Source organism: Geotrypetes seraphini, chromosome 13 (assembly GCF_902459505.1).
Source record: "Geotrypetes seraphini chromosome 13, aGeoSer1.1, whole genome shotgun sequence".
Lineage (NCBI taxonomy): Eukaryota > Metazoa > Chordata > Amphibia > Gymnophiona > Dermophiidae > Geotrypetes > Geotrypetes seraphini.
Window position 1 is genome coordinate 62,925,638 of NC_047096.1, and position 60,948 is coordinate 62,986,585.

Below are 60,948 nucleotides of genomic sequence, written 5' to 3' on the forward strand. Positions count from 1 at the left end.
GCAGGCGCCAGGTGTAAGCAGGATAAGGACTGCGGAGCCTCAATGTGCTGTGCTCGACATCATGGTGAAATGATCTGCAAGAAGCGTCTCAAACTGGGTGACAGATGCTACATCCCAGAAGGGGGTCTCACCTTTAGCATCAACCAGATCTGTCCCTGTCACGAAGGTCTGATTTGCAGGATTGGGGAGCTTCCAAAAGAGTAAATACTAATTCTTTGTTTGCCCAGTATTGTTTCTCTTTCAAAGAGCTCTTAATGTACCAGTGAAATAAACTGTTCAATTGACTGCCATGTCTATAGCCGGAGCCCTATCATTTCTGACCATATTCAGACATAAGATTTGCCATACAGGCATAGATAGAAGGTCCATCAAGCCCAATATCCTGTTTTGAACAGAGGCCAATCCAGGTCTCAAGTACCTGGCAAGATTCCAAAGAGTAAAACATGTTGCTTATCTTAGGAATAAGCAATGGATTTCCCCCAAGTCCATCTTAATAATGGCTTATGGACCTTTGTTTTAGAAAATTATACAAACCTTTTTTAAACCCTGCTAAGCTGACTGCTTTTTTAAATCTACTACTTAGTAACTTCATTGCATGCCCCTAATCCTGGTATTGTTGGAAAGAGTAAACAAGGGATGCATTCCATTCAGTATTTTATAGACCTCTATTATATTTCTGCCGAGCCATCTCTTCTCCAGGTTGAAGAGCCCTAGCCGCTTTAGCCTTTCCTGATACAGAAGTCATCCTATCCCTTTTACCGTTTTTGCTTCCCTTCTCTGTACCTTTTCTAATTCTGCTAATTTCTTAGAGTTGTGTTCCTCAGGACACACCTATCCAGTCAGATTTTCAGGATATCTACAATGAATATACAAGAGATAGATGTGCATGCAAATCTATCTCATGCATATTCATTGTGGATATCCTGAAAACCTGACTGGCTGGATGTGCCTTGAAGACTGACCTAGTGAACCAGACATAGCCTGATGCCACTACCTGATGCCAGGACACATACATGGACTGCTTCTGGGCAACTTTTATGAAGGCAGATGAGTGAACAGTAGACTCTCTGTTAAACGGAACTCAAGCAACCAGAACTTTCAAGCAACCAGCAAAAAAAAAAAAAAATCTAAGAAATACTGTAATACTTTAAATAAAAATGAAAATAAAATCAATTTCTGGCAGAAATTTAAATATAAACTTGGCACGCCACACCTGAGTACACCCACACTTTCCCTAGTAGTTTGTCTGTATAGTATTAGTTAGGCCTATATTTAATAGTAACTCTCAAGCAATAAGAAACTACATTTATCTGACATCTATCAATCCCCTGGGTGCTAGTTAACTGAGAATCTACTGCAGTGAACTGTAAACTGTGTGCTGCAGTGAGATTCTGGGTGTGCCACCTCTCCTCCTCTTCACTCCCAACTCAAACCTCATCTCATTTTCCTTGAGCTCGAGGCCGTATCTGGAAGGCCTCCGAGCATGCGTGGATGTCGATGTGATGATGTTGTGCGCATACACGTTACATCATCATGCCGCCATCTATGCATGCTCGGAGGCCCTCCAGAGTCCAGACACAGCCCTGAGGTCAGAGAAAGCAAGTCAAGGTTCGTATGGGGTGAGGCTGGGGATGGGGTTGAGGGTGTACCACAGAAAAACATTTGCTCCATTAGTGTGCTAGAGCAAAAAAAAAATTTGTGGAACACTGGTGTATTGTATTCCAGACAATAGAAAAGCAATGTACTGTAACTTAGTTTACTACCATTGGTGGCCACCAGGTGGCTGCTTTTCAATGCTGTGACTCACTGTGCTCTTTCTTCTACGCCCTCCCCCATCCCCCACTGCAGGAAGGATTTTGAATACTGGCAGGAGGCAGAGGACTGGAGATGCCTGAGGCTTTTTTCACCTTGACACCAAACCTGAAGGCACGGTTTTATATTTATTCTTTGTACATACCATGTAAATACAAGACACAGCTAATGAATTTTCTAAATAAAAGGAGCTACAGAAAAGGTTTGTTCTCTGATTTGTTGAGATTTTAAAGCGTGCTTAAGCAAAGGTTGCTATATTGCAAAAGTATTTATTATTACAACTCCTGGCACATCCTGCCCTCCTAGTATAACCCAGCTCAAGTAAAGTACTGTATATACAAAAGAAGCAGAGTGTGCTACCTGCTGCTAACTGTGTCATATTTTGAAAGCTCACATAGCCAGCTATTAATCTTCTTACCATTTCACAGTTCTGCAGAGCTTCCAAGCTGTTCAGGTCCAGCAGAGAGATTTTAGGGCAACCCTGGAGTTCTGACAATGCCATCCTGGTGCATTATGGGACTTGCAGCACTGATTTCAATAGGTAGAATCAAGGACTATAAATCCTACACTGCTTTGAGATGTTAACTCAAAAACTAGGACTGGCCACAAAGTCTCTGACCTCGGACTAGGTATCTCAGATGTGCCTAAAGTAAACTTAAAGTAAGGCTGCCTCGGATGTGCTTTCCCATGGTTTTGGCAGCATTGTGGCCGTTTCTTGGAGTATGATTCATCGGGAGCAGGAATATGAGTTCTTGCATAGAGCTTTCATTTCACCAGTCCGAGCCTTTCGAGCGGGTTTCGCTGACAGGGATACTTGCCCTAAGTTTGCCTCTCCTGGAGCCACGTTGGGGCATATGTTTTGGACATGCTCTTGTATACAGCGGTTTTGGTCTCGGGTTTGGTCTTATCTTCGTTCGTTCCTGCCGAATTTGCCAGCTTGTTCTCCTTTGGTTGCTCTTTTTTATGTACTGGATGGGATGGGATCTCTGCCCGGAGGGCACCGTTTGTTTGTCCAGAAAGCTTTCTTACTGGCCAAACGGGCGATTTTAGTGTGCTGGCGGGAGCAGGCTATCCCAACGGTGGTACAATGGCAACGTTCACTCTTTGAATTGGCCTTGCTGGAGCGCCGGGCTGTGTCCGGTAGGGTTCCCCGTAGTTGGGATCGTTTTCAGGAGATTTGGGAGGCTTATTGGACGGCTTTACCGCATCGTTCTAGGAGTTTACTGCTTCACTCATAGGATATGGGGAACTGCACCTCTTTCTTTTCTGCTCTCTGGCGCTTGCTGCTTGTTTCCTCACTCACTCATACATATACATACCTGTGTTTTCCATACCTGTGTTTCTCTGACATCTTTCTTCTTGTTGTGCCATCCACGGGGGGGGGGGGGGGGCTGGGGGGGGAGGTTGGGTATTTTTGGGGTGATATTTGTAAAATCATTTCTGAGCACTTGATTCTTTATGGCACTGTGTGACTGTTGTATTTTTTGTTGATGCCTTGTACTTAGGGTTTGCCGTGGTGTATTATTGCTCTTTTGGCATGGCTGCCTTTTGTTGTGTTCTGTGTTTTTTCTTGATTTGCTCAATAAAATATTGTAGGACAGGATTAATTAGGGTTGCCAGACGTCCGGATTTATCCAGGTCATGTTAAAAATGCTGGGGCTGTTCTCCCTGGAGAAGAGGAGACTTAGAGGGGACATGATAGAAACCTTCAAAATCCTAAAGGGCATAGAGAAAGTGAATAGGGACAGATTCTTCAAACTGAGGGGAGCCACAAACACTAGGGGTCACTCGGAGAAATTGAAGGGGGACAGGTTTAGAACAAATGCTAGGAAGTTCTTTTTTACCCAGAGGGTGGTGGACACATGGAACGCGCTTCCGGAGGAAGTGATAGGCCAGAAATCTGTACAGAGGTTCAAGGAGGGTTTGGATAGGTTCCTGGAGGAAAAGGGGATAGAGGGGTACAGATAGAACTTGAGGTAGGTTATAGAAGTGGTCAGAAACCACTTCACAGGTCGCGGACCTGATGGGCCGCCGCGGGAGCGGACCGCTGGGCGAGATGGACCTCGGTCTGACCCAGTGGAGGCAACTTCTTATGTTCTTATGTAAGAAAGGCAACGGGAACTGTAATTGTGCAAGTGGTGCTGCTTGCCTAAAGTTTCCCTCTGACGCAGCTTCCTGTTTCCACCTGGGCGCATGGTGGGGTGGGGCGGGGCAGGGGGCCCAGTGTACTTGTGTACGAATTAATCCTGCCCTGGGCAGGGTGATGGGTCCAGATTTTGTAGTCTTGTTTTTTCTTCGGGACTGCAATGGAGAAATCAGAACTACAAGTTCTGGATCAAGCCTGCCCTGCAAATCTGAATCCAGCTGGCAGCCTTGGCCTGAAGCAGACATTCTCAAACTAGTCTTTAGGACACACATAGCCAGTCAGGTTTTCAGGATACCCACAATGAATATTCATGAGATAGATTTGTATACAATGGAGGCAGTACATGCAAATTTATTTCCTGCAGCAGAGGAGAGTGTGGTGTAGTAATTATAGCTATAGCACCCTGAGGTTGTGGGTTCAAACCCCACGCTACTCCTTGTGATCCTAGGCAAGTCACTTAACCCTATACTGCCTCATGTATTGTACATTAGATAGACTGTGAGCCTGCTGGGACAGATTGAGTACCTGAATGTAAACTACCTATACACTGTGTCCAAGCAGTATATCAAATCCCAGTCCCTTTCAATTTCCCCTTCATTGTAGGTATCCTGAAGACCTGACTGGCTAGGTGTAGGGTTGCCAGATTTTCCAATCGGAAAATCTGGGCCCCTAGACCCCCCCCCATGCCTATCCCCGCCCTGTAATGCCCTAATCCCGCCCCCCAGTCCTGCCCTAGCCCTGCCCCCTGCTGCCTGCTCTTGTCAGTCAGGGAGGAAGTCCACAGATACCATGCGATGATGTCACACGCACGTCATCACGTGGCATCCATACATGCGAGGACTGCCTCCCTGCTCAACACGATTTGAGGAGGCTTTTCAAAACCCAGACAAAGTGCCGAGAATATCTGGTAACCCTTGCTAGGTGTGGCTTGAGGACTGGGTTGAGAATTCCTAGCCTAAAGCAGTGTGGGCCTGTGTTTCAAAATATTTGTAGCTGGCTTTGGAGATTTCACTGGGCTGTTTAATCACTGTAATTGCCCAGCAGCCTCACCTCTACTTCCCCCCACCCCCTCTCAATTTTTAGCTCATTCAGTCTTGATCTGAGGAAGGGTATGTTAGCACCCAAAAGCTTGCCAAGAAATGAAGTTACTTCAATAAGAAGGGATCACTTTTTAAGTTTTTTTGTTAACTTTAACATGTCTGCCATGTTACCAGTTTCAGGAGAAAGACTCTTTCACTAGTCGTAAGAACATAAGAATAGTCTTAATGTTTAAGACCAATAGTCCATCTAGCCCAGTATCCCATCAAATTCAGGTCACAAGTACCTGGCAAAAAGTCATATAGTAGCAACATTCCATGCTACTCATCCAGGACAAGCAGTGTCTTCCTCCATGTCTGTCTCAATAGCAGACTATGGACTTTTCCTCCAAGAACTTGTCCAAACCTTTCTTAAAACCAGCTATGTTATCTGCTCTTACCACAACCTCTGATGATACGTTCCAGAGCGTAACTATTCTCTGAGTGAAAAAAAGATTCCCTCCTATTGGTTTTAAAAGTACTTCCCTGTAACTTCATCGAGTGTAAAAAAAATCAATCCACTTGCACCCATTCTACACTACTCAGGATTTTGTAGACTTACATCCCAAAGCAGTGTGGTAGTAGTAGTCCTTGATTCTGCCTACTGAAATCAGTGCTGCAGATCACAATGATGAGGTTGGCAGAAATCCAGGACTGGCTTAAAATTTCCCAACCGGAACTGAGTAACTTTGGAATCTCTGCTTTGAAGAGTTGTACTCCTTCCTTTGTTCGCCAGTGTTATTACACACACTTCATTCCAGGTAGTTCCCCTTTCCCTTATAACCACGCTGTCTCAAAATATTCTCCCATTAATAAACTGGAAGCTCCTTGCAATTCTAACTGACCTAGATTGACCCTTTCAAATAAACTAAAAAAAGAAAAATGAAGAAAAACTAGTGGTATGTGGATTTTTTTTTTTTCCCTAAACTTGTCAAATATTTGCTGAGAAGTGAACATCAAAAACAGGTTTGATAAAAGCAACCAACTGGTCTTGAAAACAGGCCCACACACCAGAAATTCTGTGATGTACAGAATGCGTCATGGCACCACAAGCAATGAGGGGTGAATGATAAAACCACACAGTTACAGTTAATGGCACTGGAGTGCGTAACTCTAACTGGTTTCACAACCCCACCAAACTCTGCAGAAGTGTGTTAAGTGCACCGACGGCAGCTTTCCTTCATGATGAGGAAGTGGCTTCTGCTGACACCTGTGCTAATGGGCCTGTCAGCTCGTGAGCATGTTTTGTTCACTAATGCATATGTAACCGCCACTTGGCACACAACTGGGTCTTCTAGCCATAGACTCATCCCAGTTCCCAAGTTCTGATACTTAAGCTGATGGCACTAAAGGCACAAAGTCACAGTTTGAACTATTTTTACTGACATTAAATTATTTTTACTGGTGCCTTTTTTTATTGTTATGAATATTGGTTGTAAATTTTACTGAATGAAATGCTCATCACTTGAGCACTAAACTCAAACTATTCATTAAATAAATGACAAATAAAAGATAAAAACTTGTTATAACCTCTGTGAAGTGCCGTCGTTATAAGGGGCTAGTTGCCCGGTGCGGCTTGCATTGAGAGAATAGTGTGCCCATGGTTGTGAGTGGTTAATTTGAGCAGGTTCATAAGAACATAAGAAGTTGCCTCCGCTGAGGCAGACCAGAGGTCCATCTCGCCCAGCGGTCCGCTCTCGCGGCGGCCCATCAGGCCCACTGCCTGAACAGTGGTCTCTGACTAATTTTACAAATTACCTCTAATCCTATCCCTCTAACCTTACCTCTACTCTTATCTGTACCCCTCAATCCCTTTGCCCTCCAGGTACCTGTCCAGACCCTCTTTGAAGCCCTGTAGCGTGCTTCTGCTTATCACATCCTCCGGTAGCGCGTTCCATGTATCCACCACCCTTCCTGGCATTTGTTCTAAACCTTTTCCCTCTCAATTTCTCCGAGTGCCCCCTTGTACTTGTGGTTCCCCATAATTTGAAAAATCTGTCCTTGTCCACTTTTTCTATGCCCTTCATGATCTTGAAGGTTTCTATCATGTCTCCTCTGAGTCGTCGCTTTTCCAGCGAGAAAAGCCCCAGCTTTTTCAATCTGTCAGTGTATGAAAGGTCCCCCCATACCCTTTATTAGCTTAGTTGCTCTTCTCTGGACTCTCTCAAGTACCGCCATGTCCTTCTTGAGGTTCCTTCCATGACAGTGTGAAAGTGAGCCCCATATAAAGGTAGTTATAGGCAAATAGTGAGAGATAGATAGCGAGGGGGCCCGTGCTTGTGTCCCATGATGCCCCAGGCAGCCTAGGCAGGATATTTAGAATAATTAATAAAAATGACAATTTAAGGAACTTTATATTAATGATACTGTGTGAAAGCAAATTTTATATTGGATAATGCAGTAATGTGACATGGATTTATTGTAGTATCCATTCCTCTTGATGAAGCCTATCTTGGAGAAATTCAGGTCTGAGTAGGGGAGAGTTTAATGCACATTTCACAGATGGTGGAGGAACGCCTGCGGAGCCATGCATGACTAAGCAAGGACATCCGAACAAGATAAATGCCAATTTGAGGACTGATTGAAACAGCGGGATTTTGTAGCTAATAATTTTACATTTACATTATGGGAATGGCACATGGAGGGACAAATGAGGTACAGTGATGGTCCCTAATTAAGGGGTCCTTTTACTAAGGCGCGCTAGCTGTTTTAGCGTGCAATATTAGTACACGCTAATGCGCCCATTATATCCTATGGACGTGTTAGCGTTTAGCACACGCTAATAGGCATGTGGGATCTCTTCATGGAGTGAATTAAGGGGATGGGTCATTAGAGTGGGCAGACTTGATGGGCCGTGGCCCTTTTCTGCCGTCATTTTCTATGTTTCTAATATTTAGCGTGCACTAAAACAGCTCGCATGCCTTAGTGAAAGGACCCCAAAAATCTTCATGTGGCTCCAGTGCAGGAGATCTAGGCATTGAGCACTTCATAGAGTCTATAACAAATTTTTATCTTTTATTTTTCATTTATTTAATTAGTAGTTTGACTTTAGTGCTTAAGTGATGAGCATATACTATATGCACTAAGGAATCTATAGGTTTGTACGCCTTTTTGTAGTTAACGGAATCAAATGCTACATACATGGGTGATGTGACCCTCATCGTTAGGGTGTCCAGAGAGAACTATGCTGTGCTCTTTTCCCTAAAACTTATCAGAAATTGTATAATATTGAAATGTAGATAATATGAAATTTACCTTGTGCTTATAACCTTAAAAATAACTATAACTAAATAAAAAGACGTTTGTTTTTCATACTCATCCAAACTTTTTGGAAGGAGATATTTGACTGGCTCTGGTTTGCCAAACTGACATCCTCAGAGCATTGCGTCAGTTTTAATCTGTTTCATTTGGTTGAAATTAGCACTATAGTAACATAGTAAATGATGGCAGATAAAGACCTGAACGGTCCATCCAGTCTGCTCATTACCTTATTTTCACGCATATAACGCGTGCGTTATACACGATTTTACAAACCGTGCATAACCTTGCGCGTTATACGCGTGAGCGCGTTTTACAACTTTTTTTTTCCAATCCGATCGGCATCCCCCCTGCGAACCGGCATCCTCCCCCCCCCCCCGCTCGCATCAACCCCCCTCCCCCGCGATCCTACATCCCCCCAGCACCAAACATCTCTTACCCGATTGGGCACCGGCACCAGCACCAATGCACAGGACGTGCCAGTGCCCGAAGATATTCCCTCGTTGGTTTGGGCTGGGCTGGGCTGGGCGGTGCGATGCAGGAGAGATAATCCTTCTTCCTGCGCCGGGCTGGACTAGGCTTTGAGCATTTGCGCATGCTCAAAGCCTTCTGGTCTCGCTCTCTCCGAGAATCTGGAGAGAATCTCGGAGAGAGCGAAACCAGAAGGCTTTGAGCATGCGCAAATGCTCAAAGCCTAGTCCAGCCCGGCGCAGGAAGAAGGATTATCTCTCCTGCATCGCACCGCCCAGCCCAGCCCAAACCAACGAGGGAGGATCTTCGGGCACTGGCACGTCCTGTGCATTGGTGCTGGTGCCGGTGCCCAATCGGGTAAGAGATGTTTGGTGCTGGGGGGATGTAGGATCGCGGGGGAGGGGGGGTGACGCGAGCGAGGGGGGAGGATGCCGGTTCGCAGGGGGGATGCCGGATCGGATTGAAAAAAAAAGTTGTAAAACGCGGGTAAGCGAGCGGGGGGGGGGGGGGGGAGGATGCCGGTTCGGAGTAAGCGGGAGGAGGTTTTAGCATGCGCGGTATACGCGTGTGCGCGCTATATTAAATTTTTTAAACATAAATTCATGTTCCCCGCGCGCTATACCCGTGTGCGCGTTTTACACGGGTGCGCGTTATATGCGTGAAAATACGGTAGTTATACCCATTAAAAATACATGTTTAAATTAACTTGTCTCTTTGATATTTCTGGGTCATAGACTGTGACATCCACCTAATATTGTCCTAGGTTTCTAATGCCAAAGTTGCCATCCAAGCTCACTCCAGCCTATCCAACCATCCTGTTTGAAAGATATCTACCATAAAGTCTGTCCAGTAACATCCTCATGCTTCAACATAGTGGAGTTCCCATTGATGCCCTCCCCAGCCCATCCTACACCAAATCACCACATATGTGACACAGAGATCTTCTATGTTTATCCCACGCTGTTCTGAATTCCATCACCGTTTTCCTCGTCACTACTTCCCTCAGGAGGGTATTCCAGGCTCTACCACTCTCTCCGTGAAAAGGAATTTCCTAACATTGCTCCCGAGTCTTCCTCCCTGCAACCTCAAATTATGCCCTCTAATTGTAAACTATTTTTATTGACAAAAAAGACCGGCAGAACCAGAAAACAACAGGTTACATAAGACAACTAACATAGGTGGGAGATCCGCTTAACAAAGCACTTCAGTACAAAGACATGCGTCATTTACAGCCACCAAATTATGCCCTCTAATTTTACCATTTTCTCTGGAAAAGTTTTGGTTTTATATTAAATTCCTTTCAAGTATTTAAACATCTATATCATATCTTCCCTGTCCCTCCTCTCCTCATAGATTTCAGATAATCGGGGGAGGTCGGTTTACTGTCTCCCTTCAGAAAAGCTCTGGTGACACTCCTCTGGTTTGCTCCATTAGTGCACTGCGATACTCAAGTAAACAGAAGGGAGGTGGGGCTGGAACCAATGAAGCTAATTCAAGAGAACAAGTGCACCCAAAGCACAAATAAAAAAGCCAAAAACAGAAAACTATTACTGTTGGGGGATTCCATCATCAGAGGCATTAACCTTGGAACACAAGGCGAGGAGACCAAAATAGTGAAATGTCTTCCAGGATCCTCAGCTACCAGGAGTTCCAGGCAAATACTGACTATAATTAAGGAAGAAATTAAGGATTTTAACACTGATGTTGTTATCCATCTGGGAACAAATGACCTGGCCAACAATTCCACACTTGCAGCACAGAAAGCTTTTCGGGAGCTTGGTGAGGGCTTAAAACCTTTTGTAAAGACTTTAGCTTTTTCTGAAATACTGCCTGCATATGGAAAGGGAGAGCAAAGAGTGAAAAACACAGAGGACTTTAATAGATGGCTCAAAGCCTGGTGTCATCAAGAAGGCTTCAGGTACATAGAAGGATGGGGAAATACATGGAAGGACAAGAAGCTATATTGCACTGATGGGCTACATATTACTACAGCAGGAAAAAGAAACCTTGCAGAGAAATTTAGACAATATGTTTCAAGGCATAAAAACTAGAAGATGGGGGTGGTATATGAATGAAGGACAATTATATAGACCACCCCGGCAAAAGAAAAGATGTGATAGTAGTAAAGATTGCAACATAAACAATATCAGCAACTCATTTCTTAGCATTGCAATGGAAAGTGAAACGAAACAAAAATCTATACGAAAAAGGAGATTAGCGCTGAAAAATAGCTGGAAAGCGATGACCACAAATGCTCGCAGTCTAAGCAACAAAGTTCATGATCTGCAAACCCTGATATTAGAGGCAGATCTAGATATTGTCGCTATCACAGAGACATGGTTCAGTGAATCACATGGATGGGATGCAAACATACCGGGATATAATTTTTTTAGGAAGGACAGAGATGGTCAAAAAGGTGGAGGAGTAGCTCTCTATGTAAAGATCAATATCCAAGCGACCGAAATGCAAGGGACCTGGGGAGAGGAAGAAGCGATATGGATCGCTCTGAAAAGAGAAGATGGAACTTCTATCTACGTGGGTGTAGTCTACAGACCTCCAACTCAATCACAGCAAATTGATAAGGATCTGATTGTGGATATCCAAAAGTTGGAAGGAAAGAGGAGGTGCTGCTGTTGGGAGATTTCAACCTGCCGGATGCGGACTGGAATGTTCCGTCTGCGGAATTGGAAAGAAGTAGGGAGATTGGTTGCACATTGGTTGCCCATCTTACATCGTATAACCTACAAAATCATATTGCTCACTTTCAAAATAAAACTCTCACATCAGCCTCTATATCTTGATAAGGTCATCATCCCCCAATGTTCCTCACGTACCTTGAGGTCAACAGACCAAAAACTTCTACGAATTCCTTCCGTAAAAGAGTTTTACTATACCCGAAAAATAAATTATACAGTTGTCGCACCAACATTATGGAATGCCCTACCACAACAACTTAGAGAAGAACAACATTTAGATAAATTCAAAAACAACCTGAAGATGTTCTTATTTCGTGACGCCTTTGCCTGTCCTTAAAGCCACCTTCCTTTTCTTCTCTTTTTCTTCTCTATTTCCCTTCTCTTTTTTTTTTTTTATATATTTTCTTTTTCTCTTCTTTTTCTTCTCTCCTTCACTTCGCTGATTCCAATTTATTTAACCAACTGCTTTAAAAAAAGCGACCCTTTCCAATATGTTTTTTCCCATTCCCACTTTTTCCCTTTCTTCTCCAAAACATGTAACTTTCCCCCCTCCTTTCCCTCTTATCCTCACTTTCATGTTAGTCAAGTTATGTTTTTGATGTTCACCCATCGGCTTTTTATATTTATAACTCTTTTCTCTTTTTATAATTTTATTGTAAACCGGCCAGATATCTGCTGATGTATATTAAAAACTTAATAAACTTGAAACTTAATAAACTTGAGATTCAAGTTTCAAGTTTATTAAAAAAATTTTATACCGCTTTTTCAAATTTTCTAGGCGATGTACAGCAATAATAAAAGAGATATCTTAAAAAAAAAAAAAAAATTAAGGTTAAAATAATTATACAAAACAGTATTAAATTAGTAGACATTTACGGTAGAACACATATACTAACGTCACACAGCTGGGAAAGAGGGACTGAACTACAATATTTGAATAAAGCACACTTAGGGATAAAACAATAGGTAGGGAAAGGGATTGTAGTTGATTTAGTCCTAAGAAGGACAGTTATATCCAAAAGCATCCTCAAATAAAAATGTTTTGAGTTTTGCTCTAAATTGCTTTGTCGAAGATTCCATTCATGAATGATTAGGCAATGAATTCCAAAGGTTACGGCGAAATTATTGGATCGCAATGTATTAATTAGTTTTAAAGTATTAATTAGTTATAAATGACCTGGAAACGGGGACGAAGTGTGAAGTTATCAAATTTGCAGATGACACCAAACTCTGCAGAAGGGTTAGAACTATGAAAGAATGTGAAGACCTGCAAAGGGACCTAAAGAAACTGGAAGAGTGGGCAAAAAAGTGGCAAATGTGCTTCAATATAGAGAAATGCATGGTCATGCATTTAGGGAAATGCATGGTCATGCATTTAGGGAAAAAGAACCCGATGTTCAGCTACACAATGGGGGGATCATTGCTAGGGGAAAGCAACCTTGAGAAAGACTTGGGTGTGCTGGTGGATACAATGAAATCATCGGCACAGTGTGCGGCAGCCTCAAAGAAAGCAAACAGAATGTTGGGTATCATTAAGAAGGGTATCACGACCAGGACGAAGGAAGTCATCATGCCACTGTATCGTGCAATGGTGCGCCCGCATCTGGAGTACTGTGTCCAGTATTGGTCGCTGAACCTCAAGAAGGACATGGCAATGCTTGAAAGGGTCCAGAGAAGAGCGACGAAAATGGTAAGAGGTATGGAAAACTTTTCATAGGCTGACAGGTTAGAAAAGCTGGGGCTTTTCTCCCTAGAAAAGCGGAGACTTAGAGGAGACATGATAGAAACTTTCAAAATTATGAAAGGCATAGAGAAGGTAGACAGGGACAGATTCTTCAGACTGTGGGGAACCACAAGTACAAGGGGGCACTCGGAGAAACTGAAAGGGGACAAGTTTAGAACCAATGGCCAGGAAGTTTTTCTTCACTCAGAGGGTGGTGGACACATGGAACACGCTCCCGGAGGTTGTGATAGGACAGCGTATGCTACGGCGATTCAAAGAAGGATTGGATAAATTCTTAAAGGATAGGGGGATTGAGGAGTACAGATACAAGTAGAAATAGGTTAGGAAGAGTATGTAGATAGAAGAAAAAGGGGATTATAGGGCTAAGTCAAGGAACACCTGACAGGTCATAGACCTGATGGACCGCCGCGGGTCCGGGCTGCTGGGCGCGATGGACCTCTGGTCTGACCCAGTGGAGGCAACTTCTTATGTTCTTATGGTACAACTAGGAGATTTTGAGATACAGAGCGAAGAGACTTAGGGAGTAGGGAGTAAGAAGCCTATAGATAAACTCTGGTTGACTGTGTGAACAAGTTGTAAAGGTCAATAATAGAATTTTATAACTAATTCTATGTTCGACAGGCAGCCAGTGAGCATTGATTAAAAGGGGAGAGACATGGTCGTATTTCTTTGCGCCATAAATGATCTTAATAGCAGTATTTTGTACTATCTGTAGGCGTCTTATTTCCTTTTTAGTAATGCCCTTATAGAGGGCATTACAGTAATCTATACAAGAAATTAACAAAGAATGGATTAATGTATTCAGTTTGGATATAGAACGTATCATTCTAAGACAGTGGAAACATTTCTGAACCACTGTACTAATGTGATTGTGATAAGAGAACTTGCAGTCAAAAGTAACTCCCAATAACTTTAGGGTAGGTACAACTTTAATTGGGATTGTGAAGGCCTTTCAAGAGGCTCTGCTCAGACAAATGGTGACAGAACCCATGAGGGAAAAAGCGATATTGTATCTGTCCTCACAAATGGAGAGAGTAGCTCTAATGTTCGAGTGGGTGCTCACCTGGGAAGTAGCAATCAAACGATTTGGTTTGATATAACGGCTAAAGTGGAGAGCAGCTACACGATACTTAAAGTCCTAGATTTCAAATGTATGGACTTTAATGCAATGGGAGAGTATCTGAAGAAAGAGCTGTTAGGATGGAAGGACATAAGAGAAGTGGAAAGACAGTGGTCTAAGCTGAAAGGAGCAATAAGAATGGCTACGGACCTTTATGTGAAGAAATTAAATAAAACCAAGAGAAAAAGGAAGCCGATATGGTTCTCCAAACTAGTGGGGGAGAAAATAAAGGTGAAAGAGTTGGCGTTCATGGAAAAAAACCCAAGAAGAGGAGTGCAGAAAGGTCTACAGGGTGCAACTGTAAGAAGCCAAGAGAGAGATACGTCTGGCAAAAGCACAAGCGGAAGAACAAATAGCAAAAAATGTGAAAAAGGGAGACAAAATTTTTTTCAGATATATTAGTGAAAGGAGGAAGATGAAAAATGGATTTGCTAAACTAAAAGATGCTGGGAACCGATATGTGGAGAGCGATGAGGAAAAAGCAAATGTGCTAAACAAATACTTCTGTTCTGTGTTCACAGAAGAAAATCCTGGAGAAGGACCGAGATTGTCTGGCAAAGTTACACGAGAAAATGGAGTAAATTCTGCGCCCGTTCACGCAGGACAGTGTTTATGAGCAACTTGAAAAAGTGAAGGTGGACAAAGCGATGGGACCAGACGAGATCCATCCCAGGATACTAAAGGAGCTCAGAGAGGTTCTGGTGAGTCCTATTAAAGACTTGTTCAACAAATCTCTGGAGACGGGAGTGATTCCTGGGGATTGGAGGAGAGCGGATGTGGTCCCTATTCATAAAAGTGGTCACAGGGATGAAGCAGGAAACTACAGGCCGGTGAGCCTCACTTCAGTTGTTGGAAAAATAATGGAAGTGTTGCTGAAAGAAAGGATAGTGTATTTCCTTGAATCTAATGGGTTACAGGATCCGAGGCAACATGGCTTTACAAAAGGTAAATCGTGCCAAACGAACCTGATTGAATTTTTTGATTGGGTGACCAGAGAGCTGGATCGAGGATATATGCTAGATGTAATTTACTTAGATTTCAGCAAAGCCTTTGATATGGTTCCTCATAGGAGACTGTTGAACAAACTTGAAGGGCTGAAGTTAAGACCCAAAGTGATGAACTGGGTTAGAAACTGGCTGTCGGACAGACACCAGAGGGTAGTGGTTAATGGAAGTCGCTCGGAGGAAGGAAAGGTGAGTAGTGGAGTCCCTCAGGGTTCGGTGCTGGGGCCGATCCTGTTTGATATGTTTGTGAGTAACATTGCTGAAGGGTTAGAAGGAAAAGTGTGCCTTTTTGCAGATGATACCAAGATTTGTAACAGAGTAGACACCGAAGAGGGAGTGGAAAGTATGAAAAAGGATCTGCAAAAGTTAGAGGAATGGTCTAATGCCTGGCAACTAAAATTCAAAGCAAAGAAATGCAGAGTAATGCATTTGGGGATTAATAATCGGAAGGAACCGGGAGGTTCCTTCCGATTATTAATGGGAGGTGAGAAGCTGATATGCACGGATGGGGAGAGGGATCTTGGGGTGATAGTGTCCGAAGATCTAAAGGTGAAAAAACAGTGTGACAAGGCAGTGGTTGCTGCTAGAAGGATGATGGACTGTATAAAGAGAGGCGTAGTCAGTAGAAGGAAGAAGGTGTTGATGTCCCTATACAGGTCATTGGTAAGGCCCCACTTAGCGTATTGTGTTCAGTTTTGGAGACCATATCTGACAAAGGACTTAAGAAGACTTGAAGCGGTCCAGAGGAGGGCGATGAAAATGATAGGAGGCTTGCGCCAGAAGACGTATGAGGAGAGACTGGAAGCCCTGAATATGTATACTCTAGAGGAAAGGAGGGACAGGGGAGATATGATTCAGACATTCAAATACTTGAAGGGTATTAACATAGAACAAAATCTTTTCCAGAGAAAGGAAAATGGTAAAACCAGAGGACATAATTTGAGGTTGAGGGGTGGTAGATTCAAGAGCAATGTTAGGAAATTCTACTTTACGGAAAGGGTAGTGGATGCCTGGAATGCGCTCCTGAGAGAGGTGGTGAAGAGGAAAACGGTGACTGAGTTCAAAGAAACGTGGGATGAACACAGAGGATCTAGAATCAGAAAATAATATTAAATATTGAACTAAGGCCAGTACTGGGCAGACTTGCACGGTCTATGTCTGTATATGGCCATTTGGGGGAGGATGGGCTGAAGAGGGCTTCAATGGCTGGGAGGGTTTAGATGGGCTGGAGTAGGTTTTGACAGAGATTTCGGCAGTTGGAACCCAAGCACAGTACTGGGTAGAGCTTTGGATTCTTGCCCAGAAATAGCTAAGAAGAAAAAATTAAAAAAATTTAAATTGAATCAGGTTGGGCAGACTGGATGGACCATTTGGGTCTTTACCTGCCGTCATCTACTATGTTTCTATGACACTGGGAAAAATAACAAATGAAAGGACCAGGAGACAAAAATGCATCTCCATTAATCAGAGGCAGGGGCAGCGCTTGGTTAAAGGAAAAGTAAATGCATTTTAAGTAAAAGTACAATGAAGAACTCATGAAATTAAAAAGTTATTGCCTAAGTAATAAAGTAAAAAGTAAAAATATTGTATCTACAATGAATGGAACTTGTTAACACTTTTATCCCAACTTTTACATTTCAATCTACTTTGCTTTTAGTAAAACTATCACTCGTGTGAGCCATTATTAAACCAGTATAGCTAACAAAGTGTTCAACAACTGTACTGACAGAAAGTGGATTGTTCAGTCCGATTAAAAATTTCCTTCAAATCAGGCCAGGCTGCAAAATTACTGATACCTTTTGACTGGGTTTGCAGATATTGATCAAGGGAACTGTTCCATCTTGAGGCCAGACAAGGCGACTTCCTCTCTAAAGACTATCAATGTAGTAGACAGTCACCCCAATGTAAAATTTTCTATCAGATGACAAGAAGTCTGTTGTGGTAGAGACATACTGTATCTGTTCACCAAGAATTGCTACCAACTTCAGCTTTATCCCCATTTCAAAGTGACGATTTATGGTTTAAATGTATTTTATATACCACCCTTCCTTAGACAATAGCAGAGCAGTTAACAAAATAATAATTGTTAAAAACAACATAGAAAGAAATCACAGAGGTAAAGAAGGGGGAGGGGAGGGATGGGGTGCAGGACACTACAACAAAAAGTGCAATTGTCCTGCACCACAGCCCTGTTGAAGCACCTTTTTAATACCAATTATGTTCTGCAGTGGATCCCAAAGAAATGCTGACTACGGTGCTAACTCTGACCCTCAGAAACCCAGATTCCAATCTTTCCGTAAGTCACGTATTCCCACCCTCTGGAGCAGGGGCATTTGCAACCCTCTGATCTATCATCTGAAAAGTCCAGGGTAATAACAAGCTAACAGCTGCATCCAAAGAACAAGGCAGCAGCTGATACTGTGAAGTTTATAGCCAGCGTGGAAGTATAGCTCTTGTGTTATACTAATTAACAAATGATGATATGGTTGTGTAACAGAAACATGTTGGGAACAGCTCCTTCCGCTTCCCCAGGCCTAAGATTGTCATGGGATTTCCAAGAAGACAGAATTAACGGCTGTGTTTGCATGAGTCAGCTCCTGACGTGGCAGGTGAGACCTGGCGGCAGCCACAAGAGCCCTTGTTACTCACAGCCCAGACAGAGCAGGGCGGGCCATGCAGCACGCATGGTTGCAGGTGCTCCGAGAGGCAGCACCTGAGTGGTGAAACGGATACAGGCTGTAAACATACATCCCTCTGATCTTGAGCTGAGATCAAACTTTAAGAAAATAAAAAAACAAGAGGGCATTCGGAAAAGTTGAAAGGAGGCAAATTCAAAACTAATGCTAGGAAGTTCTTCTTTACACAACGTGTGGTGGACACCTGGAATACAATTCCAGAGGAAGTTATAGGGCAGAGTACAGTACTGGGGTTTAAGAAAGGTTTGGACAAATTCCTGCTGGGAAAGGGGATAGAGGGGTATAGATAGAAATTTACTGCACAGGTCCTGGACCTGTTGGGCCGCCGCGTGAGCGGACTGCTGGGCGCGATGGACCTCGGGTCTGACCCAGCGGAGGCATTTCTTATGTTCTTATGTTCTTAACATCTGCACACCTTGGCCTGCACTAGGGTTACCCTATGGCTCCAGAAAAAGGACAGATTGAGACATCCAGGTTTTAGTTCCACTGAAAGCAATGGAAGTAAATTAAAGTAATGGAACTTAATCTCTTCCTCCCCAAAACACCAACCAAGTATTCAGATCCCTGAAATGTAACTTAATCTTATTTGTACTCCAACTGTAATCTATTTGTTATATCACGCAGTAACGTACAGTCAATTTAATATCCAATTTGCAAGTTCTTCCGGAATTAATCCAGGTACCTCTCCTCCCTCGTAACCAAACCACCCCCCCCCCCCCCCCAAAACCGTTGTAACTTCACTGGAAATATCCAGTTAGCTCTTTTGTAATCCGCCTTGAACTGCAAGGTATAGGCGGAATAGAAGTCCCTAATGTAAGTAAAGAGATGGAGACTACGGGTAGAGAATGACACAGGGACAAGTTTTTTCCCACCCCCGCAGGAACTCAATTTCTCCATCCTGTCCCTGCAAGTTTTGTTGCTGTCCCTGCCCCATTCCTATAAACTCTGCCTGAAGCACACAAGCCTCAGTCCCTTATGATTTTAAAGTTTTTGAGGCTTGTGCAGATGAGGACAGAGCTTAGGCATTGGTGGAATGAGGCATTATGACATCACAATCTGAGCTCTAGAATGTTGCTCCTTATGATTTTTAAGTGTTTGAGGCTTGTGCAGATGAGGACAGAGCTTGCAGGAATGGGGCAGACACAGGAAAAGAATTCGCCAGGGCCAGGAAAAAATTTGTTCCCGTGTCATTCTCTAGAAGAGACATCTAGATTTTACTTCCCTTCAAAGCAATGGGATAAAATCCGGATGTCTCAATCCATCCTCTTTTTTTCTGGAGCCATATGGTAACCTTAGCCGCTGCATTTTCCTTCTGTTCTTAAAAACTTATTTTAGGGTCAGCCAGGGTAGGGGATAGCAAAGAACTCTGGGTTTGATTTCTCAGCTGGGTGATGCACAGGCGGGGCTCACAGCCCCTGCCCTGGAGGGGTCTCAGGACTAAGTGCATGGCAACACATCATAGTCAAACTTGGGGGGGTCTATGTGTGTCCAGCCATACCTGGAGATAGAAACATAGAAGAAACATAGAAAAATGACGGCAGAAAAGGGCCAAAGCCCATCAAGTCTGCCCACTCCATTGACCCTTTTGTTTGATTTTGCTCACCACCCCCTGCCCTCACCTCATTAGAGATCCCACATGAATGTCCCATTTATTTTTGAAATCTGCCACGCTGTTGGCCTCAATTACCTGCCGTGGGAGTTCATTCCAATGATCGACCACCCTCTCAGTGAAGAAATACTTTCTGGAGTCTCCATGAAATTTCCCTCCCCTGATTTTCAGCGGATGCCCTCTGGTGGAAGAAGGTCCTATAAGACGGAAGATATCCTCTTCCACCTCGATACGACCCGTGATATATTTAAATGTCTCGATCATGTCCCCTCTCTCTCTTCGTTCTTCAAGTGAGTACAGCTGCAATTTATTCAGCCTTACTTCATACAGAAGATCTTTGAGCCCCGAGACCATCCTGGTGGCCATCCGCTGAACTGACTCCATTCTCAGCACATCTTTCCGGTAATGTGGTCTCCAGAATTGAACACAATATTCCAAATGAGGTCTCACCATGGATCTGTACAGTGGCATTATGACCTCTGGCATCCTGCTGATAAAACCTCTACGGATACAACCCATCATTTGCCTTGCCTTAGAACCTGGTCACCAGCTGAGAACCACTGCTGCAGTAACTGGAGCAAGTACACAGTTTAGCAATTGACAGCAGAACAGATCACTCTTTCTAAAGCTGTCAATATTTATTTATTTATTCAATTTTCTATACCGTTCTCCCAGGAGAGCTCAGAACGGTTTACATAAGAACATAAGAAGTTGCCTCCGCTGAGGCAGACCATAGGTCCATCCTGCCCAGCGGTCCGCTCCCGCGGCGGCCCATCAGGCCCATTGCCTGAGCAATGGTCTATACCTATCTATACCCCCCAATCCCTTTTTCTTCTAGGAATCTATCCAAACCTTCTTTGAAACCATTTAATGTTTTCTTGTCTACAACAGCCTCTGGAAGCGCGTTCCATGTATCCACCACCCTCTGAGTGAAAAAGAACTTCCTAGCGTTTGTTCTGAACCTGTCCCCCTTCAATTTCTCCCAATGCCCCCTTGTGCTTGTGGTGCCCCTTAATTTGAAAAATTTATTCAGGTACTCAAGCATTTTTCCCCTGTCTGTCCCGGTGGGCTCACAATCTATCTAATGTACCTGGGGCAATGGGAGGGGATTAAGTGACTTGCCCAGGGTCACAAGGAGCAGCGTGGGTTTGAACCCACAACCCCAGGGTGCCGAGGCTGTAGCTTCACTCTCCCCTGGAGAGCATAAAACGTTTCAAGAGTATTAGATGACGTTGAAGAGATTCTATTTTGTTAGCAGCTGCTGTAGAAAGGCCAGACTAGAAACTGCAATTCCAGCTGCTTCACAGAGTTGCCAAGTTATCCAGTCCTGGCTTTGAACTGACATTCCAAAGCAATGTGGGCGTTGACAAGGGGCAGAATCAGGAACTACAGCTATGTTGCAGGTCCCATAATGCATACCGTACCATACAGTTTCTTAGATCCTGCAATTTTCAATTGTGGCTTACATTGAGATTGGGATCAGTTATTACATTAGCAATTAGACAATCAGGAGGGGATGTGTCAGAAATCCAGGAGGTCCAACATCTATCTCCTGCAATCATAGGAGGCAGCTCTATGGTTGCCAGAGGTGCTGAGCACCCCCACTATTGAGCAAGCTCCTCCACTGTGTTCAGTAAGGGGTCATTTCTATTGTGCTTAGCACCCCTAATCATTTTGATATGTTGGCACCCATGCCTGGAATCAGAGCTGGCTCAAGGGACTAGGGCACCCTGAACCAATTTTTGCATTGGTACCCCCAACTCCTCACTCTGGCATCTTTCTCATTAACCCCTTACCCTGTGATCCAGTATCTCTTCCACTCAGGTCTCACCTCCTGCTGGACCAGGTGAGGCACTGGCTCAGGGCACTGATAAAAGGTGCCAAAATTCCAATCTAGCATCTATCCCTTTTCTAGAGCAGTGGTTCCCAACTCTGTCCTGGAGGATCACCAGTCACTCATGTTTTTGGGAGAGCCCTACTGAATATGCATGAGAGAGATTTGTATCTAATGGAGGTTTCAGGCATGCAATCTGCTCCATGCATATTCATTAGGACTATACTGAAAACCTGACTGGCTGGTGGTTGTTTAAAGGTAGATGGACTAGGATTTTGGTGCCCTTTAGTACCGGTACCCTGGGCTAGGGCTTCACCTGGTCCATAAACTAAGCCAGGCCTGCCTGGAATTGGGTAACTTAGCAGCTCTGGCTCCAAGGAAAAAGTCAAATATATCCCTGTGATACGGATGCAGCTGTGTACATCCCTGAAAGGGGGTAATTTTATAACAGGGCAGGAAGATGCCTGCATCTTTCTAAAATCCTGCAGTAACTGCACCTAGATTGAAGGCATGAACATTCCACCTGGTGCAAGGCACAAGGTGATCAGGAGGTGTCGATAGCCACACAGAGTGCAAAAATGATTTTATAAAATGCAAGGGCCTCTGGGTAAAAGTGACTAAAGTCTCAGATCCAAAATGTTGAGAATGTAGAGTTTTTCATGGCATGGGTCCATAAGCAGTCTGCAAAAGTTACGTTTGAACTTCTGTAATATTTTTTTCCACATAAAAAGGATGGGTTTTGGTCTGTTGTATTGCATATTGTTTGCTCTAACAGAATTAAAACCTCACTTTTCCCCCCAGAGGTGATCACAAATTACCCCCTTAAAGGGTAGGAAGACCTGGAAATAGGTAGACATAGGACCAGGGCCCTGTAGATCCATAACTTAGAAAAGACCACTATAGGAACATCACTTGGAATGCACTCTGATCTGATACATCATATCCCATGTGCTAGGCCAGAGAACTGTTTTTATACTGGGATAAGACTGCACAAAATAGCATTTTCTCACTTCTTTATACCTCATATTTTTGGGGGTTGGATATAAACGTGATGGGAAACAGCACTCATAACACAGGAAACGGCTCTTCCCTCTTCCCAATAAACCTGATTAAAAAGTCACCTTTTCCTCTCCATAGTACTGGAGAATAGGTGTTACGTCTATAAAGTTTAACTAGCACAAAACACCCCCCAAATCCAGGCTCCTTTCCTTCTAAAATCCCACTTCAAACCTGTAGAGTCCTTCTTCCATCACTTCAGACATTATTTTACCAATTCTTTTTTATTATTTTATACTGTACATATTAAAAAAGCAGCCATAACTCAGTTTCACACCTTCTCTCATTCATGTTAAATAAGACACATTGGCCCTGGGGCCAGCCGTTGATACCGATTTGTAAAAGTACTAGTGCCATCATTCCTGGGGTCCTCGCCCTGCAAACACAGAAGGAAAACTGGGGGAGGGAAAGGACCAGGCGGAACCTTTCACCTGCCCCAGTGAATACTGTAGTCACCCTCAGAGGGCAACCTCCTTGGAGAACAGAACAGAGGACCCCACACTTTCACTCTAAGCTTACTCGAAATATTAAAAGACTAGCAGAACTATTCTACTCTGATAAAGATCTGGGGGCAGTGGGGTGAGGGGGAGCACCATTATGTCAGCATGGGTTCGTGTTCCATGTGTAACAGTTTCCATTCCAGTCTACAGAATCCATTGGGGATAAAGTTCACTTAATAAAATCTCTAGGCCATTTCAGGGAATCTTCCCCACACAAGCACTTATGTCCGCACCTTCCTTCCAAGACAGGCACTAGGACCCTGTGCAAGAGCTGCTGAGGTAGGAAGACAGGAGAAAGAACAGTCCCTCTCCAGTTCAGCTAGGTAAATAGGCAGAAGGACATGAAGCATGGCCAGGATCAGTGAGAGGCAAAAGCAGGATTAGAGCTTGGCTCTGCTACAGACACAACTCCCTACTTATCTCCCCAGCATGGGAAGCTGTGGATGTTTCCACCAACATGGCACAGAGCAACTGGCTAATTTTAATCTTTCTTCTCATGCCACCATTTGCTGGATTTGACCGATGAGGGGGGACGTTTCAGAACTCATTGCGCTGTGCATAGAACGTAATGTCAATCAGTATCCAACGATTTGCGCTCGATGAGCAGACCAGTGCTCTCTGCACAGTGAGTAAGACAGACATCAATGAACAAAGTTGCCCTGCACTGCAGTGACTTCTTTAAAGGCAGCAGCGGGAAAGTTGTTGAATGGTTTAAGGTCTCCTGTGCACTGCAAAAGCAGTGCTCCAAAGAGGTGGAGTGTGCCACAGAAATGCTTTGTAAGAGCTCCATCTCGCTGCCTCTGCTGCTGGAGGCTTCAGCACTCCCATCGACACCATTCTCCAAGTCTTTATGTCTTTTAAGAGCCTCCATGATGTCCTGAAGGAGCAACGGAGCAGAACAGACAGGTCGAGTTCCATCGCAGCTCTAGCTTATTGGCAAATGTTTCCTGAAGGTATGGGGGTGGGGAGGAGGGACAAGGGATCAGCAACCAGCAGACATATGGCCTCCCAGTAGGTCCTTTTGGCAGGTCTCCGCTTCCATGGCTCCTACACATATGAAGCTCACAAATAAACCTCAAGTAGGAAATACCGAAGGATTATTCTTCCAGCCCTCAGCCTGTCATCTGAGCCCAGCCTCACTACTTAAATATAATTATCCATAGAACGCTGGCCTCCAAGTCTTAAAATGATATAGAATACAAAAACAAGATCAAAGTCTTTTGTGTATAAAAAAATAAATAAGATGTGAGATTTCGGAACAGTTCTGGGGAGCAGAGGGCACGTCAGTTTGCTGTAACTCGTGATTTCATCCATTCAAGGCCAGCCGGTAACCTATAATAGGAGAAATAAAAAATGCATAAAAATATAACAAATGCAACTATTTAAGGATTTATTTACCACCTTTTTGAAGGAATTCACTCAAGGCGGAGTGCAGCAAGAATGTGTCAAAAATTACACAACAGACAATTACAGCAGTAACATAAGCTAAGAGGACTGATTGAAAAGTAATGAGGGAATGTGTAGTGCAGTGGTTAGAGCTACAGTCTCAGCATCCTGAGGTTGTGGATTCAAATCCCATGCTGCTCCTTATGACCCTGGGCAAGTCTCTTAATCCTCCATTGTCCCAGATACATTAAATTGAGTTTGAGCCTACCAGGACAGATAGGGAAACATGCTTGAGTGCCTGAATGTAAACCACTTATAACCTAAATGGTATATTCACTTCCCCCTCCATATTCGCGGGGGTTAAAGGCAGAGCCGGCCCATGAATATTAAAAAACCGTGAATAATATTCGAGCTGGTTCTGCCCCTAACCCCCGCTTCCCCTAGTAATTTTAAGCCATGAAAGCCCCCCACACCTTAAGCCTTATCTGGTGGTCTAGCGGGTTTTCGGGACAGGAGCGATCGTCCCACGGTTCTGCCCCATGCAGATCGCTCACAGGAAATGGCTCGAGAAACTATGGGAGCTCAAGGCAGCCATTTCCTGTGAGCGATCTGCACGGGGCAGGAGCGAGGGAAGATCGCTCCTGCCCCGAAAACCCGCTAGACCACCAGATAAGGCTTAAGGGGGGGCTTACACGGCTTAAAATAGCCTGAAAAATGAAAATGCATTTTTTATTTTAAATTGCGAATAAGCGAATCCGTAGATACGAAAGTGTAAATGCTAAAATAATGAGACTGGTTCTACTTTTCTTTCCAAGAAGTAGATGTTGCAACTCTGTACTGCGTCTTGTGAAACTCATACACTGACGTTTCTGAACCTGCAGTTGGACTGTTGTAGTCTTCATTGTTGGGACACAGCAAGAGTACGCCATAGGTGTGTGATTGAATTTTGTGTTAAATTTGAAAAGAGCAGCCATGAACCTCTTGAAATGTTATGGAAGGCAAAATACAAAATTCAATCATATTTATTTATTTATTTATTTAGATTTTTATCCCGTCCTCCCAATAGCTCAGAACGGTTTACAAATGAACATACACAGTGCGGAGTAACTAGACATATACGTAGTACAACAGGTTTAGTGGTTGGATTTATAGTTTTTGGAGAGAATTAAATACAGGGAGATTAAGCAGAGAGAGAGAAGGGGGAAATACAGTAGTTTAATTTAAGGAGAGTTATAAGCGTTTAGGTGCAATTTTTTAATGGATAGAGTAAGAGAGGGTCATACTGGAATTTCGGGAAGGTGATAGGAGAGTGGAGGGTGGGGCTTAAGGGGGGGAGAGATAGAGGAGATCTTTAATTGAAGAGGAGGGTTTTTACCGATTTATGGAATGTTAATAATGAGTTCTGTTGTCTAAGTTGGGGGGGGGGAGTTGGTTCCAGAGGTGTGGAATGAAGTGGCTGTACTCTCACAGATACATCTTCCTCATCTGCTGTGATAAACCATACATTTTTTTTCTCTATCCCTGCAATTTAATTGCATAATGAGCCGCAGCTATCCGGAAAACCTGACTGGCTGGTGGTCCTTCAGGAGAGGGTTGGAAACCACTGCTCTAATTATCAATGCTAACTGGAAATTTGAATTCAAAATGTACAACTTTCAGCTACTACGTTATAAAGATGCGTGTGTAAATTTTTACATGTGGATAAAAAGGAGTGTGACCATGGGCAGGCCAGAGGCATTCCTAGAATTTGCACGCAGTGTTACAGAATTAGGCAGATCTGTGTGTAATTTAGGTGTGGATTCCAATGCCTATAAATACACCCAACTCATAAGAGCATAAGAATTGCCATACTGGGACAGACTGAAGGTCCATCAAGCCCAGTACAGTGGAACCTTGGTTTACGAGCATAATTCGTTCCAGAAGCATGCTTGTAAACCAAATTACTCGTATCAAAGCGAGTTTCCCTATAGGAAGTAAGGGAAACTCGCTTGATTCGTTCCCCCCCCCCCCCCTGAGGCCAGCAGCGCTGCTCCACCCCCCCTGAGAACCGGCATTGCTCCGCCCCCACTCGCAAACACCCCCCCCCGCGCAAACCGGCATCCCCAGCCAGCCCGAACAGAAGCCTTACCCCATCTGGCACCGGCATGCAGCCCCAGGACGTGCCGGTGCCAGTGAACGAAGATCCTTCCTGTTACCTGGGCCTTGAGCATCTGCGCATGCTCAAGGCCTTCTGGCTATCGCCTGTTTATAAATGGAATCCCCTGCGGCGGTGGTGGTGAATGCATTAGGTGCAAGGGTGGAGAACTGTTCGACCTGCAATAGGGAGGGAGGGTGGCTGCTGGACTCGCGAGGGGGGGGCTGCTGCACCCACGATCGCGAGGGGGGTGCTGACCCGGAGGGGTGGGAAGGGAAGCAACTCACAGCAGATCCTTTACTGCGGGGACAAGGCCATTCACTGCTCCATGGAGTGGAGGCCTTGTCCCCGTACCCGCAGCTACCAATTGATTTTTTTTCCCCCCCATTCCGGCGGGTTACAGTTATTCTCTAGTCCAGAGCTAAGGCAGAGCCAGAAGTTAGCCGATCTGAAACGCTGTGCCTGGATAGCTGTCCAGGTTCTGGCACTGAATGCCAGTGGTACTGGGATAACTTCCAGCAGTCGCTGAATATTTGAATACTTAGCGCTAGTATTGGGGTATGGCCTAGGGTTGAATATCCAAATGCAAAAAAAAAAAATCTGTGGTGACCAGTGTTTAAAATACCGACACCCATGGGCTAAACAAATATTTCCCAAACTCCTAGAAGCTAGATTAAGGAACAGAGCTCATCCTGTAGCTAGGTCTTTCCGTCCCTTTAACACTAGCAGAGATTCACTAGGAGGGGAATCTGCTCCCTGCCCCATGGAGCTGCTATGGGTGTGACCTAATCTCAGGGCCGCTGCCTGTGGACTTTTGGTATTTCCCCAACTACCTGCTCTGTACTCACAGCCATTCGTACTAGTGTCAGTGACTAACAAAAGCCTTGCTTCTAAATTGACATTCCTTAATACATGTCAGGTGCTATTGGCTCGTGCTCGAGTCCTAGCAATTTGATGGGCTACAAATCTGAAAAGAGATCTGTTTTGTGCTAGTCCAATAAGATCCTCCAGCATCATGCCCAAGATTATACATACCTTTAAACCTAGAAAAGTAGCAGTGTGAGCATGGATCTGCTCCCTCCTGTGTGCATGTGCCACATTTGTGCCCGACTCCTCCTTCTGTGTGCCTGCATACCTGTCCCACCCCCTGGTATGCCTGCACCACATTCACCTGCAGTGCACCTGCCCCTACCCATCCCCCTTTGCACACACAGCTTGCGTACTTACCCCTCCCCTGTGAGTGCACAGCACCCTTGGATGTGCCACGGATGGTCTTTGATGGAGCTGAGGGTGAGGAACTTGGAAATCTCAGAGGTAGACATGGAATTCTTCACATCTTGCTTGTTTGCAAAGATCAGAACTGCTGCGTTCTGCAGATCCTGGAGGAACACACATATATTGTGATCCTTCTGCGACATTCTACCCCCCACCCCCACCCCCGAAATGAGGAATCTCATAGTCCTTCACTCCTTCTCCAGAGTTCACCTGTCTCCCCACTAACCTACCCTGCATGGCGAAAGGAAGTCAACACATTCTGGCCGATGTAGGAAAAAGAAAACTGTATTGCTTGGTTTCTCTTTAATGAACTTACTGCGTTTTTTTGCCTCTGAAAATTAGGGAGCCTGAGCTATGCAGAAGTCCAATATGCATTCTGATGGGATATGAATAAATTTCATGTACCCCGTTCTGAGCTCCCTTGGGCGAACGGTATAGAAAATTGAATAAATAAATAAATAAAATATTTCCTAAATTACAATTAAGCACTTAACTTATTTTGAGTATAAATGGACTTCCTTCCTTCTGCCATTGCAGGATAGTAATACTCTAAAGCACAGATGGGAAAGAGGATAATGAGGAGGACTGGGGGGGGCATCTCACCTCATGTGCCAGCATCTTGTACAGTTCTTCTTTTGTTACTGTCAGTCTCTCTCTGTCTGTGCTGTCGATCACAAGGATAACAAACTAGAAGAAAGAGAATAAAATCGGGTCACCTTTCACATCAACTTTACTGAAGATCCACATTGAAGACATCTGGTCCCTTTTAACTGAAGGATCACTGATTCATGAATGTATTACCCCAAGACCAGAAACATGATGGCAGATAAAGGCCAAATAGTCCATCTAGCCTGCCCATCTGCAGTAATCATTATCTCTTCCTCTCTCTAAGAGATCCCACGCCTTCTTGAATTCAGACACAGTCCGTCTCCACCATTTCTTCTGGGAGACTGTTCCACCCATCTACCACCCTTTAGATTACTCCTGAGCCTATCACCTCTTAACTTCATCCTTTGCCCTCTCATTTCAGAGCTTCCTTTCAAATGGAAGACTCGACTCATGCACATTTATGCCACTTAGGTATTTAAATGTCTCTATCATTTCTCCCCTCTACTGCCTTTCCTCCAAAGTATACAGATTGAGATCTTTAAGTCTGTCCCCATATGCTTTAGGATGAAGATCACGCACCATTTTAGTAGCCTACCTCTGGACTGACTCCATCCTTTTTAGATCTTTTGGAAGGTGTGGCCTCCAGAATTGCACACAATATTCTAACTGAGGTCTCACCAGAGTCTTATACAGGGGCATCAATACCTCCTTTTTCCTACTGGCCATACCTCTTCCTATGCACCCTAGTATCCTTCGAGCTTTTGCCGTCACCTTTTCAATCTGTTTGGCCACCTTAATATCATCACATGCAGTTTCACCCAAATCCTGCTCTTCTGTCATGCATATTAGTTCTCTACCCCCTAAATTGTAGGGTTTCTTTGGGTTTTTGCAGCCCAAATGCATGACCTAGAAGCAGGTCTGGCTACTGTGCTCTCAAAGGTCTGTCTTTCCTGTTGATGAATGTTTTCCCTGGAAGGCAGGGTGGAAACTTGCCACCTGCTGCTTTCCAGAGAACTAGCAAACCTGCCCATTTCAGCTGTGGACCAAAGTCCCAACAGCCGAACCCACCACCAATCACTGTATGAAATATTTTATAAGTAATTTGTATCAACTGAAAATTTTTCAATATATAAATAAATTTCAATATATTTCAATAAATTTCAATAAATTTCAATAAATTTCAATATATAAATAAATTTCAATATATATATTCAATATATGTAAAAAATTTCCAAAAAGTGTTTGACTTAACTTGTGCAGTCTCACGGGTCCCGACATGGACCACGTTTTGTGGAACTTTTTCAAGGAACCCACAAAAGAGTTGAAGTTCTACTTAACTGTCACCGTGCCATTCTATCATATCAGCAAAATTCAGCGTGGAAAATCTCAAAACTGCTTGCTGCTTTTCATTACATACTGAGTGTATGAGAATTTAAAGCTAACCTAACATCCAGGCTAATGGACATCTAACTGGAGACTATTTGTTGGTTAAGTTACAGGATTTTTGATCTCCACATTCCTACATGTTACTTCTTTACAAATAATTTCCCTACTCTTTTTATTTTGACTACAGAATAATCAGACAGAAAAGGTGAAAGACTGCATAACCAGAGCTGTGAGCAGTTTACTGCTCCAAGCCAGCTGAGGCATACATTCTCTGCTTCTAAAGTCCCTTCCAACTACAAATGAGGAAAGGCACATTGTCAGGATCTCAGCAGGGTAGAACTTCTGCCCTACCCTTCTACCCCTCCCTCCCCAGCTCAGCCCTAAATGCATGTACCTTATGCATGACACCAGGCATGGGGAAGAGGAGATCTTTCTGCCACACCCGCCTGTGAACAGAAAGGGTTCTTCTGGACATGATCTCAGTTCCTGGGTTTTTTTTAAACTTGTTCGGATTAGCTCTTTCAAATAGAACATATTGTTGGAGCTAACATTTAAAAAGGAGGCAGCTTAGCTTGAGATTTGACATATGGCCTACATCAGACAAAACAGTTTACAGAAAAATTTTTTAAAAAAGGAAGAATGAAGGAAGAGGGGCTTAACGAGATTGGAAGACTGGGCAAGAAAATGGCAAATGAGTTTTAACACTGAGAAATGCAAAGTCATGCATGTAGGGAAAAAGAACCCGATGTTCAACTATAAAATGGGGGGATCGTTGCTGGGGGTGAGCAAACTTGAAAGAGACCTGGGGGTGATGGTGGACACAACATTGAAAGCATCAGTACAGTGTGCGACAGCCTCAAAGAAAGCGAACAGAATGTTGGGTATCATCAAAAAGGGTATCACGACCAGGACGAAGGAAGTCATTTTGCCGCTGTATCGGGCAATGATGGTGCGCCCACATCTGGAGTACTGTATCCAGTACTGGTCGCCGTACCTCAAAAAGGACATGGCGGTGCTTGAGGGAGTTCAGAGAAGAGCGACAAAGTTGATAAAGGGTATGGAAAACTTCTCATATGCTGAAAGATTGGAAATGCTGGGGCTATTCTCCCTGGAAAAGCGGAGACTTAGGGGAGACATGATAGAAACCTTCAAAATCATGAAGGGCATAGAGAAGGTAGACAGGGACAAATTCTTCAGGCTGTGGGGAGCCACAAGCACAAGGGGGCACTTGGAGAAATTGAAAAAGGACAGGTTTAGAACAAATGCTAGGAGGTTCTATTTCACTCAGAGGGTGGTGGACACATGGAACGTGCTCCCGGAGGCTGTGATAGGCCAGAGCACGCTACAGGAGTTCAAGGAGGGTCTAGATAGGTTCCTAAAAGAAAAGGGGATTGAGGGGTACAGATAGAAGTAGAGGTAGGTTATAGGATTAGACAGAAACCACTTCACAGGTCATGGACCTGATGGGCCGCCGCAGGAGCGGACCGCGATGGACCTCTGGTCTGACCCAGTGGAGGCAACTTCTTATGTTCTTAAGAGAACAGATCATTGGATAAAGCAGAGACTCATGTGATTCAGCATGAGGAATCTTCTAAAAGATAGATACTGTTAAAACTGGGAAGTTAAAATATCCTGTAGAACGGAGGAGGTAAAAGCAAGGTGACTCAGGTTAATTTAAGTAAAGAACAAACCTAACAGTTTCTAAATTACCTCAGTTAACTGCCGGTAAGTGTTGTGAATAATCCCACCCCAGCCCCCTTTTACAAAAAAACGCAAGAGGTTTTCAGCGCTGGCCAGCGCTGCTCCGATAGTCATAGAATTCCTAGGCGCGTCGGAGCAGCGCACAGCATTCAGCGCACTGGCCGGTGCTAAAAATCCCTTGCGTGGCTTTGTAAAAGGAGGGAAAATGAGGCAAAGAAAAAGAACAGTTATGATAAAATCTACACGAGGCAAAGAGATCATTTAAAAAACATCTCGAACCCAGCCCCCAAAAAACATATTTCAAGTTGAGAGAGGTTGACAGAAGACCAGCATTCAGCTGTGAAAGATGCTATCAATGCTCAAAAAAGTCCTTAAATAGGAAAGTAAGAACTAAAAGAAAATAAGAGCAAAAGATCTGGAAAATAAGATGTGAAACATGAATAACGTGACCATTTATTTTTTTCCTAAAAACAGGACATCTGCTAATTTTCAGTCCCGCCCCAGCCCGCCCCCAATTTCTTCCATTCATTTTTCATGTACTACTATTAAATATTTATAAAGCACTACCAGACGTACGCAGCCCTACACACAATATCTTATTAATTCATAATGGCAACCATAAAATTTAAAAAAACCAAAAAAAACCACAAAACACTTCTTTCCAGGGCTCCCTCTGCTTCCCGATCTACTACTAAGTTTTTTTCAAATCTGCAGTGGGCCACAGCTACTCAGGGAGCACTTGGGTGTAAACAAGAGGCGGTGAAAGGGGCGAAGCCTGCACTTTTCTGTGAGAGTGGGGGGCAGTGCCCCAGAGCCAACCCAGGATCGAAATAAGCATTCAAATGCGTTTTTGTTTGGCACGCAAATGACGGGTCACCCTCAACAACAGCAGCTCTTGACCGTGCTCATAGGAGATTCCCAAGGCGGAGCTGCTGATTTCGTAAGGGCGGAAAAAATTTCATGACACTGGCAGGAAGAAACGAAGAGGAACGGAAGAGGGGACATAGAAAAATTATATAGAGAAAGATCAGGGCAACAAGCCCCGAGCCACAGCACATTTGGTGTGTGATGGGGCAGAGCAAGAGCCACGCTCGCCTATATATCTCCGTGTCCCCATGCTTCTCCCCCTCCCTTTCCAGCCGGCAGAAAGGCCTCATCAGTTCGACGAAGCTGAGGTAGTTCTTGCAGGCAAGCTTCTCCGCCTCGTCGCTACACAACACAGCCACCAAGGGCACAAAGGCGTGCTGCAGAAACTCTTGCACCGACTGCAGGCACCGCACCTTGCCGCCGGGTCTTCCCATGCACGTGTCTCAGTCCTCCTTCCTGACACCTTCCGTAAAACGCCCCGCCCCCCGCCGAGTGAATCTGCTGCTCAGCGACCTTGCAACAGTGCTTGAGCAACACCCAGCCGCCTCAGTCAGACTATCCCGTCCTGCACCGCTCCCTGTCAAGTGTTGATCGGCACCCCTACACTAAAAAACGGGACATTTTGATGTCCCGAAACTGTGCTTTGGGACAATGGGACAGACTGCCTAAGAACGGGATGGTCCCGTTCAAAACGGGATGTATGGTCACATTAAACATGAAGGCAGTCCAAGAGAATTTGAGGAGAAATATGCTGAAGGAAACAAAAAAAAAAAAACAAAAAACAACAAACAAACCTAACCTTTTCATGTGCAGCCAAAATAACCCTACAAGGAAATCAGTTGGGCATTTGCATGACTAGGGAATAATAGGAGTGCTCAGGGGAAATATGAAAGTAACAGAATTTCTTTTCTGCTATTTTTACTGCAAAGGATGATGGGAAGATACCTATGTCTAAACCAGGGGTGTCAAAGTTGGTCCTCGAGGGCCGTAATCCAGTCGGGTTTTCAGGATTTCCCCAATGAATATGCATTGAAAGCAGTGCATGCACATAGATCTCATGCATATTCATTGGGGAAATCCTGAAAACCCGACTGGATTCCGGCCCTCGAGGACCAACTTTGACACCTGTGGTCTAAACCATACTCTGTAGGCCAGGGGTGTCAAATGTCGGTCCTTGAGGGCCGCAATCCAGTAAGGTTTTCAGGATTTCCCTAATGAATATGCATGAAATCTATTTGCATGCACTGTTTTCATTGTATGCTAATAGATCTCATGCATATTCATTGGGGAAATCCTGAAAACCCGACTGGATTGCGGCCCTCGAGGACTGACATTTGACACCCCTGCTGTAGGCAATAATTCAGAGAACTGAAACAAATCACTATGATTCTAGAAGAGGTGCTAGAGCAAATGAACAAAATTAAATAATAGGAAATCACGAATACCTGATGGTATTCACCACAGAGTTCCAAAGAAACAAATATGAAACTGCAGACCTGATGTAATGTATTATTCAAATCTGCAATAGTCAAAGTAGGTAATGACTACCAACTTTAAAGGGCTCCAAGGATGATCCCCCCCCCCCACCAAAATAAACCCCACAACCCTATAAATTTGAGCTTGATGTAAGTGCTAGATAAAACTCTGGAAGATATTAAGAACAAATCACTACTCAAAAATAAACAAGGGAACAGCCAGCCAGGATTTATGATTAAAATACGTGAACAGAGGTGAGCCAATGTGTTACATCTGGATCAATGTGTTACATCTGGATTTCGAGAAAACCTTTGATGACTAATGAAAGGCTTCTCAGTAAATTAAAAAAGTCATGGGTTAAGAGACAATATCAGAGTGCAACATTGCAACCAGTTAAAGGATAAGAAACAACAAAGAAAGGGGGTGGGATTTAATATACTGCCTTTCTGAGGTTACAATTAAAGTGGCTTACATATCATATGCAGGTTCTTATTTTGTACCTGGGGCAAAAAAGGGTTGGCTGACTTGCCCAGAGTCACAAGGAGCTGCAGTGGGAATCGATCCCAGTTCCTCAGGTTCTCAAGCCACTATACTAACCATTAGGCTATTCTTCCACCCCAGACTGAGAATCAGAGAGCCAATGTTCAAATTTCACTGATGCTTCTTGTGATTTGGGTATTTTCAAGTTTATTTAAGTTTGATATACCGCTCATTATAATACTGAGCGGTGTACAGTAAAAATGGGGGGAAAAGAGGGATACATTACATAGACAGACATTAAATACAATAGGGTAAGATAGTTGTAGGGAAGAGACAGGAACTACAATATTTAGATAGGACATTAGGAACGAGGGGGGAGTGGATGATAAAATATTTCTTAAATAAAGTTAAAATTGTTTTGTCATAAGCATCATTGAATAAAAAGGTTTTAAGACTGGTTTTAAATTTAGTCAGTGAGGTTTCATGACAAAGATGTGATGGAAGGGCATTCCAGAGAGTGGGACCTGTTACTGAAAAAACTTTTTTGCGCGGTGTCATACATTAAATGCTTCAGTGAGGGAATGGTTAAAAGATTTTGTTGGCTGGAGAGGAGTGTCCTTGTTGGGTTGTATGGAGTGATTAGTCAGTCTACAAATCCAGGAGAATTATTTTAACTTTAAATGTAAGAAATAGGATTTTGAATGTCACTCTATGTTTAACTGGAAGCCAATGTGCCTTGTATAATAAAGGCGTGACGTGATCATATTTTCTTGCCTTGAAAAGGAGTTTGACTGCAGTATTTTTGTAAAATTTGTAGTCTTCACAGCTCCTTTTGAGTTGTTCCCTGATTTAGTGAATTACAGTAGTCTAAAAATGAGAAGTGATAAAAGAATGAATCAGAATGTTTAGGGAAGAAGATTCTAACTATGGATATATTGATCTAATCATTTTTTCACAACAGAACCTATTTGTTGGTGAAAGGTCAGTTTGTCATTGATTATAACACCAAGTACCTTAATACATCACTTAAGCGTCGATTGCCTTGGGTACCAATGAACTAGTACTGAAAAAGCATATGCTAAATCCTAATCGAATGGAAAAATGTATATATGTACTGGAGTTTCCCAGCGATCTATGCTGGGACTGACCAGTTATCTAACCTATTTACTAATGATCTGGAAAAGAGAACAATGAATAAATTGACCAAATTTGCAGATATAACATAGGCAATTGGTGACTCAGATGTTTGGGGTGGCTGAAGTGGGGCAAGACAGTGTGGGATAGGACGTGGCATGGCCAGTTTCAATCCTTGCAGTGGCAACACCTGTGACAGCACTTCTGAATATAGCAGGGAAAGACCTCTTCGCTATGTCCCTCTGCTGTCACCTCTGTCCTCCCCCCCCCCACCATACTTTTGTTAACTGTACCATCAAGCTAAATACACTCAAAAGAGTTATCTGCCAAAAAATATTGCCCCATCTCTCTCCTTCCCCTGACATCCAACATCACACCTCACCCTTGTCTCTCTCCCCTCCTACCATCATCCAGTCTCTTTCTTCCAATCATCTACTATTCAATATTGCCTCATTTCTTTTCCTTTCACTCCACCATCCAGCATCACCTCATCTCTTTCCTTGTGCCCCCACCCTCAACAACAACCAGTATCAGCTCCATTACCCATCTTTGCCAGTCCCCCCCTCCCCCAACATCAACCACCAGCACCATTGCCCATCTTCTCTCTTTCTCTCCTCCTCCCATTATTCACTCTCTCATCAGCACCTCATTCAAGTTGCCACTCAACAAAGAAATAGAATGCACAACCTTCCTCTCCATAGGTTCCACTCGCTCTCTGCCTACCAGGCCGCCAACTTCCTGACTTGGTAGCTGCGAACAATAAGAAACCATGGAACCATAGCTCTGTGTGCCACTAGCAGCTTTGTAGGTCGCAAACCCTATGATGTAACTTCCTGTTTTGGAGGGTGCACAGAGAGCTACGATGACTGACCACATAGGGAAAATAATCTTTACTACAGATACAAAATGATGGTTGTGTATTAGCAATCACCATCCAGGAACAAATCTTGAAACTGAGTAATACATTGAAATCCTCAGCTCGGTGTGCAGATATGGTAAAATAAACAAACAGAATAAGAATTATTCAGAAAAGAATAGAGAATAAAACTGATATCATAATGCTTCTACTGGTCCAAAGGGTAATCACACTGGTCATCCAGTCTATAAAACAAGAGAAAGGCAGCCAAAGTGGTAAAGCTGATTAAAAGCCTCCATTATCAAGAAAGGCTAAAGTTGAGGCTCTTCAACTTTGAGAAAAGACAACAGAGGGGATATAATAGACTTTATATAATCATAAGCAGGCTGGAGCAGGTGGAGAAGAAATTAGTACTAGGGCAAATGGAACTAATTCAGAACAAATTTAAAACAAATAGGATAAAGTATTTTTTTAGTCAAAAATTAAGCTGTAGAATTTGTTGCCAGCATTTGTAGCTAGGGTTAAAAAGAGCTGGGCAAGGTCCTAAATCAGGGGTGTCAAAGTCCCTCCTCGAGGGCCGCAATCCAGTCAGGTTTTCAGGATTTCCACAATGAATATGCATGAGATCTATTTGCATGCACTTCTTTCATTGTATGCTAATAAATCTCATGCATATTCATTGGGGAAATTCTGAAAACCCGACTGGATTGCGGCCCTCGAGGAGGGACTTTGACACACCTGTCCTAAATGAAATGTCCACAAACACGTATTGGCCTAGTAGATTATCTGGGTGCCTCCGCCTCTTGGTTCTGGGAGTGAGCTTCCAGTTAGAATCTACTGGGCTCCTCCAAGTGAATGGACAGTATAGAAGACAAGCCTTGCTGGCTCAGACCAATGGCTTGTCACCTCTTATGTTATTACACCCCATCAGTGCCCTGGAATTATTCCTTGGGGAAGAGTCAAAGTACCATTGAGAACCTTACTAGCACCCACCTCAAGATTATACTGGGCACAATGACTCTGATTCTATAAAGTTCGCCTAAAGTTAGGCGCTTATATTGGCACCCATTATAGAATCATGATTAGCGTCGCCTAAGCGTGCTTAGGCAGCATTCTGTCACTGTCCTCGCGGATGACTGTGGGAAATCATCCAATTGCCATTCTTTAGTGTCTAGCTCAACTTTAGTCCTACAGCAGCATTCTTCAATGCAAGACTTAAGGGTCAGTGGCTGTCCCATTCATACTCTGATTCTTATGTGTGACATCACCGATGAAGTTGATTCTTAGGCATTGGTGGCATTCTTAGGCATGAGGCGTTATGACATCACAATATCTGCTCTGGATACCAGAGACTGTCATTCTTTAGTGTCTCTCTCAACCTCACTCTTTCTACATCAGAATTCTTCAATGCAAGGCTTGAGGGTCAGTGGCTGTCCCATTCATACCCTGATTCTTATGTGAGCCAAATATAGAATAATGAAGCCATTGTGACATCACCGGTGAGGTTGGCTCTTAGACATTGGTGGAATGAGGCATTATGACATTACAATATCTGCTCTGGATACCAGAGACTGTCATTCTTTAGTGTCTCTCTCAACCTCAGTCTTCTACATCAGTATTCTTCAATGCAAGGCTTGAGGGTCAGTGGCTGTCCCATTCATACTCTGATTCTTCCCTCTCTCCTTAAAGAATGTCACAGGGATGGTTTCCCACAATTAATCACAGGGATGGGGACAAATTCTGTACTTGTGTATTTGTGAAGGGCATAGAGAGAGAAGAGAGGGACAGATTCTTCACACTTTCAAAAAAATAAAAGAACAAGAGGGCATTCAGAAAAGTTGAAAGGGGACAGATTCAGAACGAATGCTAGGAAGTTCTTCTTTACCCAGCGGGTGGTGGACACCTGGAATGCGCTTCCAGAGGGCGTGATAGGGCAGAGTACGGTACTGGGGTTCAAGAGGGAATTGGACAACTTTCTGCTGGAAAAGGGAATAGAGGGGTATAGATAGAGGATTACTGCACAGGTCCTGGACCTGTTGGGCCACCGCGTGAGCGGACTGCTGGGCACGATGGACCTCAGGTCTGACCCAGTAGAGGCATTTCTTATGTTCTTATTCCCTAACATTTAAGCACACCATATTTATACCAGGGTTTTCTTCACCTAAAGTTAGGGCTCAATATCTGAACCTAATGGCACCTAATTCACAAAGAGGTGTCTAGCTCAAAAACACCTCCATAATCTGTCCCCCCTAACTACGACCACTTAGTGCAGACGCTTTGGACTAGGCACCTACTTTTTATAGAACTGAGTTTTTCAAGTTAGGCATCTAACTTTCAATTGAGGCCAATTAAAGCAATTGTGAGGTGCTCAGTGCCAACATCGGCATTAAGTCTATTGATTGATTAGGCACCTTATGGACTTTATAGAATCAGGAATATGCCTAAGGCTGCTTCTAGCATGCAGGACAGCTCATAAAGGTAATGTGTGCCTACTCAAGGGCTGAGTGTTTCCTTGTTTAACCTTTTTGTGTTTAACAGAGGCTCTTGATTGTTATCGGCTTCAGTCTCAATATTTCTGTATCAAAGTTTTTTCTTGTTATGTTATTTTGAAAATACAATAAAAATAAAAAAGGTAACGTGTGCCTCTATCCAGGGAATGGTATTGCAAAGTGCCATAAATGCCACGGGATTTCAAGTTGGACTTACTCCCCCTTCCTGGGCTGAACTGGATCAGAATGAGAGTCTGCAAACGAGCAGGTGGTAGTAGAGAATGACACGGGGACAAATTTTTCCCCGTCCCCGCGGGAACTCATTTTTCCCGTCCCTATCCGGTGAGTTCTTTTTCTGTCTCTGTCCCTGCCCCTGTCCTCATCTGCACAAGCCTCAAACACTTTAAAATCATAAGTGTTTGAGGCTTGTATGTTAAGGCAGAGATTGCAGGAATGGGACAAGGAATTTGAGTTCCTCCGGGGAAAGGGAAAAATTTGTCCCCCGTGTCATTCTCTAGGTGGTAGTGACTTGAAGTAGCCTTCAGAATATCTTCTGCTCTAGTTCTAGAGCTTCTTACCTCCGTGTTGGAATAGTATGTGTTCCACGTGGATCTCAGGGTCTCCTGTCCCCCGATGTCCCACATCAGGAAGTGTGTTTTCTTTATGATAATTTCTTCCACGTTACTGCCAATGGTAGGGGAGGTATGGACTACCTCGTTCATGAGACTGCAAAAGAGGGAGGGACAGTGTTAGCTCTGCAGGGCTGGCAAATGCAGTGTCTACCTAGTCCACAGTTGCCAGGGGAAGGGCAACAAGCATTGGGGATTTTCCACAGTTTGAACACCTTACTGTGCTGTATAATGAATTAGGGAGTCCAGTCCAAGCTCTACCACTTACTATTACTTTTTTAAAAAAATATTTTTAATTGAAATTTCCACAAACAGTAAACAGTACAAACAATTGCAAAAAGGCAAAAGATACAAAAGCAAACATCAAAAACTGTCACCATAAGAACAAGAATCAAAAGTAAAAAATTTGCCATACAACTCCCCCCACACCAAAAAAAAAAAAAAAAATGAAAGCGAGAGTCATCCAATAAACCATCACAAACTACGGATGAGACTCTTTCTAGGCGATATAGGGATCCCAGATCTCATAAAAGGGAGTCAGGTGGTTTGATCGCAGAGCAGTTAATTTAGTCATCAAAAAAATATAATCCAATTTATGACAGAAAGCCCCCAAAGTTGGGACGGATGGTGTCCTTCACTCCCAGGCAAGGACCAGCCGGGCTGTAACAAAAACAAGAGACCGATTTTTTTAGTTCTAGGCTGAATCCCTTTGGGGCATAAATTAAGCAAACAGTATTCAGCTCGCTCTGGATACTTTACCCAAGTGATTTGAAAAGCTAATGCAAAAACTGAATTCCAATAAGTGCCGAAGCTGGGACAGATCCACCAGATATGATACATATCCCCCCGACCATTATAACCATGCCAACATTCCCCTCCTCCCAGGTCATACCGCCATACTCCTCTTGCAAGTACTGAAAAGAGACCACCCTCCCCGCCTCCCATAACTGGCGGATAGTATAAAGACCCTTTCTACCCCATCCCAAAAACATCCGGTTAGTATGGGACAGCAAAAATCCGGCAAAACCTCAAAGAAGTTTGCAAAAAATATTTTCTATCCATAAAGAATCGGGCCCGGACTGCTATCCAAATCTGGAGGAGACCCTGCAATGTCCGGGGAACTCGGGAACTAAGCGATCAAAGGGAGGATAGAGGCAGCCAAGGCACCGCCCACAAGGGTGTCGAAGGAATCCAACTCTGCTCCAGTTTCACCCACAATTTAGGAGAACTTGACAGCCAATCAGTGAGAATATGCAAATGTGCCGCCTTATAAGAGGCAAAAAAAAAAAAAAAAATCAGGAACTGTCATGCCTCCTGCCTTACGAGAATGCTGCATAGCAGCAGCTCTCAACCTTGGGGGCCGCTTATTCCAAATATAGCTATAAACCTTTCTCTTCAATCGTTGAAAAAACAGCTTGGGATAAGGCAACGGTAAGGCCATAAAAAGAAACAACAACTTTGGCAGCAGAAGCATTTTAACAGCAGAAATTCTACCGGACCTACCACTTACTATTACTGACCATTAGCTGCATTAATAACACCAAGCTTTACATGAAATGGAATGCTAAAATGATGTACTAGGTGGTATATAAAGCCAATAAATCAAATCAATGCCGGGCAACCCCCGTTTACCTCTCTTTGCAATGTCTATGATCCTGCTATAGCCCTTTCCACAAACTATTGGGCTCTGTGCCAGGCAGGAATGTTGGGTTGATACAGGATATGCAGCCACCATCACCACACACTGCAGGTTATGGGCTAGGTCAAGTTCTACTATTATGGCTTCTGGTAAAACTGAAGACAAACAAAAGAAGGCCCAAGTGTTCCATAGTAGAGAGCGAGATATCAAAATAGAACAGAAACTGTGAACATAAGAATTGCCACTGCTGGGTCAGGCCAGTGGTCCATCGTGCCCAGCAGTCCGCTGGGTCAAAGACCAGTGCCCTAATTGAGACTAGCCCTACCTGCACACGTTCTGGTTCAGCAGGAACTTGTCTAACTTTGTCTTGAATCCCTAGAGGGTGTTTTCCCCCTATAATAACCTCCGGAAGAGCGTTCCAGTTTTCCACCACTCTCTGGGTGAAGAAGAACTTCCTTACGTTTGTACGGAATCTATCCCCTTTTAACTTTAGAGAGTGCCCTCTCATTCTCCCTACCTTGGAGAAGGTGAACAATCTCTCTTTCTCTACTAAGTCTATTCCCTTCATTATCTTAGATGTTTCAATCATGTCCCCTCTCAGTCTCCTCTTTTCAAGGGAGAAGAGGCCCAGTTTCTCTAGCCTCACATTGTACGGCAATTCCTCCAGTGCCTTAACCATTTCTGTCGCTCTTCTCTGGAGCCTTTCGAATAGCACTATAGCACGCAGTATTCCAGGTGGAAGCTCACCTTGGCTCCATACAGTGGCATGATAGCCTTCTCCGATCTGTTTGTGATCCCCTTCTTAATCATTCCTAGCATTCTGTTTGCCCCATTCACCGCTGCTGCGCATTGCGTGGACGGCTTCATTGACTTGTCTACAAGTACTCCCAAGTCTCTTTCCTGGGGGCTCTCTCCGAGTACAGCACCGGACATCCTGTATTCATGCATATGATTTTTTGTTACCGACATGCATCACTTTGCACTTATCCACGTTGAACCTCATTTGCCATTTCGCGGCCCATTCCTCGAGTGTGTTTATTACTCGTTGTAGGTCTTCGCAATCATTCTGTGTCCTCACTACTCTGAACAACTTTGTATCGTCCGCAAATTTAATCACCTCACTCATCATACCAATTTCCAGGTCGTTTATAAATATGCTGAAGATCACGGGCCCGAGCACCGATGTTCTTGAATTATCCTTTACTACAAGATAAATTCAAATGAATTCACAATGTTGAACAGCTGACCCAGCTGATGTGTGTGGACCTGACACGGTCTGTATTTCGGATCAAATGAGCCTTCCTCGGGGATCCAATCAGTAAAGAACCGATCAATAGGAAAGGTGGATGTGTATACAAATCAAAAAAGCCTCCTTAAGCAAAAGGCGATGCCTGTAGATAAGATAAGGAGAAGCTGTTTCTAGTAATACAGGCCACTAAGGTAACTGGGCAGAAGCAAATTTTAACGGGCAGGCTTTGATTTGGATAAGCAGTGGTATTTGAACTCTGGCTTCTCTGACTCTTAGCTCACTGTTCTAACCACTGAACTATGAGAAATAATAAACGTATCCAGCCAATCTACCCAGCTGAGATGTCTAAAGGAAAGGAAGAGATTGGGGTAGAGGGGAGATGGGGGGCAGATTACCCCGGACACTGCTTTGGTGGGGGTGCTGACCCCGATCACGCCACACCCGTGTCCTCCCTTCCTCCTATCTCTTCAAATCTTCATCAGTGCAAGCAACTTTTTCAGCCAGCTGCTTGTGCCGGCCTAGCTCCCCTCTGAAATCACTTCCAGGTCAAGGAGCCAGAAGTAACGTCAGAGGGAAAGCCAACGCCGACCCAAGCAGCAGGCTGGAAAAGTTGCTCGCACTGGCAAAGATTTAAAAAGGTACGTGGTGGGGGGAAGGAGGGTGTGGGTGTGGGGGGTGCCTCCTACCCTTGCTACACCACTGCTTGCATACCGCCTTTTTGTAGTTATACAACTACACTTAAAGCGGTTTACATACAGATACTTCAAGCATTTTCATGTTCCCAAAAAAGACATCTCCCATAAGCAGCCCAACAATTTCCCATCTCCTTTTGTATTTGACCTCTCAATCCTTTACTGACCCCTGCCCTGGGAAATGGTACTAAGGAGTGTAAATTGTATTTTGTTTAGTAATTCACATGTTAGTTAAACTGATTTCCCCGTTTACTGAAGTCTTATGTAAAAGCCACTACTTCAGAAAATGATACAGGGCCAGATTCACCAACCTACCCGATCGGGTCTGACGAATTCAGCAAATTAAAATATGCAGATGGGGGTGATCAGAGAAATGCCTCCATATGCTGGCACAGATCGCTTTTCTGCGATCCCCCCGCATGCACAGACCATCTGTAGATGGTTTGTGCATGTCCGTCGGAGCCGTGATCTTTTCTTTTTTTTTTTTAACTTTAACTTTTATTATTAGTTTTTAGCTCTGCAAGCCCGTGGTTTTAACCCGTGGGTTAAAACCACAGGCTCGCAGGGCGGGGAAGGGCAGGAGAGATTCGGGGAAGAAGGGCAGAAGAAAACTGGGGTGGCGATGCGGTGATTCAGGGTGAGCAGGCAGGAGAGGGTGGCGAGCAAGACAGCCAGAGTTGGAAAGACATTTGACTGGTCCCCAGCAGTCGCTTCTTCAGTTGATCGGCCAGCCCAGTCAGATGTGAAATTTTGTGTTGTGAATCGCATCCCTGCCTACTTTGCATGCATTTCACCTCATCTGCATGCATGGATTCGAAGCGGATCACAGGAGAGGTTAGTGAATGGAACCCGAGGGAAATCTGGTCGCAAACCGATCAGTACACGATCGGATTGCTTTGTGAATCTAGCCCACAATATATAAATCTAAGGCTCAGATTAGATTAGATCTGTACCAAGCAAACCCAAATCCTCTACAAGTGCTGTCTACCATCACTCCTCTGTTGGTATATTACTAAAGGCCTCCTCTTTACCTTTCATTTGTTAAAAATACTTTTCCAATGATACAGTCACAAACATGTCACTGCAGATGAAACAATCACTAAAGCAAAAAGTGTGGCAGAAACTAATATAGGAAACAGCAACATAGGACATGCTCCCAGAGTCCGCTTAATATGAAGAAATTGGGAAAATGCAAGAAAAACACTGGAACATAGGAAAGGTAGAAAAACAAAAGAAAATAAAAGACGATTCCACGCCCTTCAGAACTTCCTTTGCTATGGTAGCTGAGCTCTAAAGAAATTCTGTATGCAATCAAGGTCAGGCAAAATAAAAAATAAAAAAAATATTCTATATTTAACATATTTACAAGGAAGTCTTAAATGGAAAACTGCTCTAGAAGAATGCTTGAGGTAAGGACAGAAGTTGCTCTTGAGATACCAAAGAATTAACCTCCTTATTACACGAAAAATGTTTCAAACCCAGTTCTGGTCTAGCTCAGAGACAACCACATTAAGCAATGGATCTTTCTTAAGTACCCCTGTTTTTCCATTCGGAAGAATTTCAAGAGTGCAGTTCCACCTGAAATTTCTCCCTATGGGTAGGGTTACCAGATGTTCGGATTGCCTCCGGACATGTCCTCCTTTTGAGGACATGTCCGGGTGTCCGGACGGCTTTTCAAAACCCGGCACTTTGTCTGGGTTTTGAAAAGCCTCCTCAAATCACAACCGGCAGGGAGGAAGTCCACGGATGTCACATGCACGTGTGACATCATCACGTGACATCTGCACATGCGCGGACTTCCTCCCTGCCCGACACAATTTGCGGACAAGAGCAGGCAGCGGGGAGCAGCGGACAAGAGCAGGCAGCGGGGGTCGGGGCAAGGGCGGGACTGGGGGTGGGATTAGGGCAGGGATGGGCAGGCCTGGGGGGCGGGGTCCAGATTTTCCGATTGGAAAATCTGGAAACCTTAGGTATGGGGGATATCAAGTTTCAAGTTTATTAGGATCTTATATACCGCCTATCAAGGTTATCTAAGCGGTTTTACAATCAAGTACTCAAGCATTTCCCTCTCTGTCCCGGCGGGCTCACAATCTATCTAACATACCTGGGGCTATGGAGGACTGAGTGACTTGCCCAGGGTCACAAGGAGCAGCGCGGGGTTTGAACCCACAACCCCAGGGTGCTAAGGCTGTAGCTTCAGCTACTGCGCCACACACTCACTCTTCTCTTCCCAACCTTAGCCAAGAGTGGGATAGCTTCTGACAATATTTTTAAGAATATATATTTTTTTTAAAAAACATCTTCAATAATCTCACAGGAAAATCAAAAACCTCGCATTCAAATGCCTGGCCTGATTCTCTGGATTTGCTATTCTGTATTGATTAACATACATCTTTTGAATTGATCCTTGTGCTACCAACTCAATAGAAAGGGCATTTTGGGCCTCCATCGAGACTTTAGTATGTGCCTGTTCGATGTTCTCATGTTACTATATTTGCTCTGAACAGAATCTAATCTAATCTTCAATTTCTGGGTGGCTCTATACAAGGCGTCTTACGAATTAAGAAGTTTACATTACATCTGGGAGTTAAACTATGAAATATAAAGTAAGCAGAAAATACTGGAAGAAAAAGAAGTCAGATAACGCCTCACCAACCATTCTTCCCAACAGCTAAAATATTCCACAAGGAATCAAGGGTTATAACTAGCTTAAAGCTGGACACAAGGGGGGGGGGAACTAAGCACTAAAAATACGTAACTAAATGGTTATTGTTTATCTTGGATAGCAATTGAATCATAATAGGCTGGATTTAAATTTTGTTGTATCAAATATGTTTCATCTAAGTTTTCCATTTTAGCTGAAATGTAATGGCTGTTTTATATTTTGAAACCTACCGGTAATTAAAAAGTATAATGACAAAAAAAAAAAATTCAAAACCCCTCCATACTTGATCGGGAGTCTGGTTTTGATCAGCTAAGACATCCAACAGCGGGCTTCAGTGGTTACATGAAGTCACAGCAGTTGATACTGGGGCCCTGCCAATGCCACACACGCAATAGCAGAGTTCAAATCCTGAATAAATTCAGCAGCAGTGGACCAAGAACCAGGGGATTCCCTGCTGACGGGGTTGAAGGATAACGCCAAAGGAGGCTTTTGCACGTCCCCATAATTAAAAAAAACTCGATCAACCAGGAGCGCCACAAGAACCACACTCCCAAGTTTCCAAGTTTATTCAGTGTTTGATATACCCTCCCTCCCTTGAAATTTGCGGAGGTTCCGTTCCAGGAGCACCTGCAAATTTTGAAAAACCACAAATATTGGATGCGGTTTAGGATCGGAGGCAGGAGAGGGCTGCAGGGACGGCGGCGGGTGCTAAAATAAAGGCTGATGTCCTGTGGGATCGTTCTTAGTGCCTCAATTGTGCTTCTCTCCTGCTAGGCAGACAGCCAGTCTGGAGAGCCCGTAGGGTTTGCTCTTTTCTATCCTATATAATAAAACCCTAGCCGCGCATGCGCACTCCTATCTGCGTGCTTCCATGATCTGTGGCCTCAGGAGTGCGCATGCACGAGTCCCCAGCCTTACACCTACCTACACTCGCCGGCAGGACTCGCCACCAGCACTAGATTCCCTGCTCTACAAAGACGGGGGTCGTAGGAGGCCCGAAATCGCCCGAACTCACAGCCACATACCGGCACAAACCTCCCTCCAACGTTGGCAGCCGCAGCACGCTAAACAGGCTGCTTCATGGCTTTCTCCTGCTGGTGAGTCTCCTGCTGGTGACGCGACAGAGGGACTCAACTGCAGGAGAAAGCTGTGAAGCAGCCTGTTTAGCGTGCTGCGGCTGCCAACGCTGGAGGGAGGTTTGTTAAGGTCATGTCACATGGGAGGGAGACATAAGAGAGTCCGCTTTAATTGAGGTTCCCTATCTGCTGTGCATTCCTCGCATTCCACAGCCCGGGCCCTGTTAACGAGCCCACGTGCCCCCCCCCCTCCCGAGTAGGCGGCTACTGTGATTCTCGCAAGAGTCGGCTACTGCAGCTGAGCCGCCATGTGCAGCTGGCCCAGGGACGCAGTTCCGCTGTCCTTGCTGCAAGGCTCTGGCTTTTCGGAGCTCGCTTCCCCGATCGCTCAAGTGGGGCTGTCGGCCACCTTCTTATTGTAGGTGCAGATCTGCCTGTAACCGTGGGGGGAGGAGGGCATTTCTCTACTCTGATTATGGCAATTGCAGCCTCTGGCCTAGGGTTGAAAGGCGTCTTTAAGATGTGATCCAAAGATACACCAATTACCTGTTTTATTTAAAAAGAAACATTAGAAATACCTCATAGAAATGACGAAATAGAGGTGACTTTAGCTTATATTTTTTAAAACCAATTTTAACAATTTGTGGAGAGAGACAGACAGAAAGAAAGACATACAGACAAAGGGGGCTAGGGAGAGAGACAGACAGACAGCGGCCAAGGAGAGAGAGAGGCAGAAAGACAGAAAGACAGCGGCCAAGGAGAGAGACAGACAGAAAGATAGACAGAGCAGCCAAGGAAAGAGAGACAGACAGAAAGACAGACAGAGCGGCCAAGGAGAGAGAGAGAGACAGAAAGAAAGAAAGAAAGACATATAGCGGCCAAAGAGAGAGAAATAAGAAAGAAAGAAAGACAGACATCTATTCTAGCACCCGTTAATGTAAATAAAAGCCCAAGGAGGAAAGTTATTTCCCAGGCAGCGTTGGGATTCCTTAGGTGGTTCCCCCCCCCCTTTTGTCAGTCATTCGTAGTATTTTCTGACCGCCTCCTTCGGGAACTAAAATCAGGCTACACCAATCAGAAGCTGCTTTGACACACTATCTGGCACGTCAAAGCAGTTTGTGATTGGTGTAGCCTGACTTTAGTTCCTGGAAGAGGCAGTCAGAAAATACCACGAATGACTGAGTCTGCGAACCGCAAATTCGCGGGGGTATACTGTACCGCATTGACAAATGCATCTATGAAGTTCACATGTAACATGAAGGTTAAAATAGAGTGAATATGAAATTCCAATAAAAGAAAATCTGACATTACATTTTAAACAGATAAAGACAAATAAAATACAATAAAATTTAAATATGTGCTTCTAATTCTATACTGGTGCTCAGTGGCATAGCGAGGGTGAGAGGTGCCTGGGGCGGTGGTGCCCCTCCCCCACCCTTTTCTACGCCCGCCCCCTTACCTCCACACGCTCCTTCCCCGCCTCTCCTGCCACCCACATGCTACATACCCTTCTCCCGTACTTCTGTAACGTTCCTAGCATGAGCAGCAACCCCCAAGCGTTGGCTCTTCATCTGATGTCACTTCCTAGGCGTGGGTCCAGGAAGTGACATCAGAGGAAGAGCCAACGCTGGTGCGACAGAAGGTTGGGGGTTGCTGCTTGCCCAACAAAGTTACGGGGGAAGGGAAGTGGCACACACACACGCAGCAGTTGGGGGCGGGGAAGGAGCAGCATGGTGGAGAGGAAGACGGGTGCCTGAACCTTCACCAAGAAAGTGCCCAGGGCGGACTGCCCCCCCACGCCGCCACCCCCTCACACACACTCCCCATTATGCCACTGCTGGTGCTCACCAAGTCCTGCCTGAAATATGAATAGAAGCTGATTGAATAGAAGCTGTTAGTTAAATGCATCTGAAAATAAAAAAAAAAGATTTTAAAAGTGATTTGAAACTTTCTAAATTGGTTTCAGACCTAATGTCAGCTTGATCTCCTTAGAGTTGACTATTAGAAGATCAATTTATTTATTTCACTTATAAAAATCATCTATAATTCCCAAAATCTTTTGTCGAAAACATACACAAGCAATGCTTAATCCACCAGTCGGGCTCCCTTTGGGTCTTATTACTAAGCTTTGTTATAATCCCCAAAGCCACTCAAATTTTAAATGGCTGTTATCCATGCTCATTGCTTTTTGTTGTTTTAACCATGAGCCATTCCACAAGATTATTCAAATGGCTTTTTAGAAGCCCGGTGTGGTCATGCCACTACTGTTTTCAAAGGCCCATTGTTATCCAATTCCTCTCTTACTCGGTAGCTTCCTGCAGCACGGGTAGCATGCAGTAACAGATGTGAAACACACAGGGGCTAGTGTGTCAGATCTGAGCACATCCAGCCCCAATTCTCTAGGAATCTGCATGAAGTGTGATCAGGAGCCCCCTCCCCTGTAGCTTCCAAAGCCCAAGATATACTTCATTTCCCATCTCACCCCCTGCCCAGGCCATCTGCTGGTGGTTTAAATATGAATGAGGAAGCAAGAGGAATACTTACAACTGGTAAAGGATGGTAGTCTTGCCAGCATTATCCAGACCCACAATAATCACCTTGTGCTCTGCAGAACAAAGGAAAAGAGCAGAGAAGGGTCAGCAGCCAGGTCTCCAATGGGACCCCAGCCCCCACAACAGATGCTCGCAAGTCTGGGAAAGGGCACGCTGTGGAATGTAGCCACCACTAAAAAGTTAACAGATGCATTCAGAGCAGAAAACAGGTCCAATTCTGTGGGCAGTGGATGCAAGAGTGGGACAGAAAGATTTCTGAGGGGTTCGGTCAATGTTGAGATAGGGAAGAAGGACTGACACTTCCCTTCTGAGTCCAGCTTACTCTAATAATTACTATAGCTATGGGACAGAAAACGAGTTGTTTGCTCACCTGGGGATTAAGGGATTGGTCTTTAGTATTTCTAATAGGAAGCTTTCAGATTCACTTTTTTTTTGGCTTGGGAAGGTGTTTGAGGGAGAGAAAAGACTCTGATCCAAATTTCTCAGTCTCAAAACTGAGCGTTGAGACTCTTGAAAACGGGTTTACAGACACAGAAGTGCAAGGAAGAGAGACAGCTGATGTTTCAGTAGAAATGAATCAAGAGACAAGTAGCTGAAAAAAAAAAATGTTCAGAAGTAAAATAGTTGTTTTTTCTAAAGAGGATTCTTAGCAAGAGAGAGTCAAGAAAGTAACAGGAGTGTGATCAGACACATTCTGAAGAGACCTGGAACTGAAATTCAAAGTAGGGGTGGGGAATGGAAAGCCAGGAATGTGAAGCATGTCTGAAAGTGTCTCACTTCAGCAGAAAAAGCCAACATCTGCGCCATGTTCGCCCATTTCTGCCCAGCCAGGGAGCAGCCAAGAACCTGGGCCAGACAAAGCAGTCCCAAAACATCTGTAACATCCCCTCCAGGACTCCCAGGGGTGCTGAATGCCTTTCAGAAGGAAGACTAGCTCAGCTCTATCCCAGACACCCAGGGGAGTCTGAAAAAGAAGAGCAGAGCCCCCCCGGCCCAGTGTCAGTCTGGCACCCTCCCAAAGCATAAAGCCCAGGAACAACAAAAGCAGCTGAAGGCTTACTGCTGACACAGCAGATGACAAAAACTAGAGCCAGAACGAACGCACCACACAATCCATAAATACTTTATATGTGCCCCCCCCCCCCCCCCCACTGCAGGACAGAGGATCGAGCTGTTCAGATGAACAAGATAAAAGCCGGGCCAGGTTCCCTTTACCAGCTCGGGTCTCACAAATAGACTCAGAACCTGTTCAAGTAGAACGTAGACCGTCTCCGGCAGCCCAGCTGGGGGGGGGGAGGCAATTCAGACACTTCACCATTCGGGAAAAAAAGTTTCTAGACGGCTGCGGTAAGGACAAGATGAGCTCCCTAAAGAGATCAGAAAAATATCTGGAGGGAAGACAAGGGAATATTAGGAAGGAAGGAGACAAGAACCCTTGTAGAGATCAGAAAAACTTTCATGTAGGAAGGAGGGAGGGGGGGGAGGCAGGAGGCCACCAAACTGGGAGTCTTCTAAAAACTAGAAAGGGGATAAGGGTGGAAAAGGAAAGGAACCCTAAAGAGATCAGAAAAATATCTGGAGGGAAGACAACAAGGGAATATTAGGAAGGAAGGAGACAAGAACCCTTGTAGAGATCAGAAAAACTTTCATGTAGGAAGGAGGGAGGGGGGGGAGGCAGGAGGCCACCAAACTGGGAGTCTTCTAAAAACTAGAAAGGGGATAAGGGTGGAAAAGGAAAGGAACCCTAAAGAGATCAGAAAAATATCTGGAGGGAAGACGACAAGGGAATATTAGGAAGGAAGGAGACAAGAACCCTTGTAGAGATCAGAAAAACTTTCATGTAGGAAGGAGGGAGGGGGGGGGAGGCAGGAGGCCACCAAACTGGGAGTCTTCTAAAAACTAGAAAGGGGATAAGGGTGGAAAAGGAAAGGAACCCTAAAGAGATCAGAAAAATATCTGGAGGGAAGACGACAAGGGAATATTAGGAAGGAAGGAAACAAGAACCCTTGTAGAGATCAGAAAAACTTTCATGTAGGAAGGAGGGAGGGGGGGGAGGCAGGAGGCCACCAAACTGGGAGTCTTCTAAAAACTAGAAAGGGGATAAGGGTGGAAAAGGAAAGGAAGCCTATGGAGTGTGCATATGTGATGGGAGAAGGTCACGAAGCACCCCCTCCGGAGATCCATATAAAAATTAGAAGGGGGGAGGGAGGAGAAATGATCTCCGGCAGGGATCAGGATGTGAGGGAAGCTCAGGGGCAGGCCATAAGGGGACAAGGGGTCCTGATGGCCCTTCACTACCCTCAGAGGCCAAGGGTGGTAGACGGGAAAACGGGTCCTTTCTCAGAGAAATTTCCAAGACACCCCCCCCCCCGTCCTTACCCTGAGTGCCGAAGATCGCCATCAGCTTTGCGAAGAGCTGCCCCATGCTGCAGGGCCCGGAGCCCCGCGGGTCGAACGCAGCGGTCTGCAAAGGGACGGGCTGCAGTAGCAATTAAAGAGCCAGTACCGCGCCGGCTCTACTTCTAGCCTGCGCTCCGACGTCACGAGAAGCCCTGCCCCTCCCCCGGGAGATCCTGACGTCTTGGTTTCAGGTCCCGCCCCCGGGAGTTCTTGCCGTCTGCGTTGGCCAACCCTGGCCCACCAAGGAACGCCCCGTCGTGGGCGGTGACGTCACACAGAGGAGGAGCGCTCTGGAGTTTAGCGTGGAGCAGAAAAGTGGAAGGGAAGGAGCACGGCGGGAAAAAGTCCCCGGAACCCAAAACTAACGGTTAGCTGGGCTGTTCAGACTTGTCACTTAAAGCTAGAGCCTCAGCACCCTGGAGTTATGGGTTCAAACCCACGCTGATCCTTGTGACCCTGGGCAAGTCACTTAACCCTTTCAGGACCATAAGGATCGTAGGCCAATTTTTGTGGTTTGGACGACATTTTTATGGTAAAAAGGGCTTGCAGATGCCAAAAAATTGATTTTTTTTGTGAAATATCATTATTTTTTTTTAAAAAAATCACACTTCTGGCTTATGGACAGTGTGGCAAGTGAATCTTCTCGTCAATCTGGCAACGACGCTAATGAATGAATGTCGGAACCAGTTTGTTTACATAAAGGCAGTATCATATGGAATCCGTACATATCAAATTTAGAACTGTAGACTATCCCAATCAAAATGTATAGGATTTTAAAGTTATGGGACAAATATGTCCCTTGGTCCTGAAAGGGCTAGAGCCTCAGCACCCTGGAGTTATGGGTTCAAACCCACGCTGATCCTTGTGACCCTGGGCAAGTCACTTAACCCTTTCAGGACCATAAGGATCGTAGGCCAATTTTTGTGGTTTGGACGACATTTTTATGGTAAAAAGGGCTTGCAGATGCCAAAAAATTGATTTTTTTTGTGAAATATCATTATTTTTTTTAAAAAAAATCAAACTTCTGGCTTATGGACAGTGTGGCAAGTGAATCTTCTCGGCAATCTGGCAACGACGCTAATGAATGAATGTCGGAACCAGTTGGTTTACATAAAGGCAGTATCATATGGAATCTGTACATATCAAATTTAGAACTGTAGACTATCCCAATCAAAATTTATAGGATTTTAAAGTTATGGGACAAATATGTCCCTTGGTCCTGAAAGGGTTAACCAAGTTCACTTCTGTGCTAATACCGTAGAAACAAAATAAAATACAAATCACACATGTGTTCTTAAAGTGCATGAAATCACTGTAGTATCAATTCATTGTGGCTTTGCACATAGGAGTAGTTTTTATAAGAGGATGGCTTATGTGAAATGCTTTTATAATAAAACAGGTACAGAAATATCAAAGAAGAGACAAGTTAATTTCAATTAGGATTTTTAATGGATTTAACTTAATGGGCAGACTGGATGGGCCGTTCGGGTCTTTTATCTGCCATCATTTACTGCGTTACTTTATACTAGGACAGCACCTGAACTGAAAACCAGGACTGGATAAAATGTGGACCCCCATGCCCTTAAAAATCTGCTCATCTTGGAGTGCGTGGGATCTGTGAGGTCCACGGGAGTTAAAATGAGGATCTCTGTGGACATCACGGCTGCTTTCTTTTTAAGGCTGTTTGCTTTAGCTCTGCGGGATTCATGGGGCCTCCAGATAGAAGGCATTTGGGACATTGGGGTGCAGAAAAGCTGGGTGCAATAAAAGGGAGAACTAGGGTGAGACTCCAGTATTCAGTAACAGCAATCCCAACCAACAACAGAAAAAAAGCCAGCAAATGTAGAAGTTAGAGCAGTGTTCTTCAACCTTTTTACACCTATGGACTGGCGGAAATATAAGAATTATTTTGTGGACCGACACCGGTCCACGATCCAGCGGTTGAAGAACACTGGGCTAAGTCTTGGGCCAGACCCCACCCCCATAATAGTACTAATTGTAAACTATTTTTTCCATTCATTTTTCATATATACACACACAATATAAATTTATTAACACATAATGGTTAACCACAAAATTAAACTACACAAAGCACACTGTATGCTTCTCAACATTCATTCCTAGCAGAACACAGATAATCCCTATTCAAATACGGGACCAAAAATCAAAAGTACTAATATATACAAACAAACCCTAAGATACAAAACTCTGCATGCAGTACAACCCCAGAGAAAAAGAAACAAATGCATTTCTTCCTGAACTGTGCAAAATACAGACAGCAGATGTAAATCAATCACTAAATTAAAAAATAAAATAATTCCCCCTACCGTTGTTGTCTTCCTCCCTCCATGCTGTGCCTTACCATCTGGCTTGCTCCCACCTGGCCATTTTATGCTGCCCCACGGTGTTATCTTCGGGCTGGCTCCCTCTTCCTCACTGACGCAGTGCACAAAGCCACGAGCAGCAGCTCCTCGTGCATTCCGCGCCTCATCTGGAAGCCTTCCTTTTGACGTTGTGACATCAGAGAGAAGGCTTCTAGTTCAGGCACCAGAAGAACGTAGGAGCCGCTGCCCACGGCTTTGTGCATTGTGGCAGTGAGGAAGAGGGAACCGGCCCGAAGATAACACTGCATCGATCGCACCGCGAACCAGCGGTTTAAGAACACTGTCTCAGGTCCAATGCACATGCCTGCCCTGTGGACCGGCAGGAAATTTCTGCGGACCGGCAGTTGAACACTGAGTTAGAGGATCTCGCAGACCCCCACAGAACTAAAAGCGCATGGCCTTAAAAAAAAATGGATGTGGTGTGGGATCCACAGGGATCCTTGTTTATTGTTAACTCCTGCAGACCTCATGGATCCTGTTCACACCATGAACCCTTATTTTAACTCCTGTGGACCTCACGGATCCTGCTGGAGGGGAGTATGATGAGGATACGGGGTGAGCAGGATCCGTGAGGTCTGCAGGAGTTAAAACAAGGGTCTGTGGAGTAAACAGGATCCTTGAGGTTCACAAGAGTTAAAAAATGAGGATCCTTGCGGACCCCACATCATGACCGTATTTTTTTAGGTGTCATCGACTCGTGTTCGAGTCCTACCAACTTGATAGAAACATAGAAACATAATGGCAGATAAAAGCCAAATGGCCCATCCAGTCTGCCCATCTGCAGTAACCATTATCTCTTCCTCTCTCTAAGAGTTCTCACGTGACTATCCCAGGCTTTCTTGAAATCAGACACAGTCTCTGTCTCCACCACCTCTACCGGGAGACTGTTCCACGCATCTACCACCCTTTCTGTAAAAAGGTATTTCCTGAGCCTATCACCTCTTAACTTCATCCTATGCCTTCTCATTCCAGAGCTTCCTTTCAAATGAAAGGAAACTTGATGAACATCATGTTTTTGTGGCAGAATACAGAAGTAGATTGTCGAGCCTTTCTTCTGCGCAGTATAAATTTGATGTTGTTGCGTCAAATGTGATCCTCTGCCTCCAACACTGCATGTCTGTCGGTGCGCGCATTTGACGGAGCGCAATTGTCCTGCGTCCATTTGTCGGTGTACCCAGCTTCCCAGATGGAATCTAAAGTTACGTGGGTAGGATTAATTAAGGGGGGTAAGGAAAGCTGGCCTGCCTGTTGTTTCAAACGTTCCACAGTCTGAAGATCTTCCAGCTGCTGAGTCTCTTGTTCTCCAAGAACCTCCCTTTGGTTCCAAGTAAACTCCTAGCCAAGACTTCAGCTTCTGTGGGATTCAAAACCGCAACGGCATCCATCCCTCCAACAGCCGCCTGTTCATTCCAGACACTCCCTTCAATTGATGCTATAGTAGCCACTAGATCTCCTACTTCTAGTTGCTGCATCGATAGTTCCTGCAGCGGCACTGTGCCCGGATTTGGAGGTGAAGAATTGCATCAAACTCCGGTAAAGCCGCCTCTTTGCCAGTCCTGGCTGTGGAAGGTAAAATTGACTGGGTAACAGACTTCTTGATGGGAAGTGGTGTAGAAACTGAAGGGTAGGTTCTAATCTTCCCTTTTCTCTTCACCCTAATATCAGTTAGAAAATTTTTCCCAATGAGGAAATAAGTAGCAGAAGCAGGAGCCCTAATCAGCATGACCGCCTAGGTTGCCATCTTGGATCTCCTTTCTGTGATTTTTTTCCATCTATGTGCAATTTTATTAAGGGTATTTTCCAAACGTACTCTGCACATAGAAAAGACTTTATAGAATTACCCGCCCCCCTTCTTTATGCTTATTATTCCAAAAGAGTCGTAGGTTTGCTGGGCCCTAACCCAGGACACAAGAGAGGCAGGGGCGCTAAAACTGGGCATAGGCCGCAGCACAGAGTGTCACTTTTTGTTCCTTCCCCCTAGCACACAGTGTGGGATCTCTGCCCTTTCCTTCCCCCTCCCTCTCTTTGAGACTTCCATTTGTGGGTGAGGGACCATGTTCTGCGGGTGCGGCGGTGCTCCGTGGAGCCTCCTGCTCGGGCGCGTTCCAGGCATTGATGAGTCCCACTCCCTTTGATGCGCACTTCTTTCTGTCGCTGGACGTGCTTGAGTGGGAGGCTCCGCGGAGCACCGCCGCACCCGCAGAACATGGTCCCTCACCCACAAATGGAAGTCTCAAAGAGAGGGAGGGGGAAGGAAAGGGCAGAGATCCCACACTGTGTGCTAGGGGGAAGGAACAAAAAGTGACACTCTGTGCTGCGGCCTATGCCCAGTTTTAGCGCCCCTGCCTCTCTTGTGTCCTGGGTTAGGGCCCAGCAAACCTACGACTCTTTTGGAATAATAAGCATAAAGAAGGGGGGCGGGTAATTCTATAAAGTCTTTTCTATGTGCAGAGTACGTTTGGAAAATACCCTTAATAAAATTGCACATAGATGGAAAAAAATCACAGAAAGGAGATTCAAGATGGCAACCTAGGCGGTCATGCTGATTAGGGCTCCTGCTTCTGCTACTTATTTCCTCATTGGGAAAAATTTTCTAACTGAGTCTTTTGCCTGCAGGTGAGAGGTTTGGAGAGGGGAGGGGGGGGAGATGGATGGAGATGCTGCATTGTGTGTAGGGTTAAGGCAGGAGGGAAGTAGGGAGTCACTCTGCGCAGGGGTGTGTGATTGCACAGGGCACAATACTGGCTTGCTAGGCCCTGTCCTGACCTCCATTCCTAAGCGGTACTGAAACTTCTATTGCTTGCACATTTTCTGGTTAAGTTTGGTTCCTTTCTGTTTTAGCTATAGAATATAAATCAGAGGCAAGACTGGCTTGTTTTGTAGGTCCTATGGCAAGACTGAAACTTGAACTTAAGCCAGGGGATGTTGGAGAGGATATGGGTGGATGCTAGGGCTCGCCAGATAAGGATATTAAATATTCCCAAACTGTGTTTCTTTCCTTTTTTTTAAAATTTGAAATAAGAACCTTTTTTCTACATACATACTGCTAATGTTTATGTAAGGCTCCAGTCAGGTCACCAGATAAAATAGAACTTAAGTGACGTTATCAAAAAGAAAATAGACAGTTGGAATAGTAAAAAGGGTAGGTTCAGTTTCCATTCACTTCAAAGTTAATCAGCCTCCTGCTTTGTATTTATTAAACACTTCTTATATCGGTGTTTCTCAACTTCAAATTAAGTACCCCCTAAGTTAAACAAATTTCAACCAAGGTACCCCCTCCCTCCTTCTGAGTTCCAGTGAGCAGAGATTTCGAAATGGACATTCCAAACCCGACAATCTGGTCATTCTATTTTTCTAAAATTCAAGCTCCTGTTTCTGCTTCCTCTTATGTCATTTTTCTCTCTCCTCTTATTCCTTTCTTCATTTTATTTTTCTGCCTCTCTTTCCTAGTTTAATTCATTCTTACTATCTGGTTTTCAGTTTCTATCTTTTTTTTTTTTTACAGCTTTCTATCTCTATTCCTCACCCTGGCTTTCCTGTTCCATTTCTCTTATTCCAGTCTTTCACTTACTAGCCTCTCCCCCCCCCCCTTTCATCCAGCATTTTTCCCTCTTTTGTCTCCCCTCCAGTGTCTCCCCTCGCATCTTTGTTCCCCCAGCTGCTGCTTCATCAGACTGCAGGACCAGGGACAAAACAACAAGAAGCAGTCTTGGGGTTGCAGTCTACAAGTTATCAAAGTATTTGGGGGGGGGGGGGGTTGTATTTATTTATTTATTCCACGCCTTTTCCAAGGTGGGTCACAATAGAGTACATACACAAACAGAATCACATAAAGCACAACAAATCGAATATGAATAAAACATAACAGTGATAATTTAAAACCTTCTAAAATTACAGAGAGGCTACCAGCGCCTCGACCCAAAAACTTTGGCCCCTTTTATGAAGCTGCGGTAGCGGTTTAATGCACGCTAAACCGCCGGACACGCTAGCCGTTACTGCCTCCTCTTGAGCAGGCGGTGGTTTTTCGGTTAGCGCAGGGGTTAGTGCGTGATTAAAAGCCGCACGCGCTAAAGCCGCTAACACGGCTTCGTAAAAGGAGCCCAATAAATCAAGTCCCATATTTCATCTTACAGAAGAGGTATTTCTTCAACATTTTCTTAAAAAAACTACTCAAACATGTTTGCTGTCGTAAATATCCCGAAAATATACTAGCTGTAGACACAGCTAGCCGCAGCTGTTTCACTGTCGGAATATGTAGGTCACCGAGCGCCACACGCGCTGTGGTTCGTATGACAGACTGCTATCCATCAAATGTTTCGGTGGAATCCATTCAGCTATATTAGGCATTTTTCTTTCCCTGGAGAACTCGCGTTCTCAGTTTGTACTGAGGCAATGGAGAAAGAAGCTCAGAAAGAGCTGCAGTAGGATTTGAACAGGGATCCCCTGGTTCTCAGCCCATTGCTCTAACCATTAGGATAATTCCTCACTCCCATTTTCCAAGTTTAATCTTTGATGTACCATTTATCAAAAACATACCTAAACGGTTTGCAATGATTAAATATTAAGAATAAAAAATTTAAAAAGAAAATAAGAGGGGGGCAACAAGACATGTTGACTTACTGGAACCAAGGGGAAAACGTGGGAAATGGTAAGATTAATTACATTGAGAAAAAAAAATCATAAGAGGGAGGGGCATTGAAACACAAGGGTAGGGTAGGGTTCGCTTCAAAAGAAGCGTTTTAAAATTCGATATTACCATGGAAGCTGTTTAGGCTCTTATTGAAATGGAAAAAGTCAGAATGTGTAGGCGTCTTTCAAGAGGAGTGTTTTTAGTTTAGATTTGAACTTTTCAAGAGATGTTTCTAGTCTAAGGTCTAACAGAAGGGCGTTCCATAGAGTGGGGGCAATGACAGAGAAGATAGTTTTACGGATTGAGTCAAGAAATAATTCACGTATAGACGGGACTGAAAGCACATTTCGGGTGATGGATCGGAGAGTTCGAGTGGGGGCAATGACAGAGAAGATAGTTTTACGGGTTGAGTCAAGAAATAATTCATGTATAGATGGGACTGAAAGCAGATTTTGGGTGATGGATCAGAGTCCGGGTTGGAGCATAAGGAATAAGAAGTTTATCAATGAATGCCGGTGAATTAGACTGCTTGGTTTTAAATGTTAGTAGAAGTGTTTTGTAGGTGATACAGTACTGTCCAAGATCCAAAGTCTGGCTGCCAAAGGACAGCACCTGTTTCAAGTACTCTTAGGGGTCCTGGGTATGGCAGGCCTGCACCTTCCTGGAGGCCCTCCAGCTATTGTTCAAAGCTTCAATTCCAGAAATCCAGTGATCTAAGATAAAGTAGGTGAGAGCAGCATTGGAGAGCTGGCAAGTGCGAGAAAAATCCCTTAAGAAAACTTGCTGTATAAGAGCATTTCCAGTTTTGACATGTTAGAAGGAAGTGGGGGAAGGAGATATGTAAGGGATATGGTTCTGAGTCCCCTACTGAAATGCTTGATGCAGAATACTAATAAAGATGTATTGTTAGCCAAAATGAGAAAGTGGTCAGAGCTCAGCTATGAGGTAAAGACTGAGACCCACATTCCAACCCTATTGCTGCCAAGGTGTAGGTGTAGTCGAGACCAACTTCCTTTACCTCCTCCTGCTCAAATGCAGTTGGTAAGCTCTTTGACTGGGGTCTACCTCTTGACAATTGATCTTTCTGCCATCATTTAATATTGAAAAATGTTGGATGTAGGAGGTATAAGATAATAAGCTGAAGCTAAAGAATAAAAAGAAAAACTGGTGATGTCAGTTTCTGAGAAATCTTATTGCTGTCTATGCTGACTGTGGTGCTCGGCAGAGGCACACAGGGTCAGATTTTACAAAAGCCGCTCTATTGCCACCTAACTTACCCCCTCTTTTATCAAGCTGCACTAGAGGTTTTTAGCATGGGCTGATGAGGTAAGTGCTCCAGTGCTCATAGGCATTCTATGAGCGTCGGAGCATTTACCGAACTGGCTTGTGCTAAAAACCTCTAACACAGCTTGATAAAAGAGGTCCTTAATTGGGTTTAAGTGGCTTGATAATTGGTCATGCCATTAAAACCCAATTAAACCCTCGTTACAAAAAATAAATAACCACCGCTATGTTTCGCTGACCGAGATTCAGAAAAGTCCCTAGGCACCAGAAATGTAGGCCTGTAAAATCGTGGCCTACATTTCCGGCGCCTGGGGGGTCTTGGGAGCTGTGATTTTGTAAGTGGCGTAAGTGGCTTCACTATGCGCCTATCAGTGATTGACACACGGCAGGCACCCGTTATGTAGGTGCCTGCCACAGCAGGCTTCTTACAGAATCAGGGCCACGGTACCAGGTGTTCCTCTCCACTCTTTACCTCTTCAAACCGCTCAGCTGAGTTTCTTTGCAAAACATGTTAGGCTTGTTTTTTCTAAAGTCGGCTGTGAAGACTATAAGGCTGTTTATAGTTATTCTGCATGTCTCAGCACCCTGAGGTTGTGAGTTCAATCCTAGCCTGTTCCCTGTGACTCTGAGCAAGTTACTTAACCCTCCGTTGCCCTGGATACCATAGTTAGATTGTGAGCAGATAGGGAAAATACTTAAGAGTATCTGATTATTCAATGTATTGCAAACTGCTTTGGGTGAATCTCTTAATCACCTTTTCATGACTACATCCCAGTAAATAAAAAAAAATACTAATTTCTAAATGCTATTTTAGATTATTTAACTTGTAAATTTTCAATTTGTATTTTGTATGTTTTTATCTTTTCATTACTTTTTATTCTTTTTTGTTTTTAAATGTAGACCTTACTACCTATGTACTTGTAGAATAAAATC

General features: G+C 44.3%; 2 protein-coding genes across 2 annotated transcripts in view; one reads left to right on the forward strand and one right to left on the reverse strand.

The window, feature by feature from the left end:
- Positions 1 to 1,998, forward strand: part of LOC117347203 (dickkopf-related protein 3-like) — a 7,147-nt gene extending 5,149 nt beyond the window's left edge. The window contains exons 3-4 of the mRNA XM_033917796.1: positions 5 to 200; positions 1,849 to 1,998. Coding sequence (XP_033773687.1) covers positions 5 to 200; positions 1,849 to 1,912 — 260 coding nt within the window. The 3' untranslated portion in view covers positions 1,913 to 1,998. The remainder of the gene's footprint in view (positions 1 to 4; positions 201 to 1,848) is intronic.
- A 19,986-nt stretch (positions 1,999 to 21,984) lies between these two features.
- On the reverse strand, positions 21,985 to 51,853 carry ARL5C (ADP ribosylation factor like GTPase 5C). Its single transcript, XM_033919293.1, has 6 exons — positions 51,697 to 51,853; positions 49,310 to 49,370; positions 39,394 to 39,541; positions 28,421 to 28,504; positions 27,770 to 27,921; positions 21,985 to 24,354 (listed from the first exon to the last, which is right to left on the reverse strand). Exons 1-6 carry the CDS (start codon positions 51,740 to 51,742, stop codon positions 24,306 to 24,308), a joined length of 540 nt encoding a protein of 179 aa, XP_033775184.1. The 5' UTR covers positions 51,743 to 51,853; the 3' UTR covers positions 21,985 to 24,305.
- Positions 51,854 to 60,948: the final 9,095 nt, after the last annotated feature.

What these genes read in the sequence shown, in the direction of transcription:
- ARL5C (XM_033919293.1), bottom strand. Translation starts at nt 51,742, where the DNA reads ATGGGGCAGCTCTTCGCAAAGCTGATGGCGATCTTCGGCACTCAGG. An exon ending in GGCGATCTTCGGCACTCAGG is followed by an intron (nt 49,371 to 51,696) that starts GTAAGGACGGGG and finishes TTTGTTCTGCAG; the next exon opens with AGCACAAGGTGATTATTGTG. An exon ending in ACAAGATGCTGGCACATGAG is followed by an intron (nt 27,922 to 28,420) that starts GTGAGATGCCCC and finishes GTGTTCCTCCAG; the next exon opens with GATCTGCAGAACGCAGCAGT.